The sequence below is a fragment of the Myzus persicae genome, unplaced genomic scaffold (genome assembly GCF_001856785.1).
Source record: "Myzus persicae strain clone G006 unplaced genomic scaffold, MPER_G0061.0, whole genome shotgun sequence".
Taxonomy (NCBI): domain Eukaryota; kingdom Metazoa; phylum Arthropoda; class Insecta; order Hemiptera; family Aphididae; genus Myzus; species Myzus persicae.
Genome location: NW_019103107.1, coordinates 255,399 through 308,293, shown reverse-complemented (window position 1 = coordinate 308,293; position 52,895 = coordinate 255,399). Strand labels below are relative to the sequence as shown.

General features: G+C 30.2%; 1 protein-coding gene across 1 annotated transcript; it reads right to left on the bottom strand.

Annotated features, from left to right (window-relative positions):
* Window positions 1-5,023: 5,023 nt before the first annotated feature.
* On the bottom strand, window positions 5,024-52,583 carry LOC111033794. Its single transcript, XM_022314718.1, has 8 exons — window positions 52,069-52,583; window positions 32,548-32,613; window positions 8,956-10,136; window positions 8,559-8,887; window positions 8,182-8,481; window positions 6,527-6,962; window positions 5,857-6,021; window positions 5,024-5,770 (listed from the first exon to the last, which is right to left on the bottom strand). Exons 2-8 carry the CDS (start codon window positions 32,571-32,573, stop codon window positions 5,487-5,489), a joined length of 2,721 nt encoding a protein of 906 aa, XP_022170410.1. The 5' UTR covers window positions 32,574-32,613; window positions 52,069-52,583; the 3' UTR covers window positions 5,024-5,486.
* Window positions 52,584-52,895: the final 312 nt, after the last annotated feature.

Sequence of the window (52,895 nt, the reverse complement as noted above, 5' to 3'; positions counted from 1 at the left end):
GGAAGAAAAATAAAACAAATATTAATACATTTATTCGTGTATATTATTTTTTATTTTAGTTGTAGTGAAGTATAATACAATACGCAGGTTGGTAGTAATTTTTGGAATATCTTTGTAAAATATTTAAATGTTTAAAAAAATTATATTAATATAATAATTACCATTTTCGTCTTTTTGGGTGTCCGAGAGTTCATACCAGTTTCCAGTGTACATGGATTCTGCTACATTGCGCCAACAGGTATTTTTTACATTTTTGTCCATGTAATCTTTGCTTGCAATATCCCATAGGCAAGGATTACTTTCAATCAACATAATTAATTTTTCTGTGTCGAACATTTTCAAACTATTATATTTTAATATGTGTTTAAAACTCTTAAAACCACAACCATACACTATGAAAAAGTGATGATGAATGAAAATAATCAAGCCAATTCACCAAATACGAAGATGTAAAAATAAAATTTGTGTAAATCCATAGCCAATAGAAATAACTATTATTTTATATTATAATAATAACAATTATACAATAGTCAATAACCATAGGTAGGTATATAAATATAATATTTTGGACGATCGAAAATAAAATGAAATAAATAATATAATATAAATAACCAACAAAATTATACATACCTACAAATAACACAGGTAATATAAATATGTACTATTATACCTACAATCTAAATATATTATCATATTTATTTATATAACATAATAGTAAGTGCTTATCTAAAATTTAATAATTAATAATACCATAATATATTATATAGTTGACATGCTCGTAATGAAAAATAAAATATATCTAAGTAGTTTAAGTAGGTATATTATCTTTATTATGTGAGGCATTTTTAAATTGTATTATATTAGGTATTACATTTATTACATACTTACCAATCTATTTCCATACGGTCGCGGTGTTCCAAAAGAAAATACACCAGATTTTCATATATTTTATAATAGATTTGATAAAAAAAATTAAAATTATATTTTAAAACATCAGTTTTTTTACAAATAAAAAAACATTGTAATTTTAGGTTATGGAAGTTACTAGAAACTTTAGGCCCCACTATTTGAATTCTTTTTTTTTAATGCATATGTTCTTTGAAAAAATGAACCGCGGTTATGAACCGCGGCTATGTGTGAACGGACTAATTCAAAACAGTGTGTTTTGATCATTTGGGCGGTCCAACCGCATGCGGTTCAACCGCGACATGTTGCGGTCGGTTTTTCGACCGCTGCAGCAGTTTCCGAGGCTGAACCGCGTAAGTGTGAACGCATATCAGGCGGTTGCATTTAAAATCAAACAATTTGAATTTGTTGGGCGGTTGAACCGCTGCGGCTCGACCGCTATGTGTGGCCCGGCCCTTAAAGTTATCTACACATTTTCTCATCCTATTTTTAATACGTTACCAACTACGAAACGATTGTATTCGTATATGTTGTGTCTTCTGGAATGTGTTTGGAATGTGTTATATAAAAAAAAAAAAAAATGTTTTCAATTTGTATAGAGTGAACGAGTTTAGGATTAGCGTTTACATTTTTTTATTTTTTGAACCGATATATTCTTGTAGACATGAATATTTGATGCAATGAGCTTCTTTTAATTAGCTTATTATTTTATTAGAGCCAGTAATAAAGTTACCTGTTAATAATATTCATTATATAGGTAAAAACTGTTGTTCAATCCATATGACTTTGAAATAATTTTATTTTTATATTTTATTGAAGCATAACATTTTTAAAAACATATATGATAACCTCATACAACTCAGATGGGTATGGTATGAATAGTCGAATAGATTTCTAAGGTAAAATAAACAGGTGACCTTATTTAGCCCAAAACAATATAAATATTGTGTCACGTTTAAAAAAAAATTTATATAAAGTGGATATGTGATAAGTGATCATCTGCACAGTATAGTTGTCTAATATATTGTCATTGTGTTGTATTTGAATTCAATGAGAAATTGCATTCGGAAAATGATTCTGAGCGGAAAAGAGGTGTCATCCTAGCATACTTGTATAAATAATCAAATCTAATAGCTTATTTTTACTATTCCAAATGTAGAAGATAGATAGAGCTCTCCTCTCTACTCGTTACTATTCAATTAATACATTTTATGAACCAATTTATTATATAATATAATGTAAATACTAGCTGTCTAGCCCTTGATTTGTATTTTTGATCAATATATTTTTTTTAAATGTACATTCAAAATTTCTTCTAACTATAGTAGTAATATAATATGTAACCAATAGCATATTCATTTAGATGAACTCGAAAAAATCCTTTTTTTCGTTAGCTGAAAAATATCATGTGTGAGCTATCCTTTAGTTACCTATTAGAGTTGAACAAATACGCTATATATATAAACATTAAACACCCTCCAAGTCTCAAGGAATCTATTGACATAACTTTTATTAAAAATGATTCGGTCTAGTTGTTGAATCTACTTCGGGCGAACCAACAACCATTTTTAGCTTTATAACGTTACTTCGCTCTTGAAAAAATGAAAAATATAAAATATAGCGATATACTACAGGTGTATTTTGGTTTTAGTGCCTAATTTCAGCTCATGAGCAAATTTGTGTCCTAGATTTGTGAAATAATTCAATCGAGATCGATAATTATTTACCTTCGGCGAATTGGATATAGCATTCGATATAAAACGAACATAGTTTACTATAAAGGAAATCTCTAAACTTTCTACAAGAATAATTTGAAATGTTCACAAAATCGGTAATGTAGTTTTTGAGTAGGTACCTACGACCTACCTATAATTTAAGCTACACACGTAGGTAGATACATTCTTTGACTCATCAACTCTCATACTTGTTTTAAGGTATATAATTTCTATATTTGAAATCCACAGACATGACCATTTGATGATGCATTTAGTTTTATAAGTTTTACCTCAAATGCCCAAGTAATTAATGATAACAATTTATAAGCAAAACAATTTACGATTTCCTTAGTAAATAGAAAAATACTTGTGTGAGCACCAATCGGGATTGGATCTACTGGATTGAATTGTGAATCTAATCCATCAATGGATCCACTCAAAAACACATAAAAAATGTCGTCAAAATTATTAAAATTGTTTAGAAGGAGTTCAATGACATACACATGTAGGTACAGAAGAATTATTTGTATATGATAACTATCTATCTGTCCATTGCGTTGCCAAAGATTTTTTTTTTAATATGTTTATTTCATTATTTATAAAACAATGTGTAAGCCATATTTCTACTTATCATAATAAATATGTATTTCATATATTATAGCCAACGGCAAACAATTAAAAAAACAAAAAAATTTTTTTTTTCGTTTGTGGAAATAAAATCATGTCAAAAAAACCATCCATTGTTAAAAGATCAAAATATCAAACCTCCGAAAAAATTGCAAAATTCACAAGAGATAAGGCGTTTTCAGATAGCTAGAAAGAAATGGGGGCCCTATGCTTTGTTCGTGATATTGGTTTAGTTTGTATATAATATTATAATGTTCGTATATTATGTTGTCAGCTCATACACATACATTATTATTATTATTATTATTATTCATAGTTGTACTTAGCTGTAATGTAGGTGCAACGTCATGTTGTACAAATTATTTAATGAGTAGTAAAGTGTTATAAGGTGTATCTATTTAAAATTTAAATCTATTTTATTGGTACTTGGCACCTATACCACAAAAAAGATAAACATTAATCGTACAGTCATTAGAAGATGAAAATTATTATAATTAACATTAAAATAACAATTTTTCATTTCTTATTTTTTATTCTATATCAATATTTTGGATTCCATATCATTGTGTGCCTATAGGTCAACACATTCGCATGTTCTTTTTAAATTTTATCATTATATGGATGATTAATACAGATACATTTGACAGTACACAATGTGAATATATTGGTACATTGGGCATGTGTAACCTTTACTTATCATTATTCAATACTTAATTTAAACTAAATTAAGCTTAATTCACTACAAATATTATGATTGTTATTTGCAAGTGTACTTATGAGTCATAATGATATGAAACCCAAAATAATGAATAATCTTTTAATAGAAAAGTTATAAAAAAAACCAATTGTTGGCAGGAATTTATTTTAATTGTACCCATCTCGTATTTATGTAGGTTTATGGACTTCGATCTCAAAATAATTTCCTATTATAAATAAAAAGTTTATCTATAATTTAAACCAAATTCAAAATATTTTGATTGATGATTCAAACAAATTATGAACTTGAATAATTTTAGTTATTACAATTTGTATTTGGAACGAGGTCTACACGCGATTGGTGTAATGGTGTTTGAATGCATAAGTGCCTAAATAGTAATTTTAGGTTTCTTTAAAAAAAATATCAAACACAATTTGGCATGTATCAAATGATTTAATAATTTAAAATGTATTGAACTTATAATACTGTATACTTAATATTTGTATTTAAATAAACCTAAAAATAACTGATTTTAATCGAATAACTACATAATACGTTATTTACAATTATTTATTGAATACTATTTAATATTATATAATTTACTAAATAAAAATTGACAATAAATGAATATAACTTTATTAATTAATTGTCAATTTCTAATATTTTCACAGTAATTATAAACGTAAATAGATTGAACAACAATTAATAATAAATTTGATTAAAAATTAAAAATTATTATTTTATCTTAAAGTATGTGTATTTTCATAGGTGCACGAGTTGTGTGTGGTGAGGTAAGACATAACTCGATATAATCATAGTAGTACCACTAGTACCTCTATAATTACTTATAGGTTAAAAAATAAAAAATACAATTATAATAATATTTAAAACTATTATATTACTATACTATTTGTTATTTTAAATGCATATAAGCATACTTTTAGATTTTGGATATTATTAGTTAAAATGAATCTGTATAATATATGTTCTTAGAACAATATACATATTAGGTACTTAATACTTATGAAACAAAAATTATTTTTATTTACAATTTAATCATATACGTCGGGAAAATGATTAAGTTATAATATTGTACTATATACTTATTATAGTGATCATAAAAGTATATAATAATATAATAATATTATTTGTACTTTAAATAATAAAAAAAATACACAGAACATCGAACAGTGTTAGATGTGATGTGCTTAAAATGTTATCCACTTAATATTCTGAAGAAAATAACTACCTACGGTACCTATATATGGTAGTCGAAATTCCGCAGACGATAGTTATCGTCTCAAGTCTATTTAATCAAACGGACATAATATTAAATAATAATATAAGTATATATATATTTATGACATTGTGTTGTCATAATTGCGTAAAATAAACGCTACAAATAAATTAATTTCAATTGAGCTGCAAGTGCTTATTGTATGCTTATATATGCCTACTATGTATATGTACTACATTACAGTGTGTATCATACGCTTATCCATAATATCTAATGGCTAATAATATTATATTGTAATAACATTCTATAGTGGCACAAGACCGTTTCTGGCTGTCGGATTTCTGGTCATGTATATGTCCATATCGTGATCGGTCCAATTGTCCGACGTGTCCCCGCCGCAATAATTGTTGAGCGTGTGATGCGAACCGGTGTGGCTGTACCTGCTGGGCGGTCTGTTTTGCGTTCCCTCTCTGGTCCTCGAACGTTGCCTGGGCTTGTTGCGGGAAGTGTTCGTGCGACCACTGCCCGGATAACTGATGTGCGACATCCTCTCGGAGACGGCCAACGACTGCCGCGACTGCCTCAGTTCTGCCCAACAGATTAATTCGTACATTGATATAATAATTATTTTTTTACTATTATTATGAGGTTATCGGCTCGGCCCGTCGACTTACCGGGTCTGGAATTGACCAGGTCGGACGCGTATGCGTTGTTTCCGCCCAAATACCGCATGGAGTTGTTCGAGAAACTGTTCTGCGACTGGCCGTCGGCGACCGAACGCATTTTCGGCGGTTTCGCACTGAAGTTTGAAATGTTCGAGTGTAAATCTTCGTTGAGTCCTAAAAGCAAATAATACATTAGTTCGATATCATAAATGCACCTGGTGATTATCAGTATAATATATTTTCCGAAAAATATCATACATTTTTCTAAGATATTTAAATAAATTGGGACATTGAGTACAAACTTCTAATATAACCGTTCATATTCTTATGGCCTTGACTAGTTGACAAGCTGTAGGAACTTTAGGAAATTATACGTTATATAGTATCAACTAAATCATTAAATATTTATGTGTTTATTTTTATGTAAAAAATAACCAATTAATTTATTTTAACTACTGTCGTCTATATTATGTGTATTGTAATAACATTACTGCAATTCGGCGTATTTTATAAATTAGCTGGACAATGCGATATTGTTACAACGGATGCTTTAACTTGTCAAATTATTGAGTCTATTAGATAGGTAGTTAATTAAATACGGTTCAAAGTTTAAAAAAAATTAACTTTTGTACTTGACAGTGGATGTTCTTTGCATTGCAAATTGTTATAACATTCTCACCTTGTCTGCTATCGGCCACTCGATACATGCGCGATGGGTTCAGACTTCTATTGCTGTACACCGAACCCTGATCCCAATCCTTGTGACTGTTGAACGCATTTAGGGCTGCCAACGAGGACATCTGAGCTCCGTTTGGTCCGGGGTAGCAGTTCGCCGGCAAGGTGCCGACTGGGATGCCGGATTTGTTTGGATGGCAGGACGCTGCCGAGCTGTGCAACGTTTGCAGCTTTTTGGCTCTACGCTTGCTCGCCGCAATGAACACGACGACGGCAATCAAGACCGTACCGCATATGGCTGCGCTCGCCGCAATCGTTATTCTGTCCATGTTACTAGTCATCGTAACCGCTGTCCGTATTTCCCGACACTGGCTGTATGGAACCGTGTCCGGCGTGATGGTTATTTCTTCCAAAGATATGACGCACACGATGATACATTCCTGCGTTAATCACAATAATCATAAATCTAAATAAAGGTAACGTGGTTATGTCTACTGTCTATATTGTACTATAAACCTATAAAGTGAATAGTGATTCTTGTCCATTGTACCTAGGGTTCTAAAATTGTATGAATTTTTTTTAAAATTGTATTTCAATTCAAAACGAATTACAATTATTGCTTTCGTATACGAAGCATAGTTAACACTTAAACTTAGTTAAATGTTTACTGAAAAATTCTATAGAAATATTGCTTAAATAGTAAATTAAATGAATTGGATAGTATACATCTATTTGTCTATCTTATATATGTATCATATATATATTCTCTACATCGTGGTCGGGAATTAAATATTGACAACCACTAATTATGTATGAAATCAATCTGATCACCTAGTGATGATTTTATGAAACATACAAAAAAAACACGAAATTAAAATTAAAAATATATATTAATATTTCAAGAAGGTGAAAGTTTCAATTTTGAAATAATTCATACTCAGAACTCAGAACTTATAAAGTTAGTATAAAAATTATTAAATACTTAATTTTCATTCTTTAGTGACCTAATAGTCTGGAGGATTTGTAACCAAAATAATTTATTTACGATTTTGGTTTGAAATAAAATTGTATTATCTTTTGGAACAAAATAGCTAGTTATAAATAGTTATCAGTTACTGATATTAAATAATATACTTCCAGATAAATTTATGTTTTGCAAAGGTTTCCTTATTTTTATTTTGAATATTGGTTTTAATTTTCCCCATATAATTGATAAAAAAAACTGCCTAAAACTATTAAGAATGTACATGCATACCTATATGTTACAGTATCATAACCAAGATTTTTTTTCGGTGAGTGTGTGTTTTTTTTTCTCAGGGGAGTGGGGCCAAAATATTTTATTGCTACTGCTAGGGTATTACCGGCTAGAGAAAGTTTGATAATTCTATAGTCTTAAAGCCTCCAAATAGCTACCGCGCTGATGTGTAAATCTAAAAACAAGTGACTTATAGTTATTTCAACTATGCATGATTAACCATCAGATTATTAATCGGTAGTGTAACCAACATAATATAATATGTGATCGTTATTTAAAAATTAAAATTAATGAAGTCAAAAATATAATGCTTTTTATTGTCCTAGGTATTAGATCACTCGGTGGTATCTCCACAATTTACTGCAAATTATCAAGAATACGGTTTTATATTTATTTTTATTTACCTGGAATGGCACGTTTTTAATTTTAAACTCTCGTTCACTGGTTTCAAGAGGCGGCCCATGCTTGAAATTGCGGTCGCCAAAAAGCCTATATACAACTCGGAATCCCAAGATATTTGCTGTTTCAGAATCCCATTGAATTATAACTGAATTATCTTGTCTGTGAACACTTCTTATGATGACTTCTTGAACTTGTTTTTTAGGGTAAGAACCTAATATTAGAGGTGGTTTCTGGGATGTTTGTGCTGATTGTGGTCGTGTTATAACTAAATTAGTTTTACGACTTGTGTTCATTGGTTTAGTCTGAAAAAAATCAAATTTTTTCAATGTCAATTATACTTACTCAATCCTCAATGTTATTGGTTATTAAATATACTAACATTTGTTGTATTTTGTACAAAATACTTTGTTGTTGTTTCAATTGCAACCGTCGTGCTCTCAGTAGTCGAAGGAATAGTTCTCGTAGTTTCCACAATTCCAAGTAATTCAGATGTATTAGTGTTTTTTACGACTTCTACTTCCGCTATCGGAGGATTCTTTTTAAATTTATTTTTCGAAGTAGGAAATATCTCTGGTGAAACAATTGTAGGACTAGCGTATCCAACACCAGTTCCAATCGGATGCTGAGAATCCATATCATCTTCCTCTATAATAGTTTCTAACATCGCCGACGCATCAGAAGAACTCTGGTCGTTATCGCATACCATTTCTGTAATTCAAATATTAATTGTAAAAAAATGAAAAATAATAACATTCAATAAACTCATAATATATTACCTGAAGGATCGATTTTATAGAAATGTTTATTTTTAAGAAACGATGGACTAGCACAAAACTGTGGATTTCTTTCTCTGCTAGTCACTTGTAAATCACCGTTTTTGATCCATTCAATTACCCATCGGATCCGGCAATCGCATTGCAAGTATCGTCCTCCTAAGCTTAGTCCACGCAATGTAGTGTTAAGATGGGTAAATGCTTTTTTAGGAATAGTTTCGATAGGATTTCCATCTAACGCTAGTAAGGTTAAGGATGGATTTGCTAGGAACGCGTCATTTGGTATTTCTTTAATGAGGTTAAAACCAAGATCCAATACTCTAAGTTCTGGTAGCTTACTAAGAGCTATAGTCGGATAATCTGTGAGCAAATTATTGAGCAAACTTAGTGAACTTAGGGTATTTTTGACACCATCAAACGTAAATTCTCCTAAAGACTGAATTACGTTTCTCTCTAAATTGAGAGCAGTCAAAGCTCCTAATCCTTGAAAAATATGTCCTGAAGTTCCAGGTAATTCACTTAAAATATTTTGAGCTAAATCTAAAAAGGCCAAATTTTTTAAGCTTCTTATACACTCTGGTAAAGATTTCTGATTTGTCCCTTTTAAATTTAAATTCTTCAAACTATTTTCGAGGCCTCTAAATGCATTTTTAGACAATGTGAGGTTGTTATCTGCTAATTTTATAGTTTGTAAATTTTTTAATGAAGCAAACACATCATCTGGAACTCTTGAAATTCGATTTCTTGAAAGATCCAATAATGTTAAGTTAATAAGTCCTTCTAAATTAGGTATTTCATCTATTTTATTATCTTGCAGACTCAAATGTCTTAAATGTAGTTCTAGGCCTTTAAATGCTGTTGGTGATATTGTTTGTATTTGACAGCCCGATAACTGTAAGTTGTGAATTTTAAGATTCGCGAAACTAGAATCTTCAATAGTTTTAACTGAGCTATTATTTATATAAAGTAAGTCCAGTGTTCCCTGTGAATATTTGTCGAGTGTTTGCATTAATATTTCATAATTCACAAGATCACACTGTACGGATAATTCTTGTGCCATATTTGTAGAACATATACAGGATGACTGAAGTTCTGCGGATGATGGATCTGCTTGCCATGGACATTGAGCATTTGATTCGCTTATGCAAAGACATACCATAAGGCATAGTAGCCCAAAATAATCTCTGTAAAAATAAAAATATTAAAAATTTGGTATTAATAAATTTATGATACAACGAAATATTTAAATGGAGTTATTTCATTGAATCTATTATCTGGTTTGGTGTCTGCAAAAGCTAGTGAGTAATAATTTGCAGATCCAATTTTTATAATATACATGATGGTGTCATCAATTATACACCAATAATAATTTTAATCATCTCCCAAAGAACCATCTAAATTTCTACAGTGTTTAGTTATGACAAATATGATATGCACAAACTTCAAAAATATAATTTTAAAATTGGTCAGGTGCCCATTAATATTCCAAACACCCAGAGCCATGATAATTAAATGGTAGGGGGGTTAAGTATAAATTAAACTAAGTTTTTACTGATTTCGTATTTAAATAATACATTTATTATCTAGGGGAAAAATGTTAATAAATTCAAGGGGGGGGGGGGTAAACACCTAACATTTCTCTGATTACGCCACTGCATCTGACTGAACAATGCATTCATATTAATAACACTGATAGCGAATAATTCCATATTTAAAGTTTATTCAAGTACCGACTACCTACGGGATACGGTGCTATTCCAAATAATGATCGAGTAAAATATTGAGAATTTTTTTTTAAATCGTTGTCCTATAGCTATTAGTATAATAAAAAATACAATTGGCAAACAAAATTTTCGGAATCATGAAAAACAGCAAATGTTTTTTCGCTCGGAAATGAACATTTATTTTCTTGGCAGTCTGAAAATAAATATTTTAAAAAACTAGGTCAGAGGAAGGAAATCACAGTTGATAATTATTTATTGCTATTGAAAAAATATAAACGCTTTTCCACTAATATTTAATTTAACAACACTTTATAACATAATATTATTTGTACACAAATTGAAAATACAAACAAGTAAGGAAAAACATAGGTACTTTGAGCGTTTCCAATTTCTCTCAATAAATGTGATGGTAGAAAATATTGTAATATAAAGTAGGTAGGTACATTTTTTGAAAAAGTAATTACTTATTAAAATAAAGCATAGGTAGTAATTAATTAGTAATAATTAATAACTAATAAGTAACTTGATAAAAGTATAAAAAATAAATATAATTACTGAGTTATCAATATTTATTTTGTACATGTAATTATAACGAATATAGAAATAATTGACAAATTTAATGTATTATAAAAATCTAAACTTCGTACAGAAATCTAAAAATGGCACTTACGTTTATGCATAAAAATTAGCTTAGGTGTTTAATAGTCACCTACATAGTTATATAATCTAACTTTTCACTTTTAGAAAAATGAATTCATCACAAGACTATTATTGTCATTGTTTCTTAAAATAAAAAATCATTTTTTTCTTAACGTCCATACCTTATATATTATCTAATATATTTTTTACGTTTGATATATTACTAAGTGTGGACTGTGGGTACTATATTATTATACGTGTTCTATTTGCATGATGTTTGGCAGTGTAAGTGCTGAAATAATTGTATTGTAATTCAGCGTGTCGTTGAGAGATATCATCAATATTGTTAAATACTATAATATAATATATAGATGAGTTATGTAGACTGTAGTGCGAATTGTAACTTTTCCAAGTAGGTACCTAGTGAAAAAGAAATTTACTTTTTCCCTCGGAATACGAGAAAAGATTGGTTTTTTGTTTTTACACAAACGAGAATGAAGATCACAATATTATATTTAACAATATTTCGGTCATTAAGCAATTATTAATTCGGTATCTTCTTACTGTGAAATCAAATCGAATTGGCAGTTATTTGTTATCGTAATAATTATGTATTATTATAGTTTTGATTATTTATTACTTTCACGATAGGTACAATAAAATAAATCGTATTCAAACAACTTTGCAGTCGAATTTTTTCATTTATGGTATAGTTTTCAGGTGAATTATTGTCTATTGAGTATTCTGTATTACACTTTTCACCCAATTCCAACAAGATGTATGTATGCATTACATATTTACATCTAATTTAATTATTGTTTGAGCTTGAAAGAATATATACATTAGTACAATACCAGGTAATATCTAGCTATACATAATACCTACATATCATATCCAACCTATATTATAACATGGTTACCTACCACCTATATGTTATTGAATATTTTCTGAAATATAGAACACATGATGAGTGAAAAAGTATCTGTTTATGTTACACAGGTAAGAAAAATCAACACTCAAACAGGTGCGAACTAAAAAGAATTAGAAAATCATATTAAACGATATACAAAACTGTATACCGAAAACGAGACGTAAGTACATGTTCTATATAACGAACTGTCTACGACACGATGAAAACAATTTAACGATCGTATTTAATAGTTATCATTAGTTAATAATAATATATTCATTAAACGCATATCAAATAGGTTAAAGCTTACATTGTAAGCCTTACAATAAAGTCAGAGGTCTTTTCTTGTACTACTAATATTCTACTTTCATGCTTCGTTATAATATCCATCTGGTACGTTAATGATGTGTTGACAATAATTGTTTTTTTAGACAATATGCTTGTCGCTCACCAACTGGTCTTCGGAAACACCATGCTCTATTGATTAATAGAAACAAATCAACAAAGTCTATTGACTAATGGAATACCTACTAACGAATTTTTGTTTAGAAACAATAGAACTATATTCAACCTTATCATTATATAGGTAAGTAGGTATATGAGTATACACATATTGTATTATATATCATTAATATATGCCAAATATTATCAGCTATTAAGAAAATATACGATTCAAAAAAACTGAACAACAACAATATAACGCATTAAAAAATAGCTGTACATACTATTGGGAGTAACCCATATAATACGTTAAGCTTATAGCTTATAAATACGAGTTGGTTATAGACTAAAAATTGACTTAGGTATAAGCAAAGTACGTCTAGCTAACGTAGAACAGTGTACACTTGGAATAAAACTACGTATAATAAATCAATTTATTTACATAGGTACTATTAGGTATCTACGACCTACCTGTAGTTATGGTGTTATTTTCAGACTAAAATTGAAAAAACATTTTACTCTCATATTGTTTTGTTTAAATTGTTTGGGTAATTTTTTCTACTACCTAACATGAACTATTTATTCTGAATAAGATTTAGAAGACAACAATTTATAAAAAGTTGTACTGTTTATGTCTTCAAAAATGTGTCTTAGGAAATGACGATATAAAATGTTTACAGCACTTTGAAGAGTTTAGGTACTAAATATTATTATAAACTATATAAGTATTTATTATCACCACGCGAGTTCAAGACAATCAATATAACATTACATAATTATATTATAATAAGCGAAATGCAAATATAATTTTTCGATTAAAAACGTAGTCGGTACCTATACTATTAGTAGGTACTTGCGGAAAAAATATGCACAGTAGGTAGAGTTTAATCACTTAAATGCACATTGTACAGCTATGATTATAATAAACGAGCGTGTATTTCTGCCATTCGTGTCTGTACAATGTAAAATGCAAAAATCTACCTATTATAGCACTATTATAGCATACCTACTGTACAATTTTATCTGATGTATTACCTATAATTAGAGAACGGATTTATTTAACGCACTACGCACATAAAATACAAAAACATGTTTCTAAAACCGTTTAAAATAAGTTAGGTTACTAAATATGAGTTTTTTTTTAAAATATTACGCTTGAAATTGATTGAACTGTATACAATTTATATATTTTTATATTTAAAAAAAGGAAAGCGACATATTATATTAAAATATAGAACTTTAGACGTATGAGATTGTTATTTTTGAATATTGGATTTCTGCTGTTGCAACTAGAGGCAGGGTATCAGGCACAGGTGTCTGCAGATACATTAGAATTTACAATAATATTATTTTGTCTATTAAACTTTAATTACAATAAATTACATTTGGGTGACTTTATTGACTTATAATAGTCGATAGACAAAGACGTAGTTGTGTAATTGCCATAATAGCTGTTATCTTTATTCTATATATACACACAAACGTAATCACATAAATATTATAACTCACATATTATAAGCTCGTGTGTGTTTGTGTGTGTGTGTGTGTGTGTAGTTAGCTTGCAATTTATAACGGGGAAACGACGTGTTCATAATATTATAAGTACCTACCTACCTATATATGCGTTCCGGTCAAAGGATGAACGACGATACCTACAGTACCGGCGAGCATGTATTTTATGGACGCCTCTTCCCTCCTAACCTCTCGTACAGACGTACAAGGTATATAGGAGGTACGTTACATTATTATTATTACTATTATTATTAACACACTGTTCGTCTTACGATCGTTTTCGTTTTAATTACCCGTCTCGAGATCACGGTCGCCAAAACCAGTAAACCGGATGACCCGAAAACGGCTTGGTCAAACTATACGGTATCTGTATGACGTGTTATATTATTGTACTCGTCACTCATGTGTATTATGTTCGCACTGGGTACGCCTCGCCGACGTACATTGTGAAGAATAAGGAACGGGTGCATTGTAATTTTTTTTTGCGTTCTACGTGATTATTAAATTGTACACACATTGCCCATGTACACGTAAGTTCCACAGATTTTCAATTATTTTAAAGTTTTCAAACGACATCGTTACCTCCACCAGGTAACAATATGCACCAGCACTTGAACCCTTTAGTTCATCGCCGAATCTACCATTACTTATAAGGTTAATAAAAACAGTTTTATTTTACCAACCCTAGGTATTGTCATATATTTTACTGAGATATTGAGATGTTTGAATAATACATGTCAATAAGAAAACAAATTAAAGAACATAAATTATAAAATAAACTACGTAATTCCAGGAACATTTCCTCCAATCACACACACACTCGAAAATACTGGTTGCTTTACTACGACTGATTTAAGGAAAATGGTGACAATGAATGAATTGATAAAATAATATTCAATATTAAAAATAATATTGTGTGGGGGTATTTTCTAGTTCTATACACTATTATATTATCTTTAGTGGCCCGAGACTAATCATTTAAACAATTAATACGATGAAATTGATAGGTACCTAATTATTTATATTATTGTCTATAATGACTATAATAATTTATAAGAACCTATTTAAGTCTTAGTGCACGTGCTTAAGAGCACATAATAATATAATATGTTGTAAGCTTGTAACCAACTCTTCGACACATTATTAAATACAACTGTGCACTTGTCTTTTCGATGTTTTTGAATTGCTGTAACTTTGAACGTATGAGGAACATACCGTACATGATTATCATATATTCACATTAAAAAGCCTTAGACAACCTACTGGAGAAAAAACTAAATAAATTCTTAAACCGCCTTACTTTTAAATTTTAAATAGCTTAAAATGTCTATAGATATTTTAAAAGTGTCATTGTGTAGGTTACATACAAAAGTATAAATAGGTATATAGAAAGTCGTAATATATATTATGATGATGGAGATTTCAACTCTTAATGATTATAATTGAAAATTATTTTATAGACTATAGTAACATGTTCTATGTATAGGTTACCTCTGGTTACCTTTGATAATCTATTTAAGTTGTCGGGATCCCCATAATAATCGTATTCAATTTCCGCCAATGAATATAGTTTATACTCACACCTCGTTTTAATATTTAAAATGTATAAAAGAAAACTAATAAACAGTATACGAAGTAGTTCATACTAATAAACTGGTTGGGTTCATTTGATCACTGTTTTCCTAATCCCATATTTAAGGCTCGATCGCCCACTGGTCACTTTGACTGAAATGTTGTAATAGGTACCTATATTAAATATTGTACGTCGTTTTGCTCTTATTTTCTACTGTAATATTAATAAATTGTTAAAGTCGAGGTAAGTACAAAGCTGGGCTATCCAATGTTGTACTGACTGTTGCCACCTATCGTCAAAAACGATTTCTACCTTTGTACATTTTATGTTGACCATAATTATTTTTTCCTCTCAGTCACTAATGAAGACTTCAGTTATCATATAAAATTTAAAACTTAAAAAGGGGTATTTAAAACTTATAATCTCCTAAAAAAACTATAGGGCTTATTATTGATCACACGAATAATTTCATTTTTAAAACAGATTCATTAAACATTTTTCTTTGTTTAAAACTAAGAGATTTTTAATATTTATTTTTTCAACTGAAATATCAGCGATTTTAAAAATGGTATTTATATTTTTATGTCGTTCTAAGTGGCATAAAAAAAGTGCCGGCAAATACGAATGAGCACTTCATCTAAACTATGCATTTATACGAGCGATAGAATTTTCCGATTAGATTCACATATTAATATATTATACATTGTAATGTTAATTTACTTGTTATGCACTGACAAGTCACCAAAATACTATCCTATCCATATTAGCTTACCTATATATTTTTTTCTTTTTCAGCCTACTTTAGTCTTCTTAATACTTTTAACTGATAAATTCGTATTTCTACAGCAAAATTCGTGTTTTGACACTTCAATTTTGGACTCTGGCTATATATATGTACATTTTTATCGATTCCCTTACACTATACAGACAATATTCACATGACAATTATTCAAATATAAAAACATTAGTAGGTTGTATTAAAATGACCTATTTTTTGACACTTATTTCGGACAGTATTCCTGCCATACATATTATATCAATTACTAAACACGCAATCTCTATATAATTATAATTTTATAATTTCTAGTTGTCTACGACATTTTTTTTCGAGATCCACCGATTCCACCGTATACACCAAAGCTAATATTAACTATTAATGACTGTGTCAAATGAGTGAGATACTAATTTGGTATTTATACAACGTGATGTGTAATGTACTAATGTGTATACTGTATATAATATACATTCGTAGTGCGTAATTAGATATTCAATTTCTATATAATATATTATGTACAATGTACCGACGCGAAGAACAAAATTAATTATACTTCTTCCTGCAACGGTATAATTGTATCGTGCCTATTATTGTAATTGTTGTTAAAATGTAATAATATTCACGTTAATAAGTGGGTTAATCGTGGCAGTTGAGTAAACGTTATCGTGTACTACATGCGTATGTGTGTGTGCAGGCGGAAATATATTATAATACCTGCGGTGTCTACCGGCATTTTAAAGGTCAAAACTGTAAATAATAAATACTGCAGACACAATTGAATGGACAAATTGGACAACGGTAAACGAGGATGACTCCCACACTGCGATGCCACTGTGCAATGCGCGCATATTCGTACGTGTGTACATAATATAATATATTATCCGGCAACAGTCGAACTTCTGCACGAGCGTACAGACTTACAATAAATGCCACACAAATAAATAGTATAAGATATGATAGGTAGAGGTGCTCCTCGTGAATATAATATAACATTATAATGCTATAGCTTCACCCCATCAGCGGGTTCGGTCCATCGACTTTGCCCGTTTTCGTCGACCGTCGGTCAGCTCCGCATAATAATAATGTATTATGTCGTTCACTTTTCTGCATCATCAGTTAAGATAGGGATGAGCACATATTATCATTGTGATGTGATCTTACGACAATGTTAATTACTATGAGATTTATACATTTTAATTGTGATATTTATACTTTATGCGCCCATCGGCAGCTGTTAAATAGGTATAACTCAACTGCGACGTTTTCGTAAATATGGCGATAGGGGACAGATGCACAGAGAGACACATTTTTTGTGAGCGAAGAAATTAAAATAATATTTTTAATATTGTTTATCATTATTGTTGTTATTTTTAGCACGGTGGAGAGTATGTCATATTTAAAAAAAAATTATAGTACTCATTGTTGACAACATGTTGTAAACCATGGAGTACAGGTATAATAAATAATAATACATATACAGTGTCTTTAGCTTCTACCGTTGCTGCAATGTCTTGCAATTATATATTATTACATTGTACATAATGGCCCAAGTCAGAACATTTTCCGAAAAAAAATCTAAAAATTCTAGGTATTGTGAAAAAACGGTCAATAATCTATTTCAAACTGCTATCACTCGTGAATATAGTATACTTGTTTCAGTATTCAAATTTTTTCACCCCCCCCCCCCCGAGCTTTGAACTTTTAAATCACCGCTAAAGCAGTATACAACATATTATTTTATATTTATGCTTTGTTCACGTATAAGGATTATTTCATTTCGTATTACAGTTGGCATTTTTAATAGATAATGTGTATATTACGTGGAATATAATCTCTTATAAATCAAAGCCTCATCAATCATCATCGGGGTATAAAAAAAATTAATGGTATTTCTTATCAGACGGTAAATAGTTTATAATTATTTTTAATACATAATACTTTTTTTTATCGCAATTGATCGAGAGTTTATTTTTTCGTTAATAATATAATGAAACTGCGCAATCAGATTCGTCTTCGTCTCGAAAATGACAGTTAATGACCCACTCTCACCTGCATTCGTCCGATGTTATGGTACAATCAACATCACTTACAGACCATAATAAAATATCCTGTCGATCACCACTTGCAGCCTTATTTTATGTCTTACGGACTGGCCAATTTCGTAATTATCCCAATACATATTTCCGGGGTTGCAAAACGATTTTGGTGTTCCTTCTTTTGCCAGAAAAAAAAACATCTCACAAAGTCAACTAGACGGAGAGTTTTGCTGGTTAATATGACTCATTAGCACGTTTTCTACACATTACTGTTCCGCAGGTTACAACTCTCGGATGCGATTCGATGGAGGTATGCAAGAAGCATATATATGTTATTGATTTTAGTCTTAATCATATTATAATATTATGTGCTATAAATCTAGCTGATCTATAAGCGTTAAACATTTATTGAAAGTAAACACTAGTCGGCTTTTTGACGAACAAAATAGATAAAAAAATAGTATTATAATACACATGTACACTGGCAGTTATGAGATAAAAATTAATTGAAAACTAAAACCGAAAAAGAACTATGAATTAATAAATTAAAAACATTAAATCAAGGATTCGGCATGAAAATTAATTATGTTGTAAAATCAGCTGAATATATGAAAATCTACAATAATATTTTTTAAGGTAACAAAGTTTAAATAAACAAAAAAAAATTGATTAGTTATATGAAAAGCTATATATTTTATAACTTATCGGGATTTCTTAGTGGATATATTCTCTATATCCGGGAAAAAAATTACTGTAATATTTTGAAAATGTAACCTCTTACGTTTTAACATTCACCTCCGGCAGTTATAGGTTTCCGGTAGTTACCTAGGTTTATGGTTGTTTGTTTGTCCATCTCAAGGCCTAACAGTTTTAGACAAATATAATTGGCACTGTGTATTGTGTACATTTATAAGATCCCATCCTTTAAGTTATTAAGTTTACAATGAATTATGTAGTTGACATTGTCGTTTTGTGTTTACTTAATAATCTGATACATAATTTGTTTTATAAGTTCAGCGATGACGAGTAGGTATTGCATTCTAATAAAATTAAAAATATTATTTTTGGAAACATTGAGCATTGTTTTTGGCACTGTACTGGGCCTTACTTGAATCACACAAATCATGCTCCGTATTGATATTATTATTATATGTATAAAACATAACTCCTCTAAATTTACTTTTACATTATATAGGCACATAGTGACATGAAATCCTAACTATATAGTATATACATTATGCGTATACTATATACCTACATACGGCGTGGTATGTGTGGTGTATACCTAATATATATATTATATATATAGCTGAACGAATCATCGCAGATTTAGGTTCATTGGAGGGTTGTTAAATAACAAAATTAAATCTTCCAAACTTATCTCACGAATCAGATTTAAGCCTTTAAAGTACTTTTGTGTTTACCCCGATTCACAGCTCATTTTTACGTCCCACATGCCACCCCTAATTATTTAGAAAATGAGCCCCTAAGAAGCCAAATGACGAACACCAACTATTGAACTCAAATTTTTATTTTTGTTTATATTTATGATTATTCAAATGCTATCACGTTTATCATTATTTATATTTTGCCAATGTTAATTCAACCACTTGTATATTAAACTTACTATCATTAATTGAATTGATTACAAATTGTGCACTGCACTTGTGTTAAAAAGAGACAAGCCCGTTAAAACAATAATAAAATAATAAAATACACAATAATAATAATTAGACGAATGATTTTTTTATTATTATAGTTCTTCCCCGGATCGTATTAATTTATCGAATGAATGACGGACATCGGAACGATAAAAGCACACACACACACACTTACATGTAATATGCGTGAATATAAAAACATATACCGTGTATCGTGTATGTCTTATGACATGGTCAGGTATAGCTGGGCGAGTCAATGACCTAAAACTCCTTGGAATGACGAAGTCATAACGGTACTAGCTAACTTGCCCAGTGTGCTCACGAGAAATGAAACATTCTAATGCCCTACCGTTTTTTTTTATTATTATTATTCTTTAGCACTAATGATTTATCCACGCATTTCATTAAAATGTTTACAGATATACGCTCAATGCTCATATAACTATTTACTTTTGCGCAATATATATAGACTGAGAATAACACTTCCTCCGACACATCCGACTGGATATTTTTTTTATTACTATTATAGCAACGACTGATTACGAATATGATAATAGTTTAACAGGTATATCATTTTATATGCATATACATATACCGCGTGGCGTTATTGATTTGCGCACAGTGATGTTATACATTTGAAAACACATTAATTGTTCAGCCATTTTTATTAGGAAATTGTTGAAATTTAAAAATTTAAAAATGAAAACTACCATGTAATTTTTGACACAGAGAACTTATGAGCATTTCCTGAATTGCAACACCCATAGTATAGAATGTAATACACTGAATGTTCTGTATGTATAATATTGTTTTTATTTTTTTTTTTATTAGCTTTCAATATATAAGTACGATTTAATATTATATATTATCATAATGTATTTCAATATTTTAGAAAAACGTATAACGTATATCAACCTAACCTAACCTAACCTTTTCCGACAACCGGAAATTTCCCTAGTGAATAACATCACTATGTTGTGTGGTAAAACTCACGTAACACCTGGTACCTATACCACGGAGTGATTGTAAAATGCAGTGACTACTGATTGTTTCAGTTGAACTATACAACTGTATTATAATTTATTTGAAAGATTCGATTAATTTTTAATGACATTTCGTATCGTGATGTAATAACGCGCGTTTAAACGAATTTCAGTTGCAAAGCGTGTAATATACTAATATATAGGTATATCGGTTTGAAAGGAAAATTAATTTGATCTGTTATTCAACACTAAAAGTGTATAAACGGTAGGTGTTTATATACCACGGTATGCGTGTAATCCAGTATAATCTCAATAATAGACTCGAGCCGGTTACCGAATATATATTTTTCTTCGAAGACGCATAAACGAGAACTATGTCACTGTCTTTGCAGATATTGCGTGGGTCGTGTACAAACAACAATCTTTTTTTTTTCTTTGTCAAAGCGATAAAAACAAGAAGTGAATAGGTACCTATTATAACCTATTATATTATTACTATTATTATACCTATATAATATCATAGTACCCGTGTATACAGTGTGTCGTGGACAATTTGTGTCCTTATTGTATAACTAATTGATATCAGGAAAAAATAAACCTTGCTCGTATTGTATTATACGTGTGTTTTTATAATATAAAACATGTCGGCGTGAAAAAAAAATTTGGATTAAAGAAATCGTACTGATAATGCGTACGAGAACACAAGGAGTAACTATATAGGTATTGGTTATAATTTCACTTTTTTTAGCTAACACGTGCTACCTAACCTAAACCTACATTGTGATGTTAGGTCTAGATATATTTTTAAATGTCCATCGGTGCGGTTGAAACCTTGTACAGGGTGAAGGAAATTTCAGAAGGATTATATAGTGTCATCCGGAACACGAAGGTAAGAAATATCAATTATTAAGTAAGTGTTACATAAGTAGAATATTTTTGTCGAATAACAAAGAGAGATTTGGATAGTTGGATGGTTATCGTTGGAATCGATGTAAGGGTCAAGAATCGTCATATTATGATGCATTGATGAGAGTTACAAACGAAACAATTAAAGAAAAGTAAATAGAAATATCGATGACATAGTAAACATAAAATAGTAGGTATATAAAAAAAAACATAATAAACGGCGCCTATGATATTACATTAAGTTTGTGGCAAATAATAATATACATGTTATATGTAGGTATCTAACCTACTTATGTTTGTTGAATTATTGTTTAACAGTATTTTACAAATTTTAAATTCCGTGCATTTTAGCTTTAAGAGTAATTATTAAGTCTAAATTTCATGAATCATTTATTAAATTATATTAATTTAAATTATTCACCATTTTATTTAAACCAATTTTCCTAATACCATATTGTTAGTATTGATCTTATGTTCTTTGCCTTTAAGAATACTTTACGCAGTTTATGGGTTAATCATTCAAATTAATATTATACCCAAAAATAAAATTTCAAAATGTTTTTTCATTAAAGAAAAATATTTACGTTCTGTATAGAAAAAAAAAATAACAACAATTTGTTATTAAACTTTGTGTTTAAGGTTTGATTTGTTAGAGTGAAAATGTTTATTGACTTTGACACTACTTCATGGTTTGAATTCTGGAATTATTAATTTTAAAATGTATAAACTCTAAGGTATATTTTGTAAGACATTGTTGTCCGCAGGTAAGCTATCTATTCTTCAGAGCATTTTCACCAATAACTCTAATAAACTGTTAACGACAACTTGAATTTTTTTTTACTTTTTAACCATATAATAGTCTGATTTTACATACTCCCTTGTAACAGTTCACAATTTTTAAGCTACATTTTAAATACACTACACGTCTACACACATAAGTATAAACAATTTATATACAGTATATAGGTGAGTTTTTTTTAGAACATAACGAGTTTATCTACTCCAAATTATCATTAAAAATACTTTAATAAACGTTATATTTTAAATAAAATTATGACAGTTAATGTTTTTGAACAATCGTCGGTAATGCAAAAATATTGTACTTACATATACTACCAACCAATTAAATTCGTTACAATTACACATAATTTATATAGGTACAACTTTTTATCGTGTGAATTAAATCTAACGAGTATAGTAAATAATGGACAATATTAACTAGGTACCCGCTGATAAGGATCGTTAAATTAAATTTTAAACAATATTTTTCACAACTATAATTAAACATACGATATTATTATTTCAACGTAAATAGTTTGCTACACGTACAATGTATGTATACAAAACACAAGGCTCATAATAAATTCAAAACCTTTATAAAGTGTGTTGTAGTTTTATATATTTTCAGAATTTTGAACAAAGTACGTGCTCAAATTAAAAATTCATGCAAAACCAAATGTATGATGGTACGTGCTACTGTGTATAGAATGTAACTAGGTTTACGCGTGACCCAGTAGTTGTAATAAATAATGATTTTCGTGTATCGATGAATTCGTGATGCCAAACACTATCTCAAATAGACAACAATATTATGTTATTATGACGCACTGCGGCGACTTACCTACACTTCGAGCTTTTATTATTTATGCGGAATACGTATTTTCAAAGAAAATTTGAATAATATTATAATATTATGATCGAACAACCGCCGTATCGTTTCACAGACCATCATGAAAACGTTTTAGACACCCACGGAGGAAAAGAAAAAATATAGTTATGTATTTTTAGCCGACCAGATCAAAATATTATAATGCAGAGGTGCCTATTATACATTTATACACAGAATATTACATACGAAATGGGTATAATGGCACGGATTTTAGTCACTATATTTTACGACTGATGACACTCCCCAACGGATTATTCTAAAACCTGTATTTCTGCGTCAGTAACGGAATTGCTCTAGGTATATATTTATAAATAACTGGTGATCTCCGCAAGATATGCAAAAACAGACGCGTGCGCCAAACTGCAGCCTAAGGTCCGCAACACACTGCTGAGGATTTGGAAAAATTGCGCACGTCATCTGTATATGTTATGTATAATAATATATTGTATTACGTCAATGTCATGTATGTACTTTGTGTTGTTGTGTAAGGCTTTCGGCCCTATAAAATTATTTCATTCGTCAAACTCAAAGATGTGCCAATTTTACGGCTATGAGTCAATAATGAATGTATTGAAACTATTATGATTTATGTAATTCTTCTTAGCATACCTATTAAGGACCACATGTCGTATTCTTGTATTTTTCATTTATGGAGTATCTTGCAACTATACAAACTAATTTTAATAATTATATTTTCATACGAGAAGCAACCATTTTTATTGGAAATTGTTAAGCAGATAATTTTTTTTTTTTTGAAAACGTTGATGATCGAAATTTGAGTTTTCAGTTTTCAGTAAATACATTTTAATATCTCGGAAATTATTATTAGTTCAAAACCTATTTTATTCTCATTTTAAAAAACTAAGTTGATATCATTAAAGGTCATTCATCTCAAATGGTATAGAATGATTACATTTTTCAAAATACTTTTCAATATAGGCCTAAAAATTGAAATTTAAATAAACTCATAGTTAAAGGAAATATGGGAGTGACCTGATTGGTGGATTACTTTGTATTTTAACTACTATAGCAAAGTTGGTGTTTACAAGCAGAGGTCAGAGAAGATTTAGCATTTTAACACCCAGGTGTTAATATTTTTTTTTCCAATCGTTATTCTTAAAAATATGAGATGTTAAAAGATGAAAATTAATTCTATGCATGTTATATAATAATTAAATAGAAAAAACTAATTTGACAAAGAAAACAAGGAGTTAGGTATATTTACTGAATTTCAATAAGTAGTACACTAGTACCTATAACATTAGAAAACAGTACTATATAGGTATAAACACTTATATAAGGTATATAGAAATATAATTAAATATAAATAAACGAATTGTTCAATAAACAAAGAAATGTCTAATGAATTGAGTATAAACTATGTCCATACATGTAATATTATTATTTAATAATTCCAAACGCGATTAAGTCAATAACAAAAATATGCCACCTGGAAGATCGCCACTTCTGGCCCCATTTTAATGATTAAAAATGTTATATGTCATAGCTATAAGCAGGTATTAGCAAATAATTGGACAATGTCATTGGATTCGGTCTGTCGGGTCGCCGGGACAATTTTGCTCGTTTTTAAGTTGTACATAATCGTAAAACCGACTCGGTTCACTCGGAATCTGAAACAGGGTCTATGTAAGCGCGCTGTAAATACATATTTGTGCATGTTTCCTAAGAATTAATAATTCGACGGTATAAAAAACAAAATAAAAAAAGGAAATCAATTTGGTGCATCCATTTAAATTCGCCGCACCTATAATAATATCATACAGCCGAATAATAGGTGTAGGTACAACATCTACCGGCCGAAAACTGTGTGGTTTAGACAAATCAAACAGCAATTTAAACCTCTCGGATAATGGCGAATAGAACGAATTTCACCGCGCGGTCGCCGGAACGATCGAGAGCTGAATCGCGATCTCGCGATACCTATATAGTCGGGCATTATAAGCGTAATAATAATACGATCAAATATCCGTATATATCGTTATTATACCTACCCATATTATAAAAACATTGCACACTGACGGATAATAATATAATAATAGACATTATAATGTGTGGGTACACACAGAATCTTGCAGATCGGATGAAATACGCAGCAATGCGTATATAATATTATACATATATTTATAGTCATCGAAACGCACTGCCTATGTTATATTATTATTATTATTATTATTATTATATGATGTTTTTATGTGCGTTAGAGTGTTGGACACGACCAAAAAGACCGCCAAACTTGTAAAACGAGTGAAAACTAAGATTGGCATAATACCTATTATAATATATATATTTTATATTATATTAGCGTTTTATAATATAAGATTATTTTTATATACACCTATACAATATATTTATTGGGGTACAAAGACTCGGCTAACGTGTATAAACCATAATGATAATGATATTATAAAGGCAGTTTCCGTCTTTCCGATTTCAAAAACGAGCGATTAAATTATATAAATATATTATATGGGTTCCAGGTGACGGCGGCAACACGTTAAAATGTCAGTACTTATAATCCTACATTGTATATACCAGATTATACGTATATACGCAGCTAATTGCAGACATTTTACGTCTGCGTGCGATGACTGACACGACGGCACGATAATATTATTAATGTGATTTATACTCTGTGGGCACTCACTATAATGTACTATGATGGTGCCATAGGCGCAACTAGGACCAAAATATGTTTGTACTTTGTAGCCATAGTGTTTATTATTAGATTCAATAAGCCTAGCGATGAATGGCTATTGATTTCACAAAGACGACGTGTTTTTGATTTCGTGTCCACCACAGACTTTAGGAGCAAAACAAATGTTTCAATCTTCAACTTAATAATACCTTTTTTGTAATAGGTAAGTGAATCTAGTTAGTCGAGTGGTCAAAATTAAAATTTCCCAGAACTTTTCTAAATCATATGGAAACCCAGAAGAAAATGAGCAAGAAACTGATTTTAGAATAAGATTTTGTTATTTTGTAATAATTCTAAAACGAATACGTTATTATAGATGAAAGATATTTTCGTTAAAATGTTCAGATTAGCATTCTCTATACACGGAATTATTAAAAATTGTATTGTTATATTTATTATTATTTAAGGATTTAATGGTAAAATCACGATTTATCATCACATATCATTAAAATTGTTTAAATGTTAGTCAAAGAATATTAACTATAGAAATTTGAAATATTTCACAGTTACTTAAAGTTAAAATTTTCTATACACTGTAAAATTAAAAAAAAATTTGGATTAAATTTAAATATTTTTATTTGGCATTTGACATTTTTTCTTCACTGTTGATAAAAATGTTTAGGACTGATAACTTGAAAATATAATACTATTTGTAAATTTAGTTGTTCTTAGAGAAAACACATATTATACGCATAATGCATGGTTGTTACTTAAACTCGAAAATCTAACAAATATATTACCACTACCTTTTTTCTAAAGACAATTGAAGTTCAAATGTTGACAAAATCGGACATTTAAACAAAGGGTAATGACTTAAGTTATTTTGTTGTAATTTAAAAATATTCGTGGAGATTTTAAATTGTTATGTACAATATAATGTATATTATACGACTATCATAAAAAAATATACTTAGTAATATAGGCTGACAGATTGTTTCCGCCCAGAATCGCTTTTCTTATGCAATGATTTTGTAATTGTTTTCAAATTTAACACATCTTTTACAGTGACCTACTCAATGACGACGTCATTCGACAGTTGACACCTATACTTTAAAGTGGTTACCTACTTGCCCAATTTTTTCTTTACTTATCTATCTGTGTGAAAATTTCCACTATGTCATGCGCTTTCTAATAAGTTAGATTCTATTTTAGTCAACACATTTTAATTGTATTTCAATACAAATGCTGTACCTTTCGAATGATGTATATCTAATATATTTCGATCTTTAACGAATTGAAAACATATATTTCATGACCTAAAGAAAAGCTAAATTTGAGGAACAGTCTTGCAGCGTATAAAGTTATAAATGCTCGTTCTTAACCAATTTTTTGCCCAATTGAAGAAAACATAATGATATTTTGTCGTGACTTTTATTGTCCGATAAATATGTCTGGGATGCTATGAAGTATTTGGTTAGCTTAGCCCTCGCCCCCCCCCCCAAGCTCCTACCCAATCTTGTCAATATCTATAATAATATGAAAATAACTGCATCGTTAGGTTAGGTTTTTCGCTCGCGGACGCGACTAAATGATAAATCATGTCGACAAGTAAAACTGAGAGATATTGACCAACGAGTGAATGGTTACTTGCTCAGACACGTATCAATTTTCCACAATGTCGTTATCACGCCGAATAAATTATAACAACAATACGCACTTAAATTACGCCCGCGGAATACCGATGATGGACGGCACGATATATAGGTCTGCCACGTGCCAGGGAACCTGATATTATAATAATATATTATTTATGTTGGGTCGAAAAGGAGGACGGTGAGGGATCTATAGTAATAACACACGACGTGTCTACTCGATTAAACGATTCGGATGTATTATTATTTTATGCTATTATCATAGTATCGCATCGAAATATAGGGTTCAGAGATGACGTGAGCAGCTTTTTCTTTTGGGAAGTGATAAACAATAATATTTTATTTTGTTGATGGTAATAATTAAATACAGATACAATCAATGTACATACTTAGTAGTTATTTAATTAATTTAGGAGTAATTAATTATGTCTGAATGTAAGGGGTGGCTAACTTGTATATTAATGATTATTATCATATTTTTCCGAATTGTGCAGGTAGGAATAAATTTTCAAGTTTAGGCCACGATTAAGGATGCATGGATAACACTATTTTTACTCATGGTTTAGAAGTATAATATTTAATGTTATAAAAAATATTCCTAATAATACCACTTGATTTAATATACTCGTATCAGGTTGAATAGTCAAATAGTTTAAAGAACACGATTCACATTAAATAGATAGTTTAGAAATATAAGAAATGAATAAAAATAAAATAACAACAGTTGAAATATTGTAAATAATATTGTTCTAAATAATTTCTTAAAAGTCTTTGTAGTTGGGTTTGTCAGTTTGTGAGCGCTGTATATTGTCTTGAATAATTTGTTTTCATGCATTTTCAGGGTCGTCGACTCAGTGCGTCCGGTTTTCAAAATTGTTCCATTTTAATTGTCCACGTACATCCTAAGTGTTATTTGATGATATTTTTTGTAGACCCCGACTGCGTCCGTTATAATTGTGGGTACCATCATTGAATTAATTCTTAATTTTATTCACCTCATCCGCTTTATGTATTCATTTTTAGAAATATTAAAATAACTAAAATAGATTCATTAATTTATACTCAATCTTTTTATCAAATAGGTACAACAAAATAATAAATCAGTGAACTAGAAAAATTTAACATTCATTGAGGACAATATCAGAAAATTAGAAACACGGTGATAATTACAAAATTTCATTTTTTTATTTAGATATTGAATCAACCAAAGACGAATTTGTGATGTACGTTCTAATGAAAACAAAATTATAATGACAAAATCCTAACTTAAAAATGAAAATCACTGAAAAAGAACATTTTTGGAGGTAATTGAGTTTGCCTCCTTGTGATACTTGGAGATGCAGTTAATTTAAACTGCGACAAACACGGACTACGTCGTTTTTTATTTGGGATACATGATACGAGTCATACCATTTTTATGAATGCACTCGGATGACCCCCCCCCCCCCCCCAATGGGTACCAATTTCTTGTGCACAACACTGCAGGCTGTAAAAGTGTAAACCACAATAAACAGACGCTGAATCACATCTAACAGGTGCTTAGAACTATCTAAACAAAAATCCACTTTCCTCCGCGGTAAACTGCAGAATTGGGGCAGAAAGTTAAACATAAAACAGTATAAAGTAACTGACAGGTAATTGAACGGGTACTTAAAGATTTTTTTATATTGTCTGATAGTAGTAGTTATCAACAGAATAAATCGGTACTGCGTGTCGGCGCAATGTGGGCGGTGATAACAGTTGTCAAGCTACGATATTGTACATCACATTATACACCTCCACGAGCAAGCAGGTAATTTATTGTTTCGCGGCCCGCCACCTCGTCTCGTCACCACGGCCGACATATTATTATAATATTTTTTTTACACTTTTATAGGTTTATAGTTGCGCCACTGCAGGTACCGATATATACCTAACATTACAGTTTATAGTACAACAACAATAGTATAATTTATGCCGGAAAAACGAATTCGGTAAAATGAAGTCTCTCCGCCGGTCACCTATACATACCTAATGCATACATATTCTAATATAATACCATGTGTATATAATATAATGCTATAATCAAACACACATACCTAAATATAATATCACATGTAGATATTATTTTATTATAATAATAATAATGTATACTGTTATAATAAATAGGCGCGCGCGGAGACCACCTGCGCCGCATTCTTGTCACGCCGTCAATTTGTCGCCGTTCAACACAATTCGCGGAAATGAAACCGTCGTAATATAATAATATTATAATAATCGATACTACTCGAGTTCCGCCAATTTATCGGTTTTCACTAGTCCAATCAGCCGGTAAAGTGTTCGTTGACAACACGTCAAAAACGGCCGAGCCGACGGAGCGTCCATTATTAAATAGGTAGGTATGTAGTTACTTGTTAGCAGCAGGTATCGTTTTTTAGTTAAACGTCGTTTATTGTATATTTGTATAGGCGGAAAATCGGTTACGTCAAATATTTGTTATTTCTTATATGTCGAGTATTATAATACCCGTATGCGTTCGGTTCGTAAACGTGTTAACTAAAATACGTGTGAGTATATAATATACTAATAAAATATTATAATGTAACGTTACATGTATACAATATGTGAACAGTAATGTATTTCGCTAGATTTGTGCGTGGCTTATATTTTATACGAAACAATTGACGAACATATTACCGAGTTATTATATATATTATTGTATTAGTAACTAATAAATTATAGGTCTAGGCGTCGGAGATTATATATGTATATTTCAGATTTATCTAGCGAGTAGTAACTTAAAGTTGATCGATTATAGTTTCAGTGGGTAGAATATTCGTTCACTGAAAAAACATAATAATATAGGTATACATCAAATGCTATACCTATACAGCACTTTTATTCTATACTCGAGTATTTCTAACCATTAAGCCTATTATAAATTATATACCGAACTTTCCCAAATAGATTTTCCGAAATATGAGCATATGACTTAAACGAACAACGGGAAACAATAAATTATATTATTTATTACAAAAAGGTCTAATAAATATTATTGTCATAAAACAAACACATAAATAATAATAATAATAATGAAAAAAAAACTTTCGATTTAAAACTGTCTTCTGTTATATTTTGTCTTCATAGAATTCCTTTTTATATATTACGATTCTTTGGTGGTTTTTTAAATATTACGTCTTAGCCCTTTAAAGTTATAGCTGAAATATTCAAGTTTTCTCCTACCGAAATAAAAGAGTTATATAAAAGTAATAAGGAAGACTGATAGACGCTTTATACAATCGCGTACGACTGCAGTGCTGTATTATTATACTATTATTGCACATAGCCTCATAGGTATATATACCTACGTTTAGGTATACTATGGTTATGTCTCGTAACGATAAACGTAAAAGTTAAATAGCGTTTAAGTTTCTCCCAGCGTTAAGCTATACAATTTAATTTTTATTTGAACTCTACTCTTACCTAATAAATGTGCATTCATTCCTTGCCTCAAAAGTTAAAATATAATATATCATTTCGATTCGAGGCGATAAGCGTATGCGCATACTGTAACACACGATTTCCTGTGGCTAAGGTAGGTGCATACGATATTAACATTATAATATAAGTACTATATGGTATTATGGTCTACGACGATCTGTGGTTGGGCAAAATATAATATAATATATTATACTCGAATATAATATATTAAATCCGCATATAGGCACACACACAATAACTCAACCACCTGCAGGTTTGATATAAATTATAACAGTAAGATTTGTACGTGTCATTTTAGTTTGTTTTGTTGTTTTTATTTGCAACCATTTTTCAAGTATAATCTAAATTTATTGTCTCGTGTAAAAAACAAAACACGATCTTGTAGAAATTAGTTTCAATGGTTAACCAAATTATTGCTTTACCTACCTACGCACTTTGTCAGTGGCGTACCTACAAGGATTTTTTTTTTTACACTCGATAGATAATTACTTTTTTATTTGGTCTCTGCATACAACTATACTTTATTTCATAACCGACAGATTACTTACAAAGTTACAAATATATTGTATGCAGACAAGATACTAGCAAAGTACGGGGCTGGGGGTAACTGGGTAGCCACTATGTAGCTACTAATGTAATAAATACTAACCTATCCTGTATAGGTATACGTAGGTACCTAATATTTGAATAAAGTGTTTTGTTAAATTTCTGAGTACTCACTCAATTAATAATTTTTTAAAGTATCTATTTCATATTACAAAATCGATGTCTGATAATGTCAATATGCTAAGACCTAGATACAAAAATATTTCTTAACTTTTTATTTCAAAGGAGGAATTGGATTCCCCCACCCTGTTTACGTCTCTGCTACTTCTATTATTATACTATTCTAATATTCTTGTACTGGTTTTAGTGAATGACAACATACACCTATATAATTATTTGATTTTAGTTAAATTCAATATGTATTATACTTACAGATTTTTGATATGTTTCTTGTGCATTTTGATCTGTAGATGGTTATATCAGTTAATGAATAAGTTCCTGAAACGAAAAAAAAACACTTTGTTAGACATTTAAGTGATCAACTTGATAATAATATACAATATGTAGTGAATATTGATCGCTGTGCAGGACACGAACCATTCATATGGACATCACTTCGTTTTTCAGCGGCTATTTTATGATTACCTACTGGACGTTATGTTAATTAGTTCCTAATTTTTAAAAGTTTCAAAACCAAACACGAAAAAAATTAAGTACACCCATCTATAATAACAATATAATTGATTAGTTGGTGCTAACTGGTTATTCTGCTGCAAAATTACGACGAAACATTCAATCAGAAGTATATACCCACAGTAAATAGGAACTTACATTCTTATCCTGTAATTACACGCTGTATGTATACTTATGTCGGGAGCTGTACAAGGCAAGTAAGCTACAACTAAGCTATACCTATACAAAACACCTGTTGCTTATGTTTTATGTACCTTCCTATAAGCTATTATATACGACATTCGTGTATAGCATAAAGATAAATCTGTAGCAATTGTTTTATCTGAGATTTTATGAAAAAATTTTAATTATTTCGTTATTATTTTTTTTTACAATCAAACAGGATTGAAAAAAAAATACTCGTGACTCGATTTATACATATATCGTAGGTATTCTATGTGTATAAAGTGCATACAAATATAAAATGTTCTTTACATAATAATATTATTGTGTTTCTATCTCAGGGTATTATTTTACCATGGACTTGTTATTAATTAATAGGATAATTAGGAAACGTCGTGTACAATTATTGAACACGATAAACTATCAACCTATATAGTTACGCATTTAAAGTGACTTTATAAAAACGAAATCAAAACTTCACGGTTAGGTTAGGTAAGTATAAATATTTATATTTGATGAATATTATTAGTACATAATTATACATATTATTATTAGGTAGGTATAAGGTTTAAACTTAAATTTCTTAAATCTGCAATGGGATTTCTCCGTTGATAAATTAAATGCTTATTCGACATTAATATTCATTTTACACCCATAATAAATAACGATTGGTGTATAGGTACGTACTTCAATTCTAAACAGAAATCGCATTACGTAGTTTTTCAGTTTTTTTTTTGAAAATGGTATGCTTAATTTTTTTTAAGGCAAAGAAAATACCTACATAATTCTATCAAATAACGTTGCTTATATTACAATGATTTTTTTTCCAATCTAAAACAATACAATACTCTACCCGGCGTGCCGTAAGGAAAAAAATCAATACTAATTACTATAATACTGTTAGATAATATCAGACTGAATTCGGTCGTGCACGAAACAACCAAAATACGAATCATTTGGTTGATTATAATTTTTTTTTGTACCGGTGAACCTACCACCTGATGTATATAATACTATACAGACATATATCACGCCTGAAGTCCTATACCCATAATACGCCGTATATAACCACACGAAAGGGAAAACTCTATAATTTTGGTAGATCGAGAATCTGAATGACGCATTGGATAATATATGATATTAAGATATATTTTACCATTACTATTGAGTACTGGTTTATGGACCTATGCCTAGGTACAAGGTACTATAATATTATAATACTCTTTATTCGAGTCGTATACTGTACATATATGTATGCGAGATCTTGTAACGATCTTGTTTTAACACCAAATGTGTTGTTGCGCACGAAGGAAATCGCCCTTCATAGATTCAACATATTCTATGAATTCGAACACATTTATATCCGTATAATACGTGCGTCTGTAGACTATGATTGGCCTCACACAAAACCGACTTATATCTCCTTCGATTTTAAATTGTGTAAGAATATAATATTTTTCTTTCGTGATTATAAAAAGTTTGATACTTGTTGTGTTATATTTTATAGGCATTGCTCGATTGTGATAATTGTGACCATCATAATGATTGATAAAATATTAACAGCAGCAATGCCACATAAGTTGATTAAAAAGAAACTATTTTAAGCGGAGAGGCAAACCAATTAATTTTACTAATGAATGTCAAATATTATTGATGCATGATTTGTTTTTAAAATTAATTTTCTATACAACCACTTTTTTGAGCAGCTTAGAGTTTGGAGCCGTAGAAGTAGGTATACCACATAATGTTTCAAACAGAAAAAGTCTTCTAATAGCCTCTTAATATTATATAGTTCTGTAATATAATCCAAAGTTCTCATTAGTGGTCGTTTTTGAAATATTGCGTAAATAACAGAAAATCTACTGAAAAAAAAATGTTATCTAAGACAGTAAAACGTCACTTACATAGTTATATGTTATGTCAATACAAAATCATTGGAATCGTTTCGTTGCAGTTCAGAAAACAATATAGGCAATTTGTGAGGCTTGAGAGATCTTCGACAATTACTGTATATTTCTCCGTAAAGAAAGAATTACAATATAATATATTATTCGAGTATTTTCTTGATTTAAATATTTTGTGATTTGAGTAAAAAATTTTAAAAGTATTTGTTTTATAAAATCAGTTATGAATTGGCTGGTATAGCTTTTTATCACGCTATTTCAGTATTATCAGCAAAGTAAACAATGCCCGAAACATTAAGCCTTCAAATATAATGACGGTATTTCTACATGAAGAGAAGAAAGTAAATATCGCTAGAAAATATGATTACCGAGGGTATCATACACACCACATATATTGTATAATACAATGTACATATAGGGTTGAAAGTTTCGTGAAATTTATTTTCTTTAAATACTTCATGAAACTTTTGAGAAATATATTTTCATTTATGTGAAAAATAAAAATAAAAAAGATTGGTTACTACCTTTACCTATCTAAAAGTTTAAAGTCATAAATTCGTGAACTCACGGCAAGAGAACATTTTTAAAAGTTGTTTTATTGTATCGAATACTCATAAATAATTGCCAACAGAGGGCACAATTGATAAGTGATAAATTAACCGATAATATAATAATATGTCATATCACTTGTATATAATTTATGAACATTAACGTAGTAATACGTAAACACTGCTTGATAATAAGTCATTAAATCAATGAGTCATTCATTATCGATATTTTCTGTGTGTAATCAATAACCATTTTTAATCCTCCGAATAAAAAATACGAATTACCGAAAACGAAATAAACGAATACGTTTAAATGGAAAACATTTTTTTTCTTAATAATTTCATTAGAATTGTTCAAAAAGAGTAAAATTTAAAACTTTTAAATAATTCAAGAAGAGTAATATTTTCCATATTTTGAAATATTTCAATTAAATAATGTCAAGTAAATTATTTGAAATTCAGAACCGTTAATGTAGGGGTGTTTCCCCCAACACTATAGTGGTGTACAATACAATAGGCCAGTGGTGGTTCTAGGGTTTGATTTGAGAAGGGGGGGGGGCATAAACATCACATCATTTTTTGTAGATATTTGATAAGTACCCTGTATATAGAAAAAATACAAATTTCTAATTATTCAAAATCAGTGTTTTATTTATAACCCACATTAGCCATTAATCTTATTAATTACTTCATTGTGACAATCGTAATAATACATGTAAGTTCATACTAACAATATTATTAACCTTAGAGCATATCTATCAGAATAAATTTAATTTTTATTTTACTTAAAAGTGTTTTAATTTTAAAAGTAATAAGTGAATCTACTACTTATACAAAAATTGTACAACAGTCCAAGAATAATTTTTTTTATGATATTCAATGATAATTTGTTTTTAAAATTAATAATCTAAAGTTATACAATAGAATATACCTATTGAAATAAAATAAAGAGTTGAGTAAAAAAAATATTAATCAAAGAAATTAATATGTTGAAATAATACGTACTATTACAATGTAATATAAAATAGTGGTTACAGTTTTGGTTATCGTTTCAGTAGTCACAGTTGGTCGTCTGCTCACATAAAATCGCCTTGGTGAAATGATCCGAAACTACAAGTACCTATATTGAAACAATGACTTTGAATGCTACAGTCAACCAAATTATAATTATAATTAGAGAACTCGTGAGTTCTCATTGGAAAACCAAGTACTACTACACGAAAATATAAGATAACGACTCTATCTAGCTCGGTTATTGATCAATTATTTTAATCATATTATAATCATATTACGAAGTATACTATGCGTACATATACATATTAATAAATAGTCGATTTTTTGAAAATGTTGGTATGTTTCTAAATATTGACATATTAACTAGTTGTTTCTGAGTCATTAAATTTTATATTCGTACTTAGAATAATAGTCCGTGATAATAGGCGTATATGATGTAAATAAGTTAATAATGATTTCAAAATTATAGTAATTATTACTAATCAATCAATATTAAGATTGTTTTGAGTAAAATAATCGCTGAACTAAGTGGTAGGTACGTCATGTATTTTATGTAATTATATTTTATTTAAAACCATTAAGGACTACTATATCTTTATGTACAGTTAAAAAGTCGTTCCGAACTCGATGACATTTAATAAAATCATCGGCTTAACAATTTTGCAGAAGTGATGCCCAACACTATTTCTTCGGCGGCCACTATTTATTACCATAATAAAATTATATGCATTCGATCAGGCCACTTATAATAATAAATTGGAAAATATCTTGGAAATAATTGTATTCTTTTTTCATATTTTGCACCGTGGTCTGTTAGCACATTAGTGTAGTAACTCTATATTTGATGATTGTGAGTTACACATGTTTTTATTGTAGAAAATAAAGCATTATTTACAATACACTAGTCACTAGTGTATTATGTCTTATTGGAAAAGTTGAATGAGTCACCTGTATAATATAGTATACCTATGCTATTATGATGAATCGCGGTAAAAAAGTCCTAGGAAAAAAAGTCTGAAGCATAAAAAGTCCGCCGTAAATAAGTCCTAAGCTTAAAAAGTCCGGAGTAAAAAAGTCCGAAATATTATAATATATACATGACAATATTTATATTCAATGATTATAATTGTGTACTTAGTTGTTAGTATAATAACTAAAAAAAAAATTGACATAATTATTACACACAAATAAAATATACATAATATATTATAATAATAATCATTTTAAAAAAAATACGGTTTAAATATATATGTATAAAAATATTTAAAATAATATATTTAAAAAAAAATCGAAATAATTATAATGTTTATCCAGGCCTTGTTCTGATATTATGACCAACTTTTTCTAAAAATTCTTCAATAGTAATTGAATGATTATCTATACTTTGGCATGAAGTAACTATAGTCGGATATGTGTTGAACATTTAAGTGGTTTGGACCGGGAAATAATTCGTGCTCTTCACATTTATTTAAAATAAGTTTGAACATTTCTTCATAAATAGACATTGTCTTGCGTTCAAGAAGACAGTACACTGCAGTTATATACGAATCATTTTTTTGAACTCTTATAACATAAAGTTGTAAAAAGTATTTAGGACTAAGGTTAAAATTACCATCGCAATACCACCTTTTGGCCTTATTATTACATGCGACTAAAAGTCAAGCAGTGTTCAAAGTCCACAAAAGTATAGTTATTGGTACATACGAGATTATTTATTAATTTTGTCAGGTAAATATCATTTAGTTACAATTTATATTTAATATTTATACTAATTGGAAGCATGATTGTGCAATGTGCATCACATGGTATTTTTCCTTTTACCTAATTATGTACCGGACTTTTTCACCACGGACTTTTTATACTTCGGACTTTTTCACCGTTGACTTTTTATACCTCGGACTTTTTTCCCTAGGACATTTTTACCTCGGACTTTTTGGTAGTATACTTATTATGATATATCTTAATATTAAAAAGACGATTTCTTCAAAATTTTCAATTTTAAGTTACTACACTGATGTATACTTACATTTTGTTCCAACATTACAGTTGGCTTTGGGCCACTTCGAAGACCTTGACGGTCACATGTTGCCGCTAGACTAAGATTGGGCATCACTATTTTACAGTAAAAAAAGGCGGTCCTCATTTCAAAAAAATTAATTTGTAACCCCCCCCCCCCCATTCGTGATACTTAATGAATAGAAAAAACCTATAATTATTCAAAAATATGTTTAGACCTTAAACTACATAGCAATTTAAAAAGCAGAGTTTGAATAAAAAAAATATTAAAAGATAAAAGGGAGGTGAGCGAGCATGCTTGGTGGATCAAGCAGGCATACATTATTAATTCATAACGATATATTATAATACCAAATAGGTACTACATGTTAATACATGGCACGAACTATTATAATTAGAAGGACTCAAACTTAAATGCTCTAAAAAATAGGTATATACCTATTATGCACTCTGTTATTATACACATTTCAAAACGAAAAAATGTTCATAAAAATATAAATTTTTTTTTTCTTTTACTCAGGGTTAATTTTAAATTGAGAATTATACCAAGTTAATTTTTAACGTAATCAAATTTTAAATTATATTGAATGTTAAAATAATTTTCTATACTCTTCAAATCAACCTCATTTTTTAAATTTTATTTTTGTGATTTTGATTATCGGTGAAATTCAAACAAGTCCGTTAAAAAAGACATACTGCGTGATTCCAACAAAACACGAAGAACATTTTTTTACAATAGGTACTTCATATGGGTATATAATATAAAGCATAAATATTGCAGGACATGTCATCACAGCCACAAGATTTATGTATTATAATCTATTTTTGTTTTTACAAATTATAAGCAATTAATATTAACTTAAGCTTGGGCCAAAGTTGTTTAATTTGTCAAGTCATACATAAGTTATAGGCATATACTTAAAAACAAATTTTAATAAACTAAAACAATAAAAATATGCTCTTTGCTCCTGATCAGTAGAATATAATATGCAACAAATTTCGAACCCAATCAAATGTTATTAATATTACTTGCATTGGAGTGCTCACGGGGTGGACGAGGATGTCATACCTCCCCTTTGGCTGATTTTTGTCACACGAAACAAATTAATGTATTTGGAACATGGTCTTAGAATAGTCAACAATTCATATCCCCCTTTCAAAAAAAACTGAGCACGCCACTGATGACTTGTGATGATGGTCATCGAAAGAGCACGCATAACGCATTAATTTCGGTATAGGTAACTTCCAGAGGTATACTATTATGCTCTCGGATGATAATGACGTTAATAATTATTGTAATGTTATCAACTTAACCCACATGAACACACTGTAAAAGAATAATAATAATAATAACAATAATAAGTGCCCGTGCAGTATTGCTAATCCGCGGCCCACATAACCGTTTGACTGCACCTGCTCCGTGTGAATCAACAGTTATTATAATTGGAGTATGAAATGATAATACAATGTGTACCTAGGCATACTACACACATAATGTTATATTATTATAGTTGGGATTTCTTTTCGAACTAGACCCATACACATACGTGTTTGTCGGTATACCCAAAAGAGCAACGCTATACAAATTGTGTTTAAAGTTGTGAATCGTCAATTATTCTTCTGCCGGCCATTATAACAGTGCAGCGTTTAATGGGCAGGCTGTAAAATTAAAAATTAAAACAAACCACCTATATAAGAATCGAGTTTGTTTTTTTTTTTTTAAAGAAGAACACGTAATTAAAAATAATTTATATTTTTCGGAGGTTAATTGTTTTCGATGTTATTACGAAAATAGTAACAGTAAACCATAAAATAATCGGAATTTTATTTATTACCTACCTTTTTTTTAAAATTTTTTTTTTTAATGAACTACTTTTATGTATACACATCAAAAACAACGATATAACGCAATTAAAAAACAATCGAACTTTAACGCCGTAACGGCTCGTATAACTGTTACTTCCCTACCTTCATATACCTGCCGGCAATCTTAATCAAATCCAACACCTTAAAAAAAGCAAATTATTTTGAAATGTTTACGACTAGAATATAATACAACGACACTGATTCAATAAATCAACATGGGTGAATGAACGGAGAAGAAGCGTCGAATGTCAATGCTTAGGTAATGGAAATATTAGGCGTTGGTGCGCATTATAATAATAACGTGATCAACGCTATACTAATACGAACGAACTCATCGACCTTGGACAGACTGGCGCCCTTCACTGGTCTGTGTATATACGTATATATATATATACATAATGATGTTATACGATTTATTCCGTTATATTATTATACTAAAAACTATGTATAATAATAATCGAACAGCGACGAAAACGAGATTGTAAATCATAACGAAATCGATACCAGCAGTCTCGAACTCTACAACGCGAGTTACGTACTTTCCCGATGATGACAATGCACAAAGGTAGGTGCATATAGTTCGCGAAAACCCCAGCGATCGGGTAATCGAGAGGTATTTAAGTTCCTCGTTGTACATTATTATACGTTTACCCTATCGATTAGTTAAAATATATCCTTCAACCGACACCAGCTTCGAACTCAACAACTTTTCCGATGACGAAAAAGCACACGGCGTATTAGACATAATATATTATACATAACATAAGTTATAGATGTATTTGTGTTAGGTACGTAGATGATTAGATTTATAGGTAATTAGGAATAGTTTTTAGTATAAGTCTTGAAACGTTGTTATTCCGGATACCTTTTTACTGATTCATGCAGACTGCAGTATTCTTGTTCGGCACATTTCGTATCGTTTACGAATTGGCTGTTTAATTATTAATTTTTATACACGACCAGTAGTTGAACAGCAGCTATCGATTTTCGGAAAACCATGCATATACGATATGCAGCGTATACTATACGCCTAAATCGTGACGACTGTGATTCGACGATTTTTGATTTTCAATATGATAAAATTGATTCGGAAAACTTTTACAAACTTACGATGAAATATTCTAATATGTTGTATCGTAAAAATCCAAGTTCAACTGAATACTTTCGTCAGTTGTGTTTAATAATTTTTATACATAATAATCCCGCATTTAACAGTAATATTACGGTAAAACTGTACTTTTATACATAATAAGAGAACATATTTTAAAAAAAAAAACTAGAAATAAAAATATATACATGATATTATGTTCTTTATTTCCAACGATGAGATAAATTGTTTGATACATCATATAGATAAATTACGAAGGGAAGTGAGCCGTTGCCCGTTTTTATGTATGCGAAGTCCAGTTATACATAATATTACTTTTATATATATGTTTTCATGTATGTTCACAAAATTATATTATTATATGTTAATTGTATGAAAAAACTATACAAATAAAAAAAAAAAAACATCAGCAAGAATAAGTGGATGACGACTTGAATATTTTTCCGGGTAAAACTTACAGATCTCCAGCTTATATCATACATGTGAATTATTTTGTTAAACGAAGAAAAAAAAGAGTGAAAATATTATGAAGGTGAGGCAGAGCAGGTAGGACTTCGACACTTTTTTTTCAATGTGGCGCAACATATAATTTGATATCCTTCCAGATTGTAAAACACATGACTGCCGGAGGCTTATTATTTTCCATTTATCCCAATATTTATCTCATACGGTTTTTATATGGTTACAGATTTAGGTGATTCTTAAACAACTGCAGTACGTACCTACCTACCTGCAGCTATATTGTATAATCCATTATCACGAGCAAGTATTTATTTTTATAAGATACATTCGAATTGGTCATTTTCTTTTTTTCTCATATACGAGCAACCGTGATAGATAGGTACGCACCATTACCTAGGTATGTAAATGGTTTTGAAATAATCGTGGGATTAATATAATATAATGGATCATAAATTGGTTGGCTTGGTGAACCGATTTAATATTTTAAAATTTATTTTGAAACGTTATAAATTAAAAAAAATGTGTTTTCCAACGAAATAGATATCTATCTTAAGCCATCTGTACCGACTATCCTATTAGTTATCGAATCAGACTATTATATGAAAGCATATTTGAATTCGCCATGAAGTTTACTCGATAATTTTTTGAAATCGCTTTCCTAATCCGTAGAAAATCATGTTTTCACATTTTGAATATTAAGAATTTTAAAATGTTAATAATATTAAAGTGAAAAAATTAATTAAAAAGCGTAAGTCTCTTTAGTGTAAATTGTATAACTAATTAAAATATCTTTTCGGAAATTCGATCTAATAATATATCACTTAATAGTTAGTATAAAATTTGCGAAATATTTTTTGACTTTTGACCATAATAACAAAAAAAATTAATTGAAATTTGTGTTTTGCGCTGCTGATATATGTGAGTGCACGTGCGCTATTTGTTTTACACACATGTTGAGTCGAATGAACAAACACTAAACATTTAACTAATCAATAGTGATTTAATATAATCTCTTAAACATGATTCAGCGGACCATGATTGGTCCGTTATATTTTATTGAACTATTAAATTAATACATTTTTCTTGCTACCGGCAAGCGGCAACAGTCACTGATGATCACTTATTACACGCGTCACACAAATTTATACGACTAGCAAGCACACAAATATGAAATTGCCTATATAAGACTCCTTACAAATTGTAGGTATCAAATAATTCTTTTGGCGTTATACTCACATCATAATATAATGGTCTCACCATTGATTATAAATACTATTATTTATAATTAATGGTAGTTCAAACGTAAAACTTGGAAGTTTTGTTTTCAGCAACTCCAATTTTTGTACTAACCTTTAATAATAGAGCGAATTGACCTATTATCAAACTTAAAGGTAAGCGTGTGTATTATCTGTGTTTTCACGAGGGTTTCAATTTTAACTTGCTTAAAATTACAATATCGTAAATTACCCATGTGTAAGCAATAAACATAGATAATATTCTGAAACCTTTAGCCTTTAGGTCACTCTATTATTAAAGGTTGCAACACAACATTGGAGCTGCTGAACGCAAAATATTTGTTAGGCGTACCTATATTATTATGATGTTTATTTGTACGTATGCAGAGAGACGGAGACTACACTACACGCAGGTATGGCGTCTTCTTCAAAAAACGATTGTTTAGGATCATACGATATTATTTTCGGACATCATCTTTCGAACGTCACGCCTCTTCGTTAACTATAGAACAAGGGTCTTCAACCTCTTTTGGCAGCGAGCCAATTATTATTTTTTTTTTTGAAAAATCCCGCTGGCTGTAGTCGCAATAAAAACTGCACATTATATTTAATGATTAAAAATGTATTAGGGAACGCGAACTATGCTTAAAATATTGTGTTCGCGGGCCTCAAATAAAGAAAAGACCGGCCGTGGATTGCAGACCCCTGTCGTAGGGTTCGTAATTTATTGTTTTCATCTCGTACGTGCATTTTACATTATTTTGCAGACGTCATTCTGCTCAGTTTTGATAAGTCCTTATAACATTTTGTATTGAACACATTATACGCCGCATACGTACACGTGGACCCGAATCACGTCCTACACCTGACCTGCCCATCTACAACGAACATTCAGAATGCCGATCGCCGATTATTCAGTGTATAATATTCAGTCGTAAAAGGACTTATAGGGTGAGGTTCCAAATATAAAAGATACGAGTCATCGTGGACGGACGCGAAAACCATTTCCGAGCATTAAAATTCTGTTGGTGTATTAAATACGCGTATACCTAAATCCGTTTGGTTTTTTTTCGCATTTTAGAGTCATGTCCTGCGTTCAGTGGGCATTTCAAAGCGTCCTATTACACGGAGGGTACTGTCGCCAGGACACGTACAGACCGCGTTTAGAAACATATTATATCGTATATTATCTATATTAATAAAAGGCAATGTTTGTGTGTGTATCACAGCAGTCAAATCTATATCACTAATGGTTTTAAATTTGGCACATGGGTGATCAATGATCATACCTACCTGTCCTACCCATATACGAGTATATGCGCACCTAGAAACCAAATTATTTCAATTTTGCATTTTAAATAGGGGCTCACGTGGGGATCTGTTATTTTTTAGACCTCTATTTTATACAGATGGTCAAATGAATGTGTCAAGAATCTGTGCAGTTTACATAATATTTTAACGGAGTTTATAAGAAGGCTTATACTTCACGGGAATTTGATTTGTCACGGGCAATACGCCGTGCAGGATCAGCTAGAATTATTATTTATAATATTATATTATGTACTTCGCGTAATATTTCACGTACACGTTCCAGAACAATTCTGCAATCATGGGTGGGTTTTGGTCAGCGCCGTTCGTCCGTAACGCGATCAGAATGCCGCCGTCGGCACCGAAACAAATACAGACACACACACACACACACACACACACAGACAGACACACACACACACACACACACACACACACACACACACACACACACACACACACGTTATATTAAAGACTATGGATTCGCTGACGCCGACGCACCCCGTATTAGCAGCCGTCGCGTACAAACGAACAATATAATATTCGTTTCTGCGGGTAACGATAAAATTAATCGGATTGTAGTCTCACGCGAATATTGGGCGTGCCCGTCGGCGGGTATAGTAAAGGAATGTAAAATTTTAAGTATATACAGTCCTGTAGACACAATAATACATATACACGCACATAATATATTATATTATATATACCAACAGAGTATAAGTATCTAACACTACCGCCACTCGTCCGCCGCGTTAAGTGTGTACCTGTGTGCAGCTATAGATCCAGTGGCGCCGGTGTTAAAAAAAAAATCGTCTATACGACATTGGAACTAAATGCTTATTGAAAAACTGACCACCTCTCGAATACGTTTTATATTACGACCACTTAGTAATGAGTTCTTATCAATGAAGTAAAAAAAAAACTTGGTAGAAACCAAGTAAAAAAATTTAATTTTAGAGGTGTGTAAAACTCAAAAATATAGCCTCAAACCGAACACTGTAATCGTATGTCGAACCGAACATTTTGTTTGATATCGAACTTAATCCGTATACCAAACATTTCGTTTAATATCGAATTGAACCTGAACCGAGATTTTTAATTTAATGTCAAACCAAAGTTTTTAATTTTGTAATATGTCGAACCGAGATAATGGATTTCTCGTCTATGACTGAGACAATAGATAAAATAAACAATTGAAAAATAATTACCGGAAACTTTTTTTATTCAAAACGTTTTTTCTTCAGTTCGAACTATTTTGGAGTTCGGGATCAACTATAGATAATTACGAACTTTTTGTTCGATTTTTATTCGGTTTGGTTTATTCAACACTATACGTTTGACTTTCGAAAAGTTCGACCCACCTCAAATTAGTTTTAACTTAATTTATTGTACACCTATGTCCTACATGGCTATATACGAATATGATTGTTTTAGATGATTGTTTTAGACGATTGGTCGAAACGACTTTTGGAAGGAAAACATAATTCTGGTGATTCTAAAGTTATCTGATACAATTTGTAAGATACGCTTTGTTTACGTGGTGATAACTTAGAAGTAAGTAGTTAAGGGCTTGAAAAAACTTCAAACGGACTGCATGTATCATTACAATTTATAACGAAATATATTCTTCGTTTACATGTTTATAACAGAACTAATTTTGTGTTATTTTCTTTGATATTTGGGTAAATTAACCTGTTTAAGAACTTATACGGTATAAGAATTACGTTAAAGCTATAACTCAGTTTAAAATTAAAAATCGGTAAAAGCCTAAGATGTGCCCGAGACAGCGTGTAGTTACTTTGATTCAAAGTCCTTGAAGTTTAATAATACTAATTGATTGCCTCCGTCTACCCCGTGGGCAGGACCTTTTGCGGTAGATTATTATTTGCAATTAATATTGATTATCATACCTACTTAAACGTCATGTTTCTTAGATGTTGCCAAATGGCAATTTGGCACCATCCAAATATTTTGTTTATGACATTCCTCATTATTTAAACTATTGCGGTGGCAATATGTCATGTCCCATGTTGATAAGTTTTGAAACTCGTCCAACTATTGAAATGCACTGTGCAAATTAGTGATCTGACTTTCAAAATATTTGTATAAATTAGCTCTTTATATATAACTTTAATTGACATTTTAAATTCTTAAGAACTAAGAACACAAATCTACCTTATTATTATTTTTATATTGTGTTTAAATAAACCAAAAAATTACAAGCAATTGGGTGGACAGTGATAATTTTTCAAAATAATAATATTAGGTATTTCAAAAATGATTAGAAACAGTTATTAACTCCAGGAAATATAGGTTGATACTTGGGACAAGTCATATAAATTAATAATAATTATTAAAACAATTAAAATCTAATTCTATAAAAATAAACAAATTATACTAATAATAGAGCCTTCAGGTGTGTACCTAGGTAATACTATACCTATATCTACCCGAAAATAGAAATAATAGATGTTCTTCACTATTCTGATATGATGGAGTACTTGGTGGTAGGTAATATAATGTATTTATTTTTTGTAAAACCGTATATTTATGATATTATATATTTATTAATATTTATTTATGATGGTTCTTTTTTGGATCTGCGATAAAGGGAATTCCTTTGAAACAACACTGTGTAAGTATATAGGTTGGTAAATTAGTATACAGCCATTACGTACTAACCATTCGACTTAAATACAACTTGTTTGTATAATATATTGTGGCGGCATATTTCAGCTCCCCCCACGAGCCACTAGTAGGTATAAAAGTATTTATTTCTACAGCCGTAGAACAATTTTAAAGAAAATTGATTTTTCAACTAGTTAGTAGTTATAGTTATACGTCGCATGGAATGCGTTTTAAAATAATTTATATACGTGTTGGTATTATACAGGTCTTTTATACAAGTATCTCGATGTGTTCCGTGTGTTTGAAATATAATATATTATATTGATGCATCAAAAATACCGGTTCGTAGTTTTTAAGACGTTTTTTGTTCATATTCCAAATGAAGACGTTAACATATTATTATTGTTGTGTGGTAATTTATTCACGAAGAAAAAAACAAATATAATATTTGTTTTTATAAAATGTCTTCTTTGTCATGTAGCGGTACCAACAAACAATTAGTGTAAACACTGTAAACGATATTCGGATGATTCGGATTCATACGCATGTGTTGCTCATCTCATATAGCTACTGAAAACTGTTTTATTTTTATTTTACTGATCTTGGAATATGATTTGCTAAATACCTATAAATTACCTACATATTATTATACAAACGTCTTCTCTCGTGTATTTTAACTGTTTATATAGGTATTGCTGCCGAACTAAAATATTTATAAAGAAGACCGATCACATATCGCGGTCGTTAATATCGAAATACACGTGCGTTTAAGTCACCAAAATAAATATTGTAACGTTTAGTTCGAAACACGGACGATAATTATAATTTTAACGTTTTGCGGTCAGGGTTGTGCATATGCTACATATTTGTGTATATATTGTATCTTTTAACACTTGTTAATAATTGTAACCAAATATCTAGTTAATTTTTCAAAAATGTTGAACGCAGGAGTGAAAATTGATGAAATTTTAGTATCTTCCATCTAGATCTTTTTTTTCAAATATATTATTCTTGCTCATCCCTGATTGCGGATAGGAAAATATTATTATACATACAATATATAAGTACTTATCATATACGAGCCTAAACACTCGGTTTCCTAATTAATCTACCGACTAAACAAACAGCTACACGACTATATAATGTGTACAGGGTTTTAGACATTTAGTACTAACATTAGTACAATTAGAGTAATTAGACAATAAGATATCATTAGAGGAATATGATACTATGCAGTGTGCATAACTGCATACTAATACCTACATTTAATACAATTGTTTCATTTTCTATTTGTTTACTTTTCTATTATTGGTACACTTGCAGTATTCATTTTTGTCTACTTTTTTTTTGTCCGTCGTTAAATAACGACTAATATCCGTCATATTATATGGCTATATAAACATAGAAATATACATTTATATGCACGTGTATATTATGAGGTATATATTATATTTACAGTAGTTAATTAATTTATCATGGTTGTGTACCTATAATACCTCATTCAACAATGCACACAATATTTCATCAGCACAGAACACTTTCATCTAGTTTAATCTCAAAAAAGTGTGTCTAAACGACTATAAACTAGTTAATCCAAATATCGTTCCTGGAGACAGGATTGTAGATATATATCTATATGTATATGTATCTATTACATAACGGTAACTGTCATTCAATACGTAACGTTATTCCGTCGGCCAGTGAATAACCTATACAGGACACATGACTTATATACAAATGTATTTATTTTATATTTTGTAATTATAACAAACGATATAATAATATATATATCGTACGGTAGCTGTATAGTTTCGTTACCATAATAATATGTTATATTATATCAACAATTATCATTATGCTTGTACGTGGCTTTTCATGCGTTATTATTTAACTATATCGAAAAGTATACGAGGAGGACTAACCTACCTAATATAGGTAGGTACTTAAGTATCTTAGGTATCTGCAATCGGACAATATTATAATATGTATTTTATGGAATTCTGTAATAACAGAAAAAAACGTTAGACCCACAAGAAATATCCAAAATTGTGAATAAATACGATATATATACCTATATATATAATCGATAATAAGTTATATTGTCAATCATAATATGGTCTATAGCAGGGAGGGCAAACCTCTTGAACACTGCGTGCCCAAAATTAGTAATAACCTATTTTTTTTTTTTAGAGAGTGCCATGATAAAAATATTAAAAATATTATATTTTGTTATACTATAATTTGATTAAATAATTAATGCATTAGTATAAAAAGGTTAATTTAGGTTATTATAGGTCCTATAATATTATATATTATATAATATATAATAGTAAACATTTCCACAACATTTTTTCGCGTGCCATGGATTTGTAATCCCCGGTCTATAGTAAAACAATGCATTTATAACTTATTTTTCATTGACTAAAATCGTCATATTCAAATGTTCATACTAGTAGTTCTACTCTGCCTAAATATGTTTGTGTAGGTACTTTTAAAATTAAAAGCTACCTTCAACGCTTACTTAAATTTGTATTTTTGAGGTTGTTTTACAATTATATTTTCAAATCTTAAAACGATTTGTTGCAAAAGTTTAAAAAAATAAGTTATGCAACACTATTAAAATATTATTATAATCTCTAGTTTTTGTGAGTAATATAAAATTAAAATTACCAGGTTACGAAATAATATCTCCATACAAAACAATGTGTTTATCATTAAGTTTATGACAAGGTGACTGACGTGTTTTTAATATTATGTTTAAAAATTAATAGGTATCCAGTGTACCCACATTCTCATAGTATATTCTAATAATGCCTAAATCATTAACTATGCCGTAAATAATAAACATACCTATGATTAAAAAAAATCCATTTCTCATTTAACACTGAAAATTATAATAATATTGTATTAACAAAAATGCACGACTCGAATTAGGAAGGTACCACCTACCTCTGTTTTTAAGCCAAAGACATCCAAGTTTCCGAGAAACCATGAGAACAATCGTTGTTTCCCAGGAATTATAAAATTACGTTAATTATTATTGTAAGAGGCTTCGTGCTACTAAGTTTGACCTTTTAGTAAAAATTGTAACCTAAAATGACCTTCTGTTTTGTCATTGCTCTTTTTAAAATAATAATAAACAGTTTTCAAGATATTTTCAATTTCGTGTACATCAAATGTACATCTATTAAATACATGTATTTGATACTTAGTAACTATATTTACTTAGACACCTAGGTAGGGATAATTTATTTATATTAATCACTTCGATTAAATTGGGTAGTTTAAGTGGTTTCATTTAAATGTGTTCAATCGATACATATTGTTATATAGTATACAATATGAAGAAAATATCTCAGTCGGTACCTATTTGAAACAACAAAAATGATTTGTCATTTGGGAAGCAAAAAAAAATACATATACCTATGTATAGGTTGATATGATAATGTGAGAAAAACATAATATACCATTTCTAGTCTACCAATAAATGGAAATAACCGAATAATTAAAAATTAGGTTACCTACTTTAAATGTAAATATAGCATAGGCCTGTTCAGCTAACTAACCTTAAGTATAAAAATGTTCAAGTTTTGACGTTTAATCAACAGTAAACAATTGTTGGACTACATACATTTCATATTCCAACAATGTTTTATTATTATATAACTAAGTATAGAAGATTATAACTCGTACCGAGTTTATAGATTCGGTTATATAGTTTTAGTAGGTAGGTATCTACGGTAAAATATGATAAACAAGCCAGGCCAACAATAATTATATTATAATGTGTTTGAAACCAAAAGAAAAAAAAAATTATAATACATTTATCAATATAATAAATAATAATATAATAGTTTCGAATACGAACGAAACCTATTAAAATCGTCAATTATAATGGAAACTATAATATACGAGTATATAATATATCATTTCAAAATGATCTATTGTTGTTTTTTATTGTGTACAAATCCATCAATTAAGGGTGTTCTTTAACTATTGTAGAACCGAGAAACTCCGCAAGGAACATGATCATCCAAATCTTATTACGTATAAAAAAAACCAATTCTTTAATACTCGTATAAGTGTATAACCTTTATATTAAACATTAACATCTTTAGAAAAGTCTCAACTTATTCAAACTACATACAATTAGAAATAAATGTTGTTTAAAATTCAAGATTTAATTTATAATAGTTCGACCATCAAACATATTGATGAAATCAAATTAAGGAAATATGTATTACTTGTTCAATTGCATGCAAATTATATTCTCAAAAAAATTCAACAGGTACTATAGGTATTTTAAATAATGAGTGATGGCTGTCAAGAGGATCATCCTATGTGCATATATATTTATAGCTATTTGAAGACGTAAGTACGTATATATTACTACATCATTGTGACAAACTACTAAAAATGAACTGATTGAGACGATAATTTATATGATATCTAGGCAGAGATGGTTTGAGTATACAATTTATGGTGCAGTGCTCCGCCAATATATAAAGGGCTGAGCGCAACGTATCATTTTAATTTTCAATAAAGTAACCAATGATAATCATGGTTGGGTTGTGTTCAGTTATCAGTTAACGGGTACTTTTATTGAAAATTTCACTGAAAGGGTGGAGTGAGTGGATGATCATGCGCCTCGCACTACTAAATATAATACTGTGTGGTTATATCATAGGTGTTATGATAATATGAGGTGGCTAGCCTAGCTCTAGGATTCAGGGTGCACCCCAAGTCCTCGACCATACCCTTGCTATCGGCACGGTGCATTGTATAGAGATATAACACTATAGGTACTATTAGTATTCGACATGATATTATGCGTCGTACGAAACCACCCCGTGCATGCACATAACTATATATAATTATTATTTATCATTAGTCAGTCGTGAAATAAACGTCTTTAATATATAATAAATCCCCGCAAAGTCAACCAAATGTTGTAGTTGACAGTATTGTATTGTAGCATGAAAACATTGAAAACTAAAGAAAAAACTCACTTTTGAATATGCGGTGGACGTCGAACACGGTTTAGTCATTTTCAAGACATGTGACGGAAAATCACTCCTTCCGGGGTGCACCCGGTCTGACGCTGAGCCGCAAAAACTCTTTCGGACACCGTTGACGAGCAGGTGGGCAGAACAAACAGGTGGGCAAATAACGTAAAGTCAATACTCAAGAAATGGAGTACTCGCGAATGAGTTGATGTAATCAAATATTGTTCAAGATCGTAATGTGATGGTCACAGTCGGGTGTCCGCGTACGACATGTCGTCCGGTGTAGGAAACAACGTCTGAGACGACGATGAGGTCTCGCGGAGAAAAAAAATTATCGAAAAGATCACTGTGGTCGACTGCGATATCGGTGGTCCGGCAGTCGGGTAGGCGATGCTGAGACACTCGACTTAGGCATACACCGTGTGTGTGTGCGCGTGTGTGTGGTAGTTACCCGACAACTGGCTTGTCGATGCACGGGTCGCCGGTCTCGCGGAAAGACGGTTAGATACTGACGACTGCGGCGGCGGCGGTGGCCAGCCTGCTACTTCTGTCGGCATTATATTGTTACTATATTCTCGTTCTCGTTCTTGGCGGGGAGACGACCGGCAGTCGGCAAGTACCTATATATGTATATATTTTATATTTTACCTGCAGCAGCCTGCCACACTGTTGTATACAGCCTGATTCACCGAGCAATCTCACCCCCTTTTTTTTCATTAACAATGCAGTTATTTGAAATATGATTTTTTCGATTTTTCAAAATTTATTTGAAGACCAAATTTTCAAATTCTTACGATGTTTTGTATTACTTACGGAGGTGGAAACTTCTG

Coding starts and splice junctions, on each gene's coding strand:
- LOC111033794 (XM_022314718.1), bottom strand. CDS start 32,573: ATGCACAAGAAACATATCAAAAATCT. Junction 8,888..8,955: donor CTATAAAATCGATCCTTCAG/GTAATATATTAT, acceptor TTTGAATTACAG/AAATGGTATGCGATAACGAC. Junction 5,771..5,856: donor CCTGGTCAATTCCAGACCCG/GTAAGTCGACGG, acceptor TCTGTTGGGCAG/AACTGAGGCAGTCGCGGCAG.